The sequence below is a fragment of the Schistocerca cancellata genome, chromosome 1 (genome assembly GCF_023864275.1).
Source record: "Schistocerca cancellata isolate TAMUIC-IGC-003103 chromosome 1, iqSchCanc2.1, whole genome shotgun sequence".
Classification (NCBI taxonomy): Eukaryota; Metazoa; Arthropoda; class Insecta; order Orthoptera; family Acrididae; genus Schistocerca; species Schistocerca cancellata.
Window position 1 is genome coordinate 89,325,719 of NC_064626.1, and position 72,089 is coordinate 89,397,807.

The window sequence follows — 72,089 nt, forward strand, 5'->3', positions numbered from 1 at the left end:
TGCCTCGCGATCGGTCTCATACGAGTTGCCGGTTCGCCTTCCAAAAAGCTGCAAATAAATTCAAGTTTATGCGTAACAGGCCAAGTCGGTGGAAGAGCAAAGCTAAATTGTTGAATCCAATCCAGTGGGCGAATCTGCGTTCTATCGTTTTTAAATACTTTAAACTTTCTCACTGACAGAAAATGTTTGTAATCGAAATTATCATCTCTGTATGATGCAACAGGTTCAGGATCGTAAGAGTATCTATTGAACTGTGGTTGTTCGGAATCTAAGTCCCGTACTCTCTGTAGATTACTCAAATTATACGCGCTGCGTGAGTCTGACAAATGTTCATAAAGTGGTGTCTGTTGTAGGTTATTATTAACTGAAATATTTTTTCTCTCTGTTACTTCTTGCTGTAAGCTTGACAATTTTCTACGCAACGTGTTGTTAGACGAGTCGATCTCATTAATTGTCTGCTGCAAATTTTGAAATTCAGGTGTTTGGTTAAATGAAATCGGTGAAGTATCGTCTGATTTATTGTCATTAGCACTTTCGATAGCATCAATACGACTGGCCAATTCATCATATTTTTCAGTCAGTATTTTTGCCTGATCATCGGTTTTAGAATCGGACGCATTAATCTGTTTTTGCAACTTACGCGTAGTTTCGCTCAGTTTTTTAACATCAGCTTTGATGACATCGCAATCCTGTGTTAGTTCTAACTGTTCGAATCTGTCTGTCACTGTTTGAATATTTACTGTGTGTGTATCTGTTTTTGATTTAAGATTGGAAATTTCGTCACGTAATTCTGTGTTCGACTGTTTGATGGAATTAATTTCGTCGGACACTGTAGTAATATTATTGTCTACATACGTCTTCGCTTTCGCGAACATTTTACGTTTGTCTTCTTGTCTTTGTGCAGTGATTGTTTCCATGACCTGACGTTTGACTTTATTTTGATCCTGAATAAATTTGCGGAAACGTGTATTACTGTTTTCTATGTGGTGATTAAAGCGTTCGTCAATCTGAGTATTTTGTTGTTCGAATTTCGCGTCGATCTTTTCATCCATTGTGCGCGAAAGTTTTGCTGTCATTGCTTTAAATTCGTCGCGTAATTGTGTAGCTTTTTCAGAGCATTGTTTAGCGACCGTACTAATTTCCGCTCTAAGTGTTTCTGTTGCGGCAGTTTGCATTTCCCTTAATTCCTGAGCAACAGACCTAATTTCTTCGCTGCTTTTTTTTGAACAAGCCTCAATTTCCACGCGCAACTGTTCCTTAGTGTCATGACACTGTGCGGCAACGGCTCTAATTTGTTCACTAAGCTGTCTGGAATTGTCGTCTAACTTTTCATTTAACTGTCTGGAATTGTCATCTAATTTTTCATTTAACTGTCTGGAATTGTCATCTAATTTTTCATTTAACTGTTTATTCTGCTCACTAAGATTGTCTTGTTTTTCATGAAAGTGTTGTTTGAGATTTTCATTATCTTGTTTGTTATCTTCCCTAAGTTGTCTGAAATTGTTGTCTGTTTTCTCACTCTGTTGTTTGATATTTACACCAAGATCGTTCTGAAACTGTAGCATTATTGTCATAAATTGATCCAAACTTAAAGTAGCTGTTGCATTCTCAGTACTCTGTGATGGAGTACATGCAATTGTCACGTTTTGTGTGACCATTTGGTCATTCTTTGGATCACAAAAAGCTTTCCCTGTCAAATGTACACTCTCATTCACTATTTCGGAATTAAATAACTCCGGCATACTTTGTGCACCTTGTTCATTTTCATTAACAGAATTTGTCTGTACGTTACTTGAATTTTCCAAATCGGGTGTGTTAAGCTCGGCAGCGCTCATTACAATAGAGCGTCCCACGTCATCAATTGTCGTCAAATTAACAGACGAGACAATTGAGTTCGTTTGTTCATCATTAATATAAAAGTCATCACTAGTGGTTGTAATGCACTGATTGTTAGTGAACGCAGGATTGTCATCATTATACTGCGTGTCACATGTCCTATCGGTCACGTTGTTTAAGTCAGTAATTTCGTTCATAATACCTCGCGATACACTATTCACAGTCTTTCGCGGCATTTTTACAATAGTCACAAATATTCACAAAACAAATAAGCACAAATGCAAAAACAACACACAAATACAACAGAGCAACGAATTGCCGTTGACCTGTAGAGAGAAAGTCACAAGATTAGTAGAAGCGTAGCGCCAAATCCTAATTATATCTAAGCAAATAAGAGCAGATATCTGACTGTTTTTCAAAAGACTCTCAACGAAATACGATCCTGGACTGGGTGTCGCCAAGTGTAACCTCCCCACAAAAATTTACAAGACAATATTATATAGAAATGGGGGCCAAATGAAACCTTCCCATAAAAATGTTGACGGACAATAATTTGAATGTTAACAAGAATACAACCTAACATAATCTCCCAGCAAATAAATTCAATGACAATGACAATTAAACAAAAATTAGCAATCTGACCCAAGTATAAATTCCTCACGAAAATAATGAAAAAACAATTCAGTGCTAAGAAAATGTCAGTGATAATGATAATTCAATTAAACCGAAATATCGGTCTTTGGCCCTGTACAAATCAGAATTAAATTCTTACCTCATTGTAACTGCTAGTCAAATTTCTGCTCTTATTCTTGCGCACAGCTTGGAGGAACTGCATTGCAAATAATAATATTCCTTTTTTTTTGTAATTTAACTGATACTTGTCTTTAAGGGAAGTGGAATGAAATCGTTAATTCAATTAAATAAATTTTTTTGTAAAAATTGCTTTTGAAATCAAAATTATTATTGGGGCACTTGTTGGAAATTAATTACAATAAATAAACTTTACATTATCTGATGATTACCTTAATTAACATTATACCTCATTCAGCATCTTGACCAGAATGCCATGTCGACGCTCGCCGACTGCGTCCCGCTCGCGACCGTGACAGGACCAGACCACTACTGAACTGCTCTCAACGACTACTGACAGAGTACTGCTCGCAACACTCGCGCGGTCAAGCGCAGACTAACTACGATTATAGGCTCTCTGGTCAAAGATTTTAACGTGCCTCACCATCGCTGCTATGTTACATACGTGTTTCAACTTAAAGGTTCCATACCAGTGGTCACATGATGTTCAGAGAGGCAGATTATGTCAGCTGGGTTTCAGGACTCTAATTCATCTGTGCAGATAATTAATTCATTAATTTTATTTCTCAGTCCTCGAATATTTTGATGTAATAAAGATAGCTGACATTTCACATTGACTGAGTTAAAATTGGGCAGAGTTGAAATATTGTTGAAAATTCGTAACCAATAGCTGTTTATGGGGATGTAATAAGCGTGAATTATGTTTTTTGGTTTCTTTCTCAAACTATGGTTTCTTTCAGTCCTAAACTCTCTTAAAATTTTGTTTCTTTCTGTCCTCCCTACCCTAAAAAGGGTCTTTTTTGAACCCTATAACCACTGGTATTGTATCACTCATGACGGTGCCTCCCCCCTTTAACTTTCCTGCTATTTTCCCAGCCAATTAACCCTTCCCTTTCCTTTTGAGGTGAAGGCTGTACCTAGTATAATTCCACCTATTGAGAGAATCAACAGGAACCGCACCAATGAGCGACCCTGCACCCGACATAAGCAGCCGTTCCAACTCCAAATTAACTCTCTTGACAGAAGAGTTCAAATGAGGTCGGTCAAGGCGGCCAAGAACAGATACGAACTCAACACTAGTATGCTTCGATGCTGATGCAATCTTTGCCAGGTCATACTCTATACAGTGCCCAGGATCTTTGTCAGTACTTTTACCTGCCCCAGCCACTATAACCACGGTGTCTTCCTTAGTGAAATCTTTGCAAAGTGATCCTAAATCCTCGGTCACCTGCTCCAGACCAGCACTAGGTATTCTGATCCTAGATCATCCTGCAAAAGTTGGCCAGCACCTCTTCCATGGGAACTACCTAACAACAACACTTTCTTTCTCTTTACTGGTTTCCCTACATTCTTGCTTTTCAATTTGCTGCTGAAAGTTTGTTGTGCCCTGTCTACACTTGCAACTGCTTGAGGCTCACCAGCTTCTAACTGAAGCAACAGGTCAAATCTATTTTCCACATTCACCACGAAGCTGTCAGACAAAGTTCGTGGCCTGTTCCTCGTGTTGCCTGTTGCCACTTCGCACCTCTCTTTGCCCTTCTCCCTCCTTAGCCTGTCAAGATCTCCCCTGGCCTTTTCTAACTTAGCCTGAAGGGCGGCAATTTTCCCCTCCTGTTCTAGAATCTTCCTATCTCTACTACATATCCTATAAAACCACTGATGAGTCTTATTTACTTCCCCTATTCCCACGCCACTACAGTTACCCACATAGAAAAAACTGCAGCACCCGTCACACCAAAGTCCCGTCCTAACAATTCTATGGCAATCAAGCACTTTTCACTCATGATAAATGTAAGAAACTGCACTTTGAATAACATCCCTGCGCTGACAAAGGAGCCCAACGCCATCAACAGACGTCGGAACAGGAGAGTGAGTCACATGTGATATATGGGAGGTATGATAGATGTTCACTATTGGGCGCCTTGGATAATGTCGACGGCTCGTAGCTGGGATCTGCAAGGCTAGATCTGATGGTCTGTAGCAAACGCCTACCGTTAATAGCCGTTGATCGACGGAGATCGGCTGTGAATTGAATGCCAAGACATCGAACCATGGCGGTGACGCTAAGGGGGCGACGCTTCTCTCTGTAGGCCCTCACCAATGAGCAAGACCTTGGATTTTGACACGTTGAGGCAGCTGCCCCATGCTTCGCCGTAAGTCGCCACCCATATCAGGGCTGCTCGAACTTCATCCCCACTGCACAGATGAAGAACAAGGTCGTCTGCATAAGCCATGCAACAGAAACGGTGTCCATGCAACGTCACACCTTCTAAACGTTGGCGCAGTCCCTGGAGCAGGGGTTCCAAAACGAAAGCATATAAAATTGAGGAAAGGGAGCAGTTTACCGTATCGAGCTATGATCAGGGGCAGCGTGAGGCGGCCGTTGTACATGATTCTGGAGGTCGCACCGCTCAAAAGGTGCAAAATTACCGTAATAAAGCTGCTGGGAAACGCATATGTTGAAGAACCGCATGGAAACAGTAGTCTGCACGATCGAAGGAGTAGCTAAAGTCCAGATATAAAACCAGGGAGACATTGGTGATGAGGAAATGCTATCATGTCTCGATAATGGCAAAGAGCCATATGGATATTGTTCTCGCCTCCTAGGGACGTCTGGTCACTGGAGATTACGTAACGTGCAACCTTCTTGAGTCGCGATACCAGCAGCTATGTAAATATTTTCATATCGCTGATCAGCAAGGTGATTAGTTGATAATCATCGATGCTAGATTGCCTGTGCAGTTCATCAACAGGTATAACGATGTCCTCTAGAAAGGTGTTAGCGACTACTGTTGTTGGGGACATCAACTCTTGTGCGATGGTTGTCCATATGGAAGCTAACAAAGAGTTAAAACTTTTGTAAAATTCGATGGGGATACCATCAGAGTATTGGAGCAAGACAGATATGGCTCCACTTTCCATTGTTGCCGGATGTATCCAAGATGGCGGCGATGACGTCATCCAAGATGGCTGTGGGTATGCTTGGCAACAACGCATGACATCATCCAAGATGGCGCCTGTGATGTCATCCAAGAGGCGGATTTTAGCAGGAAGTTTGAATTTTGGCGGGAAAGTGTCAGGCCCCCTCCCCTCCCCTCTCCCAGAAAACTGACATGAGGTTCAAATTCCAACAGGATAATGCATCACACCTCTACTAACCGAGGAAAAATGGCGGGAAAATAGGTCACTTGGGCTACCTCCACTAACCTAAGTCATCTGACCGCCACCTCATATGGTCATTTTGGTATTACAAAATGCATCAATCACATGCGTAATTCCTATTATAGCAAAAATCTAAACAAATTGACTTGTAAATAATTATTATATTGTTGAACTTGTCAACGACCTAAATATACTGTTAGGGAAGGCAGAGTTCCAATTTATCCCATTGTTCCAAAGGCAGTAAATGAAATTACAGTGATAAATGTGTTCGGACCATTACCACGTGGAGTAGGGGGTGTTACATATGTAATTGTAATTCTAGATTTATGGTCCAAGTTCGTAAAATTATACTCTGATAAGAAGGCAAACAGTAGGACTATAAATAGATTATTTGAGAACAACTATTTTAAGACGGTGGGTAACCTGAGAAGGTTAATATCTGATAATGGAGCAATAACATTTACCATCAATTAATCGCACATTTTCGCCCGCATGAAATCCTAGTGAGAGAATAATGAAGGAGTTAGTTTAGCCAGAACTTATTGTTCACAGAAACATACTTTGTGGCTGATGTTTTTAAAGGATTTTGAGTGAGTTATTAATGATTTACCTCATAGTAGTACAGGATTTGCTCCTAGTGAAATGGTAGAAGGAATTGGTAGTAGGAGGCAAAGTATTGAAGAAAATGCAATTCCCTCCCAATAAGGTGGATCAGGAAATTATTAAGGTATTAGTGAACGAGAATCTAAGAGATAATGCTTGTAAGAGACTGAAGAGACTTCCTCTGGTTAACAGGTTGATCAGATGGAGGATAGGTGACGTAGTGTTGGTCCACAATCACTTTAAAAGCTGCAAAAGTGATAAAAAGATAAAGAAACTTTTTATATTTATATGATGGGCCATATAAAATTGTAGACATACCCCAAATGACTAGTATTACAAAATGTAAAAGATGGTAAAGTAAGAGGTAAATAGCACATAAGGGATATCAGGGAATATTATGATGTTGGCGTAAACTATGTTCGAATTAATGATGAAGGAGGTGAAGAATACTTTAACCCTGAATTATTTGATGATTAGAGTAATGATAGAATAAGGAAACAGATGGTTAATGATGTGATATTATTTGTGAAAAGGAGTAGTCTAAAATAATAGTGGTGATTTAGTGTCAATTAAGTACAAGTGTAATGAGAAAAAAAGATAAAAATGCGAAAATATCAAGTAGAAGGTAGAAAGCCTAGAACTTATCAGAAAGAGAAGAATTTTCTGTGGGTTAATGAAATTTAGTTCATCAATGCCACAAAGCATGCTGTGGATAATATGTGCCAAGGTATTTTCTTTTGTTTTTGTAACTAGTTAAGTTTATTCTGGGGATAGCATTTATGTAATTTGGTAAAAGTAATGTTACTGGTGGGGTTTATAGGAGTTTTATACAGGCTGGTTAGCTTAGGTTGTTTTACCCATACACAAACATTTGGAAGTGGCAAACTCCTGATTTAATTAATTGTAAAGAAGAATTAATTAAGAGAAGGATATGAATCTTTTTTTTTGGTAAAAGAAAAATTTGTACATTTGATACAGTTTGTTATTTCTATCATTTAGATCATATTGAATAATATACATAAGCAAAGATTAATAAAAGGTTATAACAAGCAATATTATTGATGTATGTGATCATATACCTTGGTAGGGGCTCTATGCTGCCCCTGAGTAAAAATTCGCCCATATTTTATTAGCACAATATGTACGTAGCCTCAAAATATGCAAAGTGGTTGGATAATAAATATGTCAATTTTATTTGTTTAAAGGAATTCTGTTATATGTTATAGAGTGCACGATAAAGTGGTGGGCTTTGCGGTACAATAGCGACCTGGCGTCTAAAGAAAAAAGAATACAGAAAGCCAAATAAGAGTTAATCATTTAAAACAACAATGATGTAAAAGAATAAGAATTTTAGTAGTATCTCCGAAGTAGGTCTGAAGCAGACACAGAGTTCGTCGTTTGTTCATTGTTAGGGCACCTAGTTCGGCGTTTGACGCTTAATTAATATTATATCTTGCAGGAGGAGAATTTATGATCTGACTTACATATTTACATCGATACGTAAAGAAAGGAAAATTAGCAAGATAATATTGGATTCTATCCTGATTGGAAAGTTTGAAATGTGTCATCACGTAAGGCTCATGTTTTCATATAATTCTTAAGAAGATAAGTCTGTTTTCACTTAAGGTGAGTGAACAACCATACTAAGTTCGTTGTAAAAAAGGGAATAATTCTCGGTCGGAGATTGTTCTTATGTTGAATGAAATGGGAAGTTTTGAAGTTAGATGCTTCCAAATGGTTTATAAAGTAAGGACTGAGCTGTTCTAGAAAGTTGAACAGAGGTTCAGTGTAGTATCTGAAATTAATTTCAGAATAAATTTTTTTTGGGTTGAAAAGTGTCGCGGGTGTTTTTGGTTGAATTTTCGTTGTCTTTGGGGTAGTAGTTCTATATTGTAAAATACGCGAACCTATCAATTGATGAGAAAGTGACGGCAAGTGTAAGAGAAGCCTCTGTCGTATATTGATTTATTTTGATGATAGGTGTCGGTATATGTATGGTATATTTGTTGGTAGTTGTGACTACTAACCCCTGTGGAGAGTGTAAACGATTGTGTGATTAAATTCTGGTCATGTCACTTAAAGAATTTATACTATTGTAATAGTTGTTCTTCCCATTTCACATTGAAATATGCAATTGCGAGTTCAACAACTGTGAGCTCTTAGGGTGATGGCATTACTATTGGATAGTATGTAAAGTGAACAATTACCAGACATACTAAAAAAAGTTCTTATTCTACATTGCTGGAAAAAGATATTTTAAAAAGGGTTAGTAACTGCGAATGTCCAATCCCTGAAAAGGTAGAGTCTTGTACATTATTTCATACATGGACAAAAGTGGCGGTGGAGCTTAGTGATTTGTTTTTCTTTATTTTTGATTTATTATTCAATCCCAAAAATAGTGTTTTTTTAATCTTTTCCAGCAAAAGATTATATAACAACTGAAATTGTTGAAACATAAAAGACTGAAATATTGTGTAACGTTCCTCAAGAACAATAAATTAACGTTCAACGTTAAATTAAAATCAAAGTTCCACTGGTGTCCGAACTTACTGTGTAGTTCGTTAATACCACTTATATTCTTGTGTCAATGTCTCTGAACATTTTAAATGCAGAAATAATAATACAAATACTTCTGAAGAGAAATACTTAGTAACGTTTTTCTCTAAAGTGAAAAGAAAAGCATAAGATTGAATTTTGACAGTTAAAATATAAAGTTTAAGCTGTCAGAGGAGTTAACTGCCTCTGGTAGAAAAGATATATTTTATCACATCGAAAAATACACAAACAGTAGTCATTTGTCTATCAGATCAGCTGATCGCAAATAGGCGTTTTTGTGTCGTTAATTTTCTTTAATGTTGATTTAACGATCTGATGGAAATAACGATTTCTTTTATTATCTAAAGAAATACCTTTTTATAGTAATTCTCTTCAAATACAGGGCACAGACATAGGATTGTTTTATCATAAGCAAACATGACTTACAGATTGCAATACTCAGGTACGTAATATTTTGTGCGTCTATGCACTGAGAGTCCCACTATTATCTATATTGGCATTTATTTGAGCGGAAGTTATAAGTACGGCAGTAATTTGTGAATTTGTGATTTGCCGACTTGGAATAACAACGTTGTGAGTTTTTATTTGGGTGTTGAATTGAGGCAGAGCTGGACATCTTCTGAAAAGAAAAAAAACTATTTATCCAATGTGTCGGTGACAGATTAATTTTGTTGCATATAATGTACGCGTACAGGTTGCCTATTCTTTTCAACACTAACGGCCTAAATAAAACTGTGGTGTTACATTACTGAAGGAAGTTGTTGTTACCAAAGTATAGGACCAACGAACATACATTAGTTTAGAGAATCCATCTCTAAAGATTATCTGTAATGTACTCAGAAGTTTTCTTATATATTGTGGATTGATTTACGATATTGATCTTGAGAGATCACTACTGTATATCAATATATTCTAACACCGCTAATCGTTTCTACTGATTCCACAACTAAGAAGGTAGATTGTATTATGTTGGGATTGCCTATTGACACTATTCTTTGAAAATCTGTTTGATATGCTAGTCAGGTAGTGTCGTCAATTTATGTTGTTATACCCTGTCAGTATCTTCTATTGATGTCTTCACCGGAGTCTTCAGATACGTCAGTCAGGGAACCACAGCTCAGAAGTAGTGTATTGTTTTCCTCAGAATTGATGTTGTACTATAAAGTGATTATCTATTGCCATCCTCTTTGGGATTTTCTGTTGAACACTGGCCAGTTATAACGTTTCTTCAGGGGCAGCAGTTCAGAAGTGTGCCAAGATATTTTCCTTCTTTTTTGTAACTAGTTAAGTTTATTGTGGGGATAGAATTTATGTGATTTGGTAAAAGTAATGTTACTGGTGGGGTTTATAGGAGTTTTATACAGGCTGGTTAGCTTAGGTTGTTTTACCCATACACAAACATTTGGAAGTGGCAAACTCCTGATTTAATTAATTGTAAAGAAGAATTAATTAAGAGAAGGATATGAATCTTTTTTTTTGGTAAAAGAAAAATTTGTACATTTGATACAGTTTGTTATTTCTATCATTTAGATCATATTGAATAATATACATAAGCAAAGATTAATAAAAGGTTATAACAAGCAATATTATTGATGTATGTGATCATATACCTTGGTAGGGGCTCTATGCTGCCCCTGAGTAAAAATTCGCCCATATTTTATTAGCACAATATGTACGTAGCCTCAAAATATGCAAAGTGGTTGGATAATAAATATGTCAATTTTATTTGTTTAAAGGAATTCTGTTATATGTTATAGAGTGCACGATAAAGTGGTGGGCTTTGCGGTACAATAGCGACCTGGCGTCTAAAGAAAAAAGAATACAGAAAGCCAAATAAGAGTTAATCATTTAAAACAACAATGATGTAAAAGAATAAGAATTTTAGTAGTATCTCCGAAGTAGGTCTGAAGCAGACACAGAGTTCGTCGTTTGTTCATTGTTAGGGCACCTAGTTCGGCGTTTGACGCTTAATTAATATTATATCTTGCAGGAGGAGAATTTATGATCTGACTTACATATTTACATCGATACGTAAAGAAAGGAAAATTAGCAAGATAATATTGGATTCTATCCTGATTGGAAAGTTTGAAATGTGTCATCACGTAAGGCTCATGTTTTCATATAATTCTTAAGAAGATAAGTCTGTTTTCACTTAAGGTGAGTGAACAACCATACTAAGTTCGTTGTAAAAAAGGGAATAATTCTCGGTCGGAGATTGTTCTTATGTTGAATGAAATGGGAAGTTTTGAAGTTAGATGCTTCCAAATGGTTTATAAAGTAAGGACTGAGCTGTCCTAGAAAGTTGAACAGAGGTTCAGTGTAGTATCTGAAATTAATTTCAGAATAAATTTTTTTTGGGTTGAAAAGTGTCGCGGGTGTTTTTGGTTGAATTTTCGTTGTCTTTGGGGTAGTAGTTCTATATTGTAAAATACGCGAACCTATCAATTGATGAGAAAGTGACGGCAAGTGTAAGAGAAGCCTCTGTCGTATATTGATTTATTTTGATGATAGGTGTCGGTATATGTATGGTATATTTGTTGGTAGTTGTGACTACTAACCCCTGTGGAGAGTGTAAACGATTGTGTGATTAAATTCTGGTCATGTCACTTAAAGAATTTATACTATTGTAATAGTTGTTCTTCCCATTTCACATTGAAATATGCAATTGCGAGTTCAACAACTGTGAGCTCTTAGGGTGATGGCATTACTATTGGATAGTATGTAAAGTGAACAATTACCAGACATACTAAAAAAAGTTCTTATTCTACATTGCTGGAAAAAGATATTTTAAAAAGGGTTAGTAACTGCGAATGTCCAATCCCTGAAAAGGTAGAGTCTTGTACATTATTTCATACATGGACAAAAGTGGCGGTGGAGCTTAGTGATTTGTTTTTCTTTATTTTTGATTTATTATTCAATCCCAAAAATAGTGTTTTTTTAATCTTTTCCAGCAAAAGATTATATAACAACTGAAATTGTTGAAACATAAAAGACTGAAATATTGTGTAACGTTCCTCAAGAACAATAAATTAACGTTCAACGTTAAATTAAAATCAAAGTTCCACTGGTGTCCGAACTTACTGTGTAGTTCGTTAATACCACTTATATTCTTGTGTCAATGTCTCTGAACATTTTAAATGCAGAAATAATAATACAAATACTTCTGAAGAGAAATACTTAGTAACGTTTTTCTCTAAAGTGAAAAGAAAAGCATAAGATTGAATTTTGACAGTTAAAATATAAAGTTTAAGCTGTCAGAGGAGTTAACTGCCTCTGGTAGAAAAGATATATTTTATCACATCGAAAAATACACAAACAGTAGTCATTTGTCTATCAGATCAGCTGATCGCAAATAGGCGTTTTTGTGTCGTTAATTTTCTTTAATGTTGATTTAACGATCTGATGGAAATAACGATTTCTTTTATTATCTAAAGAAATACCTTTTTATAGTAATTCTCTTCAAATACAGGGCACAGACATAGGATTGTTTTATCATAAGCAAACATGACTTACAGATTGCAATACTCAGGTACGTAATATTTTGTGCGTCTATGCACTGAGAGTCCCACTATTATCTATATTGGCATTTATTTGAGCGGAAGTTATAAGTACGGCAGTAATTTGTGAATTTGTGATTTGCCGACTTGGAATAACAACGTTGTGAGTTTTTATTTGGGTGTTGAATTGAGGCAGAGCTGGACATCTTCTGAAAAGAAAAAAAACTATTTATCCAATGTGTCGGTGACAGATTAATTTTGTTGCATATAATGTACGCGTACAGGTTGCCTATTCTTTTCAACACTAACGGCCTAAATAAAACTGTGGTGTTACATTACTGAAGGAAGTTGTTGTTACCAAAGTATAGGACCAACGAACATACATTAGTTTAGAGAATCCATCTCTAAAGATTATCTGTAATGTACTCAGAAGTTTTCTTATATATTGTGGATTGATTTACGATATTGATCTTGAGAGATCACTACTGTATATCAATATATTCTAACACCGCTAATCGTTTCTACTGATTCCACAACTAAGAAGGTAGATTGTATTATGTTGGGATTGCCTATTGACACTATTCTTTGAAAATCTGTTTGATATGCTAGTCAGGTAGTGTCGTCAATTTATGTTGTTATACCCTGTCAGTATCTTCTATTGATGTCTTCACCGGAGTCTTCAGATACGTCAGTCAGGGAACCACAGCTCAGAAGTAGTGTATTGTTTTCCTCAGAATTGATGTTGTACTATAAAGTGATTATCTATTGCCATCCTCTTTGGGATTTTCTGTTGAACACTGGCCAGTTATAACGTTTCTTCAGGGGCAGCAGTTCAGAAGTGTGCCAAGATATTTTCCTTCTTTTTTGTAACTAGTTAAGTTTATTGTGGGGATAGAATTTATGTGATTTGGTAAAAGTAATGTTACTGGTGGGGTTTATAGGAGTTTTATACAGGCTGGTTAGCTTAGGTTGTTTTACCCATACACAAACATTTGGAAGTGGCAAACTCCTGATTTAATTAATTGTAAAGAAGAATTAATTAAGAGAAGGATATGAATCTTTTTTTTTGGTAAAAGAAAAATTTGTACATTTGATACAGTTTGTTATTTCTATCATTTAGATCATATTGAATAATATACATAAGCAAAGATTAATAAAAGGTTATAACAAGCAATATTATTGATGTATGTGATCATATACCTTGGTAGGGGCTCTATGCTGCCCCTGAGTAAAAATTCGCCCATATTTTATTAGCACAATATGTACGTAGCCTCAAAATATGCAAAGTGGTTGGATAATAAATATGTCAATTTTATTTGTTTAAAGGAATTCTGTTATATGTTATAGAGTGCACGATAAAGTGGTGGGCTTTGCGGTACAATAGCGACCTGGCGTCTAAAGAAAAAAGAATACAGAAAGCCAAATAAGAGTTAATCATTTAAAACAACAATGATGTAAAAGAATAAGAATTTTAGTAGTATCTCCGAAGTAGGTCTGAAGCAGACACAGAGTTCGTCGTTTGTTCATTGTTAGGGCACCTAGTTCGGCGTTTGACGCTTAATTAATATTATATCTTGCAGGAGGAGAATTTATGATCTGACTTACATATTTACATCGATACGTAAAGAAAGGAAAATTAGCAAGATAATATTGGATTCTATCCTGATTGGAAAGTTTGAAATGTGTCATCACGTAAGGCTCATGTTTTCATATAATTCTTAAGAAGATAAGTCTGTTTTCACTTAAGGTGAGTGAACAACCATACTAAGTTCGTTGTAAAAAAGGGAATAATTCTCGGTCGGAGATTGTTCTTATGTTGAATGAAATGGGAAGTTTTGAAGTTAGATGCTTCCAAATGGTTTATAAAGTAAGGACTGAGCTGTCCTAGAAAGTTGAACAGAGGTTCAGTGTAGTATCTGAAATTAATTTCAGAATAAATTTTTTTTGGGTTGAAAAGTGTCGCGGGTGTTTTTGGTTGAATTTTCGTTGTCTTTGGGGTAGTAGTTCTATATTGTAAAATACGCGAACCTATCAATTGATGAGAAAGTGACGGCAAGTGTAAGAGAAGCCTCTGTCGTATATTGATTTATTTTGATGATAGGTGTCGGTATATGTATGGTATATTTGTTGGTAGTTGTGACTACTAACCCCTGTGGAGAGTGTAAACGATTGTGTGATTAAATTCTGGTCATGTCACTTAAAGAATTTATACTATTGTAATAGTTGTTCTTCCCATTTCACATTGAAATATGCAATTGCGAGTTCAACAACTGTGAGCTCTTAGGGTGATGGCATTACTATTGGATAGTATGTAAAGTGAACAATTACCAGACATACTAAAAAAAGTTCTTATTCTACATTGCTGGAAAAAGATATTTTAAAAAGGGTTAGTAACTGCGAATGTCCAATCCCTGAAAAGGTAGAGTCTTGTACATTATTTCATACATGGACAAAAGTGGCGGTGGAGCTTAGTGATTTGTTTTTCTTTATTTTTGATTTATTATTCAATCCCAAAAATAGTGTTTTTTTAATCTTTTCCAGCAAAAGATTATATAACAACTGAAATTGTTGAAACATAAAAGACTGAAATATTGTGTAACGTTCCTCAAGAACAATAAATTAACGTTCAACGTTAAATTAAAATCAAAGTTCCACTGGTGTCCGAACTTACTGTGTAGTTCGTTAATACCACTTATATTCTTGTGTCAATGTCTCTGAACATTTTAAATGCAGAAATAATAATACAAATACTTCTGAAGAGAAATACTTAGTAACGTTTTTCTCTAAAGTGAAAAGAAAAGCATAAGATTGAATTTTGACAGTTAAAATATAAAGTTTAAGCTGTCAGAGGAGTTAACTGCCTCTGGTAGAAAAGATATATTTTATCACATCGAAAAATACACAAACAGTAGTCATTTGTCTATCAGATCAGCTGATCGCAAATAGGCGTTTTTGTGTCGTTAATTTTCTTTAATGTTGATTTAACGATCTGATGGAAATAACGATTTCTTTTATTATCTAAAGAAATACCTTTTTATAGTAATTCTCTTCAAATACAGGGCACAGACATAGGATTGTTTTATCATAAGCAAACATGACTTACAGATTGCAATACTCAGGTACGTAATATTTTGTGCGTCTATGCACTGAGAGTCCCACTATTATCTATATTGGCATTTATTTGAGCGGAAGTTATAAGTACGGCAGTAATTTGTGAATTTGTGATTTGCCGACTTGGAATAACAACGTTGTGAGTTTTTATTTGGGTGTTGAATTGAGGCAGAGCTGGACATCTTCTGAAAAGAAAAAAAACTATTTATCCAATGTGTCGGTGACAGATTAATTTTGTTGCATATAATGTACGCGTACAGGTTGCCTATTCTTTTCAACACTAACGGCCTAAATAAAACTGTGGTGTTACATTACTGAAGGAAGTTGTTGTTACCAAAGTATAGGACCAACGAACATACATTAGTTTAGAGAATCCATCTCTAAAGATTATCTGTAATGTACTCAGAAGTTTTCTTATATATTGTGGATTGATTTACGATATTGATCTTGAGAGATCACAACTGTATATCAATATATTCTAACACCGCTAATCGTTTCTACTGATTCCACAACTAAGAAGGTAGATTGTATTATGTTGGGATTGCCTATTGACACTATTCTTTGAAAATCTGTTTGATATGCTAGTCAGGTAGTGTCGTCAATTTATGTTGTTATACCCTGTCAGTATCTTCTATTGATGTCTTCACCGGAGTCTTCAGATACGTCAGTCAGGGAACCACAGCTCAGAAGTAGTGTATTGTTTTCCTCAGAATTGATGTTGTACTATAAAGTGATTATCTATTGCCATCCTCTTTGGGATTTTCTGTTGAACACTGGCCAGTTATAACGTTTCTTCAGGGGCAGCAGTTCAGAAGTGTGCCAAGATATTTTCCTTCTTTTTTGTAACTAGTTAAGTTTATTGTGGGGATAGAATTTATGTGATTTGGTACAAGTAATGTTACTGGTGGGGTTTATAGGAGTTTTATACAGGGTAGTTAGCTTAGGTTGTTTTACCCATACACAAACAATTGTAAGTGGCAAACTGCTGATTTAATTAATTGTAAAAATGTATTAATTAAGAGAAGGATATGATTTTTTTTGGTAAAAGAAAAATTTGTATGTTTTATACAGTTTGTCATTTCTATTATTAAGACCATGTTGAATAATATACATAAGTAAAGATTAATAAAAGGTTGTAACAATCAATATTATTTATGTATGTGACCATTTACTTTGGTAGTTTGAGGGTAGGGGGAGGCTCTGCTGATAAAATATGAGTGAATTTTTACTCAGGGGCAGCACACTGGTTGGGTTCCATGGTGCTTTGTCCAGGTTCCAATGAGCTGCAGGCGATGATGACCATCAAGATAGCCACACAAGGTGAATACTGTGGGAGTCGGTCAGCAGGCCCTTGTGTCGAGCAGCAAATCGTCTTGTGAGCGTGTGAAGTACGGTGTGACCTTCTCTGCAAGGAATGTACGGCGGTCATGACTGCGGCTAGAGCCAACGGTGTGTAGATGTTAATGAAACGCACACCAAATAGGGTGAGGGCCATACCCTGTGGAGTGGGGAGGTGTGTGACATCCTCTGTAGGGAGCCATCGTGTAGGAGAATGGTGACATCACTACCAGTGTCGGAGGCGTGAGAAACGTAGGTGGTGTACACAGTGGGCACTTGGAAGTCAACGACAAACATGTCCTGTAGGAGTACAATATCCACATCCGCAGAGTAGATGGGATTTAGGAACATGGCGAATTTGTGAGGGGTTCGGATGGTGGCAAGATTCATTGTGTCGACACGTAATTGCAGTGTACAGTCCCTTGCAGCTTATGCAGAATGGAACTCTCCTGCATGTGTGGACCAGATGGGTTTGCCACAGTGTTCATGATTACTGGCAGGGCGCCAGCTCAGGCGCCTCCGTGGGATGCTCTCGCCCAGACAAGCTGGTGGTCTCATCCGCTCCTTGAACATCATTTGCCCAGGATGCTGACGTCGATGACAGTCGTTCACTGTCAGAGCGGAGGAAGCAGGCGCTGTGACTACAGCTGCTGGTGTTGTGTCGTTCTCATGTACTGGCAACGTCGAGTTCTGGATTGAGAGAGGATTCGTCACAGGAGGGGCATCAGGAGTGGTCGTACCATGTGAGTGGACGCAATATGGTAGGCCATCTCGTGAGGCCATCTGAAGGAGAGTGTCATCGGAGGGTGTTAGTCGGCGTTTCTTGCGCTTCCTGGATGACGCTGTTTCTTGTTAATGTGTTTTTCCAAATCAGAATGTAGTCGCCCATCACCCAACGGTCTTTGGTTTTGATCCTCGACACCCGATGCATATGCACCGAAAACAACGTGTCCGGCTGAAATCCCGCAGGAGTTTCATTGAAACTACTGAAGAGCTCGCCACCAAGCCCGCCGCAAGGCGGCTATCTCTTTGGGAAGAAATGGTGCCACACTCCACAATGGAACTACTTGAGGAGGGATCTGCAGGATTTCAACTACCTTTTACAACTTGGAGGTCATTAAACCGGCTGCGCACTGGAGTAACTGGGTGCAAATCAAACCTATTTAAATGGGGTTACAGTGATGGCGACAGGTGTGAATGCGGAGCAATACAGGACTTGGACCACCTACTGATCTGCCCAGATATGTCTATAACATGCACTAAAGATGATATTTTGAAAGTCAATGACAAAGCAATCTACGTTGCTAATTACTGGGAAGGGAAGATATAATTGTGCATCCGGACACGGAAGAAGAAGAACCCAACGGTCTGGATAAAAGCAGTCGCCACGGCATCTAGTTAGACGTTAATGGTTCGGTCAGTTTCGTCCGCCACGCTCTCGAGAGTGAATGTTCCCAGTGCAAGCACTGGGGGTGACCCTATGCTGATCTCGTCGTCGTGTTGTGCCGCGGTTGGTTGGCGCTGACGAGGCTTCAGCTGTATCCTGAAGTCTGTATCAGACGTCGGCGTAAACATTCTGACTGGACACGTCCTTCTGGCCACATCCAGAGCATGTTCGTGGCTAGCCATCATACATGACGATGGCCTGCAAACCGCCAATCATCAGGTATGATGGAACGTGTTTCGTCAGCTCAGTTTTGGTCAGCTGGACGCCATTTAACACTGGGTAGGTGGTAAATGTTTGCCACTTCTCCGCCAGATGACCCAAGACGTTTCCATATGGCAGGAAAGCGGCAATGACCGCTTCCTGAGGCACCTCGAATGGGAACTCAAACACCCACAAAGTTCGGAGACCGAATTCCGCATGATACGCATGGTGCCGCATGTCCATCAGATTGTTTTAATCCGACGGCGTGCGTTGCACAACTTCAACGCATAACACCTCAGACGACATCTTGATGTATACAACTCTTCCTGCGATTGAAAAATATATTCCTATCACGTACAGGGGGGTTTAAACGCAGATCCTCTCGTATGAACTGTCCAACTTCAAAATCTCTTGGTCGTGGATGTCCGGCCTGAAACGTTACTTTGATCGTCGCACGGCGACAAGAGTGCGCCATGAGGTACGGTAGAATTGGACTCTATAAACACCAGTACCGGGACGCGGAGGTAAACAACGCCGAGAGCGGAGTGGTGGCTAGCCCATGGGACAGTTCCGCACGCTATCACGGCTGAGAGCCGACTGAACTCCTAGAGGACAGGTGCGGATCGTATACACATATTTAAAGCCGGGCGGAACTATTTCAGAATCAATCACCTAAATATGGTGAAAATAATTGAGCGTCCAGCCTGACCGTATCAGAAACTAATCCCCATTGCTATCCCAAAACACAGTTGGGAATGCTCAAAATAAACAGAGTCCCACAGTAGCGCTTCAACTGTTAGGTATGGCGGCATGGAAACAGTCCCACAGCTACGATTTTGCAGCAAAGTCCCATTTGTTTAGATAAGCAATCACCAAAAGACACAATGAGTGAAAAACACAAGTCCCTACTCCGTTTTCGTAGATCTTCCTGGCGGCCTACTCTTTATGCTATTCAAGAGTATGCTGCCGGATACGATCCCCACCCCTTTTTTCCCCTCATCCGTCCAGGTTCTCCCCCCCCCCCCCCCCAGGCCCATTTCTTTTCGGTTTTGTTCATACTTTTCCTGCAAGTATTTCACCTTGACTTTTCTGCGCTTCTTATTTATTTCGTTCCTAGGTTTCTTATATTACTGTTTACTCTTTTTCCTGAAATACACAGCTGGAAAAAATTAATACACTAGAAAGACGATGTCAGTTTTGATCAGTGGGATAGTTGATGCACTGGTAAAGATTTCAACGTTGTCCACCAACAGACAGCGTAGTGGTATAGCTACCAGAGCGCCGTCTGTATCTACTCTTTAACAGGGAATGCTCACAGCCAGAAGACTCGGTGGAGTGAAAACGTATAAAGCAAGCAGGCAACCATGCAACAGAGATGCATTCATGCTTCCTACAGCCAATTGAGAAAGTTCGAAAGAGGTCAAATTGTCACCTTCCGAGTGGAAGGAGGGTCCTTTCGGGGAACTGTCACACCTTGGACGTGCTGCGTCAGTTGTGCAACGATGTTAATATCAGTGGTCTTATGAACATTCTCACACTTTAGGCTGTGGTGTGTTATTTTCGTCTGTAATGTCTGGTGCATTCATTTGGTAGCTCCCACAGACTAGCTTCACTCAAAACAATGAATGAGTAGTCCATCCGACTAAATCTATTGTTTTCATACGGTTGCTCCCACAGAATAGTTTCACTCAAAGGAATGAATGGATAATTCAACTCATACATGTAACTACAACTGAATGAATCGATTTCAGAATGAAATTTTCGGTCTGCAGCGGAGTGTGCGCTGGTATGAAACTTCCAGGCAGATTAAAACTGTGTGCCGGACCGTGACTCGAAATAGGGACCGTTGCCTTTCTTGAGCAAGTGCCAACGGCCTTGGCAAAGAGGGAGGGGGAGAAGACAGAGGTTCGGGGCACGATCTTGTCCTAGAGGTGGGAAACTGCCCTGAAACGCGGAAGAATCAGCAATGATCAACGGCATGAGGATGCAGAAGGCAATGGAAACCACTGCCAGCCTATGGCGCCGAGCGGTTCTAGGCGCTACAGTCCGGAACCGCGCGACTGCTACGGCCGCAGGTTCGAAACCTGCCTCGGGCATGGATGTGTGTGGTGTCCTTAGGTTAGTTAGGTTTAAGTAGTTCTAAGTCTAGGGGACTGATGACCTCAGATGTTAAGTCACATAGTGCTCAGAGCCATATTTGAATTACAACTGGATGAACCTAATTTTCCTGCCAATTTTTGAGTGTTTCTAGTTTCACTCAGAGGCTGTCTGCATGAACTGTGTACATTAAAATTTGCTTTCTGGTTGCCTGTTTTATCAATGTGAATGTCATCTTCAGCCCGTCTCTGAACATCTTTTGTTTCTGGCCTCCCTTACAAGTTGTGCGCTTGAGGTCATATTAAACAAACACTCTGGTAATAAATACGCAGCTGATCTACCTAATGAAATGTGATGTTATTTGCTGTTGGGCTGCATTAACAAGAAACATCTTCGTGTTGATACAGTGCCTCACAGTAGTCTGTCCTGTGTAGGCCTCTTCATCTCTACGTAACTACTGCATCCTACATTCATTCTAATCTGCTTAGCGTTGGTAAGGCTTGGTCTCTCTCTACAATTTAGCCTCCGTTACCAAACTGACGATTCCTTGACGCCTCATAATATCTCCTGTCAACTAACCCCTCTTTTAGACAAGTTGTACCATAATTTCCTCTTCCTCCTGTGTTTAATTGAGTGCCTCTTCTTTAGCTATACGATATTCGTATCTAAAGATAGCATTCTTTTTTATCACCATGTTCTGAAAGCGTCAATTATCTTCTTGACAGAGCTATTCAACGTCCACGTTTCACTTACATACAAGGCTACACTCCACACAAATAGCTTTATAAAATATTACGCAACCATTAAAATTTAAATTCGACGTGAAAAAACAAATTTTCAGAGACTCTTTTTTGCTATTGACAGTGTCCTCTTACTTCTGCCTTCTCAATTACTGCTTCTTTTTTCAAGTCATTGAAGTCTTAGAACTTCAGTTTGGTTTCTGTACAAGTTGTAGATAATCTTGTGTCCCTGTGTTCTATCGGTGATAGCTCCAGAGCTTCAAAGACTGTCTTTCAGTTAAGATTGTCAAAACCTTCATCTAAATATGCAGATACTGGTTTGCCTTTGTTCATTCTGTCTACTTATCGAAGTGGTAGGATTAGTGCTGTCTTCCGTGATTAGACATTTCACAGGAATCTAACATTCTGTTCATGTTAGTTTGTATAGCCCCTCTTCCTCTCTACATATTCCTTCCACCTTCTACACTACTGGCCATTGAAATTACTACACCAAGAAGAAATACAGATGATAAACGGGTATTCATTGGACAAATATATTATGCTATAACTGACATGTGATTATATTTTCACGCAACTTGGGTGCATAGATCCTGAGAAATCAGTACCCAGAACTACCACCTCTGGCCGTAATAACGGCCTTGATATGCCTGGGCATTGAGTCAAACTTGGATGGAGTGTACAGGTACAGCTGCCCATGCAGCTTCAACACGGTACCACAGTTCATCAAGAGCAGTGACTGGAGTATTGTGAGGAGACAGTTGCTCGCCCACCATTGACCAGACGTTTTCAGTTGGTGAGAAATCTGGATAATGTGCTGGCCAGAGCAGCAGTCGAACATTTTCTGTGTCCAGAAAGGCCCGTACAGGATCTGAAACATGCTGTCGCGCATTATACGCTGAAATGTAGGGTTTCACAGGGATCGAATGAAAGATAGAGCCACGGGTCGTAACACATCTGAAATGTAACGTCCACTGTTCAAAGTGCCGTCAATGCGAACTAGAGGTGACCGAGACGTGTAACCAATAGCACCCCATACAATCACGCCGGGTGATATGCCAGTATGGCGATGACGCTTCCAATGTGCGTTCACCGCGATATCGCGGAACACGGAGGCGACCATCATGATGCTGTAAACAGAACCTGGATTCATCCGACAAAATGACGTTTTGACATTCGTGCACCCAGCTTTGTCGTTGAGTACACCATCGCAGGCGCTCCTGTCTGTGATGCAGCGTCAAGGGTAACCACAGCATGGTCTCCGAGCTGATAGTCCATGTTGCTGCAAACGTTGTCGAACTGTTCGTGCAGATGGTTGTTGTCTTGAAATCGTCCCAATTTGTTGACTCAGGGATCGAGACGTGGCTGCACGATCCGTTACAGCCATGCGGATAAGATACCTGTCATCTCGACTGCTAGTGATACGAGGCCATTGGGATCCAGCACGGCGTTCCGTATTACCCTCCTGAACCCACCGATTCCATATTTTGCTAACAGTCATTGGATCTCGACTAACGCGAGCAGAAATGTCGCGATACGATAAACCGCAATCGCGATAGGCTGCAATCCGACCTTTATCAAAGTGGGAAACGTGATGGTACGCATTTCTCCTCCTTACACGAGGCATCACAACAACGTTCCACCAGGCAACGCTGGCCAACTACTGTTTGTGTATGAGAAATCGGTTGGAAACTTTCCTCATGTCAGCTCGTTGTATGTGTCGCCACAGGCGCCAGCCTTGTGTGAATGCTCTGGAAAGATAATCATTTGCATATCACAGCATGTTCTTCCTGTGGGTTAATTTAGCGTTTGTAGAATATTTTCTTCGTGGTATAGCAATTTCAATGGCCAGTAGTGTAGCTTTCTCTTATTTGCTTAGTTCTAGCCTGCCAAATGAGCTCATGACAGTCGCTTCTCCTTTGAGCAAAGTTTTCTTTATTCTTTCTTATTTAATGTCGGCCCATATGTTTTCCAAGTGCAAAATCGCTATTGAGATTTCTGAGCCCAGTCAACGTCGGTTTTAGACATCCCTATTCCCCATGGCCTACTTTATATTTTCCTCTGTTGTTAATATATCATGTTTTATCCAAGGATTTCTACTGTATCTTTTTCCCATTTACATCCTCTGCTGCATTCACCACTTCTTCTCTCAAAGATAGCTATTCGCACTGTAGTGGACCCCTTCCTCTGTTTCAGTCAGTCGTTGCCTTATGATACCGTTAAGATTATCGAAAAACTCTAAGTCTTAAGTTATTCAGGTTCCATCTCCTTAATTTGCTACCGTTTACTGTGTCTTTAGTTGTAAATTGCTGTTTCTAACAAATAAATTATCGTCGGTCCGCGTCTGCACCGGGAAACATCCTACAATTTAAAATCTGGTTTCGAAAAGTCTGTTCAAAATACTTATTATTCTTTCATGATCCTTAAGCAAAGTGTTGGCGATGATTACATTATTCTCTATGCAAAATTCTATCAGGTGCCTTCCTTTTGACCCATTCCTCCAAGCCTACGTTTTCTTACTGTGTTCTCTTTTTATACCTGCTACCGCATTCCAGTCTCTCATTACAGCTTAAATTTTTGTCTCTCTTAACTATCTGAATAATCTCTTTTACCGTACGTTATATCAATCTGTTCAACACCCGTGGTGTAGGTAGGCATGTAAAGTTGTATCACCGTGGTGTCAGTGTTACAGTACCGAGCGAGATGGCGCAGTGGTTAGAACACTGGACTCGCATTCGGGAGGACGACGGTTCAATCCCGCGACCGGCCATCCTGATTTAGGTTTTCCGTGATTTCCCTAAATCGCTCCAGGCAAATGCCGGGATGGTTCCTTTGAAAGGGCACGGCCAACTTCCTTTCCCATCCTCCCCTAATCCGATGAGACCGATGACCTCGATGTTTGGTCTCTTCCCTCCAAACCAAGTGTTACAGTTATGTCTGTCTTAGCACTGATAATGTCAATGGCAGTTTAGAGATGGAGCTGCGTATTGTGATACTACTTCATTGGTAGTGTCAATAGCTTACACTCACGTTGTTGTTGTTGTTGTTGTTGTTGTGGTCTTCAGTCCTGAGCCTGGTTTGATGCAGCTCTCCATGCTATTCTATCCTGTGCAAGCTTCTTCATCTCCCAGTACTTGCTGCAACCTACATCCTTCTGAATCTGCTTAGTGTATTCATCTCTTGGTCTCCCTCTACGATTTTTACCCTCTACGCTGCACTCCAATGCTAAATTTGTGATCCCCTGATGCCTCACAACATGTCCTACCAACCTGTCCCTTCTTCTTGTCAAGTTGTGCCACATACTCCTCTTCTCACCAATTCTATTCAATACCTCCTCATTAGTTATGTGATCTACCCAACTAATTTTCAGTATTCTTCTGTAGCACCACATTTCGAAAGCTTCTATTCTCTTCTTGTCCAAACTATTTATCGTCCATGTTTCGCTTCCATACATGGCTACACTCCATACAAATACTTTCAGAACCGATTTCCTGACACTTAAATCTATACTCGATGTTAACAAATTTCTCTTTATCAGAGCCGGCCGGAGTGGCCGAGCGGTTCTAGGCGCTACAGTCTGGTACCGGGCGACCGCTACGGTCGCAGGTTCGAATCCTGCCTCGGGCATGGATGTGTGTTATGTCCTTAGGATAGTTAGGTTTAAGTAGTTCTAAGTTTTAGGTGACTGATGACCTCAGAACTTAAGCCCCATAGTGCTCACAGCCATTAGAACCATTTTTGAATCTTCTTCAGAAATGTTTTCCTTGCCATTGCCAGTCTACATTTTATATCCTCTCTACTTCGACCATAATATTTTGCTCCCCAAATAGCAAAACTCATTGTGTCTCATTTCCTAATCTAATTCCCTCAGCTTCACCCGACTTAATTAGATTACATTCGATTATCCTCGCTTTGATTTTGTTGATGTTCATCTTATATCCTCCTTTCAAGACACTGTCCATTCCGTTTAACTGCCCTTCCAAACCCTTTGCTGTCTCTGACAGAATTACAATGTCATCGGCGAACCTCAAAGTTTTTATTTCTTCTCCATGGATTTTAATTACTACTCCGAATTTTTCTTTTGTTTCCTTTACTGCTAGTTCAATATACAGATTGAATAACATCGGGGAGAGGCTACAACCCTGTCTCACTCCCTTTCCAACCACTGCTTCCCTTTCATGCCCCTTGTTGCCTTATGATACTGTTAAGAGTATCGAAAAACTCTAGGTCTTAACTTATTGGGGATCCATCTCCTTAATTTTCTACCATTTAATGCGTCTTTAGTTGTAAATTGCTGTTTGTAAGAAATAAATTATTGTCGGTATGCGCCTGCACCAGGAAACGTCTTACAATTTAAAATCTGGTTTCGAAAAGTCTGTTCAGAATATGTATTATTCTTTCATGATTCTTAAGGAAAGTGTTGGCGTGATTACATTTTGCACTGTGCAAAATTCTATCAGGTGCCTTCCTTTTTACCCCTTCCCCCAAGCCTACGTTTTCTTACTGTGTTCTCTTCCTATATCTGCTACCGGATTCCAGTCTCTCATTACATTTGAAATTTTTATGTCGCTTAACTATCTGAATAATTGTTTTATCGTACATTATTTCAATCTGTTTAACACCTGTGGCGTAGATAGGCATGAAAAGTTTTATCACCGTGGTGTCAGTGTTACAGTTATGACTTTCTTGGCACTGATAATGTTAATGGCAGCAGAGTGTTGTGATACTACTTTATTGATAGTTTCAAAGCTTACACTTACGTTGTTGTTGTTGTTGTGGTCTTCAGTCCTGAGACTGGTTCTATGCAGCTCTCCATGCTGCTCTATCCTGTGCAAGCTTCTTCATCTCCCAGTACTTACTGCAACCTACATCCTTCTGAATCTGCTTGGTGTATTCATCTCTTGGTCTCCGTCTACGATGTTTACTCTCCACGCTGCCCTCCAATGCTAAATTTGTGGTCCCCTGATGCCTCACAACATTCCTACCAACCGGTCCCTTCTTCTTGTGAAGTTGTGCCACATACTCCTCTTCTCACCAATTCTATTCAATACCTCCTCATTAGTTATGTGATCTACCCATCTAATTTTCAGTATTCTTCTGTAGCACCACATTTCGAAAGCTTCTTTTCTCTTCTTGTCCAAACTATTTATCGCCCACGTTTTACTTCCATACATGGGTACGCTCCATACAAATACTTTCAGAACCGACTTCCTGACACTTAAATCTATACTCAGTGTTCACAAATTTCTCTTCTTCAGAGCCGGCCGGTGTGACCGAGCGGTTCTAGGCGCTACAGTCTGGCACCAGGCGACCGCTACGGTCGCAGGTTCGAATCCTGCCTCGGGCATGGATGTGTGTTATGTCCTTAGGTTAGTTAGTCCTAGGGGACTGATGACCTCAGAAGTGAAGTCCCATAGTGCTCAGAGCCATTTGAACCATTTTTGAATCTTCTTCAGAAATGCTTTCGTTGCCATTGCCAGTCTACATTTTATATACTCTCTACTTCGACCATCATCAGTTATTTTGCTTCCCAAATAGCAAAACTCTTTTACTACTTTAAGTGTCTCATTTCCTATTCTAATTCCCGCAGCAACACCCGACTTAATTCGATTACATTCCATTATCCTCCTTTTGATTTTGTTGATGTTTACCTTATATCCTCCTTTCAAGACACTGTCCATTCCTTTCAACTGCTCTTCCAAGTCCTTTGCTGTCTCTGACAGAATTACAATGTCATCGGCGAACCTCAAAGCTTTTATTTCTTCTCCATGGATTTTAATACCTACTCCGAATTTTTCTTTTGTCTCCTTTACTGCTTGCTCAATATACAGATTGAATAACATCGGGGAGAGGCTACCACCCTGTCTCACTCCCTTCCCAACCACTGCTTCCCTTTCATGCCCCTTGTTGCCTGATGATACCGTTATGATTATTGAAAAACTCTAGGTCTTCACTTATTCCGGTTCCATCTCCTTAATTTTGTACCGTTTACTGTGTCTTTAGTTGTAAATTGCTGTTTGTAAGAAATAAATTATCGTTGGTATGCGCCCGCACCAGGAAACGTCTTACAATTTAAAATCTGGTTTCGAAAAGTCTGTTCAGAATATGTATTATTCTTTCATGATTCTTAAGGAAAGTGTTGGCGTGATTACATTTTGCACTGTGCAAAATTCTATCAGGTGCCTTCCTTTTTACCCCTTCCCCCAAGCCTACGTTTTCTTACTGTGTTCTCTTCCTATATCTGCTACCGCATTCCAGTCTCTCATTACATTTGAAATTTTTATCTTGCTTAACTATCTGAATAATATGAATGTATGCTTTCCCGGCGTATAGAGCTGGCGAAGAGTTGTCGGGCTTCCAGCCGGGTGGCGGTGTCTTCAAACTGCGACGTTTCTGGCGAAGATGATGAATATGTCACTCGCCGAAACGTCGCAATTTGAAGACACCGCCACCCGGCTGGAAGCCCGAGAACTCTTCGCTATCTGAATAATTGTTTCAACGTACATTATTTCAATCTGTTCAACACCTGTGGTGTAGGTAGGCATGTAAAGTTGCATCACCGTGGTGTCAGTGTTAGAATTACGTCTATCTTGGCACAGATAATGTTAATGGCAGTTTATAGATGGAGGTCAGTGTTGTGATACAACTTCATTGGTAGTTTCAATAGCTTACACTCACAGAGTGGTTAAAATACAGGATCTAAACATAGCAAATATTGAGGATCAACTGTTAGAAATTTTCAGTTATAAATAAATGAATGTCAGATAACAGGTAATGTACTATCAGTGTAGTAAACAGCGTTATGTACTGGAATACTGGAAAGCTGTTATGAAAGTAAGAATAAGTTTCTGTTCTGGGGCCATCGGTTTTCTAAATGAGGTAGTGAACAATCATAAACGATAGTCTCGAAATATGTTTATGGCGAAATAAGAAAACATGAATAATGAAATACGTGAAAGAGTACACCGGAAAGAAGATTTAAAAAAAAATTGGTATGTCTTGACCCAGCTTCGTCTTTCTCCCATGCAGATTCGCAGTATAGTTAATCAAATGCACCGCGCGTTTTAGTGGGTCCCGCCCCGTACCTCAGTGGCTGGTCTTCATTGGCTACCGCTAGCGTCTGCCGTTTCCAGATGGGAAAGCCGATTCCTTGAGCTGACGCGTCACTACGGAAAACTCTTTGCCGCTACCGTTGCCGCGCGCCGCGCTGTATTTTTGGAGACCGACCTCAAAACGGCCGGCGGCATCAGCTCGGCCCACTTTCACTCGGAGCAACTTCGTCACGTGACACTGCACAGACGCCGTCTAGTCACGGCCCCAACACCATAGTTCGTACTTAAACCAGCGATATTCTTCCTTGTTGACAATGATGAGCTGGGCGTTATTTCTTGTTGCATCACCTGTAATGAGTCCTCATATGTTTGGAGAACTACAAGTTAAAAAAAAAGATCTTCTGTTCGTTGTGTTAACTTGTTCGCCAATCATTTCTGCTCCTGTCCAGCTTTTCTACGACGGCAGCCCACCTCTCCTCACCACTGTGTATGAAGTCGTACACACCACAGTGTATGTCGCTTCCTTCAAAGAAGATAAAAAATATCCCTAAATATTTACAGACGAATGGAAAAAACTGGTAGAATCCGACCTCAGGGAAGATCATTTTGGATTTGGTAGAATGTTGGAACACGTGAGGCAATACTGTCCACGACTTATCTTAGAAGATATATTAAGGAAAGGCAAACCTACGTTTCTAGCATTTGTAGACTTAGAGAAAGCTTTTGACAATGTTGACTGGAACACTCTCTTTCAATTTCTGAAGGTGGCACGGGTAAAATACAGGGAGCGAAAGGCTACTTACAATTTGTACAGAAACCAGTTGGCAGTTATAAGAGTCGAGGGGCACTAAAGGAAGCATTGGTTGAGAAGGGAGGCAGACAGGGTTGTAGCCTCTCCCCGATGTTATTCAGTCTGTTTATTGAGCAAGCAGTAAAGGAAACAAAAGAAAAATTTGGAGAAGGAATTAAAATCCATTAAGAAGAAATAAAAACTTTGAGGTTTGCCGACGACATTGTAATTCTGTCAGAGACAGCAAAGGATCTGGAAGAGCAGTTGAACGGAATGGACGGTGTCTCGAAAGGAGGCTATAAGATGAACATCAACAAAAGCAAAACGAGGATAATAGAATGCAGTCCGATTGAATCAGGTGATGTTGAGGGAATTAGATTAGGAAATGGGACACTTGAAGTAGTTGATGAGTTTTGCTATTTTGGAGACTTGCAATGGGAAGGAAAGCGTTTCTGAAGAAGAGAAATTTGGTAACATCGAGTATAGATTTAATCGTCAGGAAGTCTTTTCTGAAAATATTTGTATAGAGTGTAGCCATGTATGGAAGTGAAACGTGGATGATAAATAGTTTAGACAAGAAGAGATGAGAAGCTTTAGAAATATGGTACTACAGAAGAATACTGGAGATTAGATGGGTAGATCGCGTAACTAATGAGGTACTGAATAGAATTGGGGACAAGAGAAATTTGTGGCACAATTTGACTAGAAGAAAGGATCCGTTGGTAGGACAGGTTCTGAGGCATCAAGGGATCATCAATTTAGTATTGGAGGAAGCGCGGAAGGTAAAAATCGTAGAGGGAGACCAAGGCATGGATACACTAAACAGATTCAGAACGATGTAGATTGCCGTAGTTATGCGGAGATGAAGAAGCTTGCACAGGATAGAGTAGCATGGAGAGCTGCATCAAGGCAGTATCTGGACTGAAGACCACAACAACCTCTTAAAGACGACGTAGATCTGCGAAAACCAGGTGTATATCGCATTCCATCCGAAAGTGTCTTACGTTGGGCAGACTTATCAGAACATTCGAGGAGAAATGGAAGGAACATCGGCGACACACTTGACTAAAGCAAACAAGCAAATCAGCCTTCACCCTGCACTGCCTCGAATGTAAGTCAGGAAATGAAATACGATGAGACCAGTATCATGATGCGAACGCCAAGTTTCATGGCCAGCGTAATTAAGGAAGCTACTGAAATAAAGACGTCGGAACACCTATTGAACAGGGACGATGATTTCAAATTAAATAAAACACCTGGGGTTTGGCGCATCCAAGTAAATTGGAAAACGCTGACGGGAATTTTCGTTTAATGGAGTGTCAGTGCGTGCTCTGTAAAACAAAAGATCATCAAAAGGCGGAGTGGACGTTGGGGATTGAATTCGGCTATACGAGGTGTGTGAGAAAAGTAATGAGTGATCTTTTACTAACCAAAATATTTATTTTTCTCCAGAGAACAGTACAGTCTCTTTGACAGTATACCGGCGGACTCGTTCGCAGTCCTGATAGCAGCACTGAAAGGCTTCAATGGGTGGGGCCTTTAACACGTCTGCTAATTCTTTCGAATTTTCTCCAGAGTCCCAAAATGACGTTCTCTGAAGACAGTTTTCAGTTTTGGAAAATGATGAAAGTCACAGGGAATCAGATCAGGTTAAGAGGAGAGCTGCGGAACAACAGGAATGTCTTTTGAGGTTAAATATTCCGTGATGGCAGTGGCCGTGTGACATGACGCGTTGTCACGTTGCAGCACGCACTTGTCTGCAATGCCCAGTCTCACTCAATTCACCCTTTTCCTGAGCCTTTGAGGACATGTTTGTAAATCGCTTGCTTCACAGACTTTCCTAGAGGAACAATCTTACAAGAGTACGCGCACCTTCTACGTTTCGGTCTTTGAAAGTGAAGGAAATTGTTTTGGAAATTTGTGGTAAGCTCTTATTGGACCAAACTGCGGAGGTCATCGGTCCCGAAGCCTATACACTACATAATATAACCTAACCTAACTTACGCTATGGACAACACACACACCCATGCCCGAGGCAGGACTCGAACCTCCGACGGGAGCAGCCGCACGGACCGTAACAAGGCGCCCTAGACCGCGCGGCTACCCCACGCGGCGAAGGTGAAGGTCTCCCTTGGCTAGCTTCATCTTCAAAGTGTTCTTGGCCTCCCAAAAATGATTTGTGGCAGTGAAAAACTTGTTTCCCTGATAAGGAATGATCCCCAAAGGTCTGTTTCAACTTTTCAAAGAACAAACTCGTGGATTCCCATAGTTTAAAACAAAACTTGATGGCATAATGTTGCTCTACATTCCGCTATTCCATTTTCGTAACTCACAGCAAAAACACAGCTACACTCATGTTATTCTCAAAAATGGCTGTACCGAGCTGAAACTCGGGAGTGAGCGTCTGGAAGGCATGGACTGACCGGTCTACACAAGTCCGAGGGTTGGAACTTTAATAGTGGCAACTATTTATTTACAGATCGTACAAAATAGATACGTGTTACAAAGTTTTACTGACCTTCAAGGTGGTCACCAGCATTGTGTATAACCCGTTGCCAGCGATGTGGAAGTCGTAGGATACTCTTAGCAGTGCCAGTTGTGTTGACAGATCGAGCGGCGCGGTCTATTGAGCCACGAATTCGTAGCAGTTCTGAAGCGAATACCGTTAAGTGTTTCCTTCAGTTTAGAGATCGAGTTGAGGTCATGAGGGCTTAAGTCAGGGGAGTGCAGTAGGTGGTGTAACACTTAGCATCCCCACCAGTCAAACAAATCAGTAGCAGCTTGCACTGTACATGTTTGAGCATTGTCCTGCAAAATGATGGCCAGGTCCTGCAGAAAGCGTCACCCCATCTGTTTCTATACCGTTAATTTTGGAACACAACCTACGAACAGCTTTGAGACAGAAGTGATGACACTTTCTGCAGAACCTGACCATCGTTTTGCAGGACAATGCTCAAGCGCGTACGGGGCAAGTTGTTACTGATTTGTTTGACTGACGGGGCTGCTAAGTGCTATGCCACCTACTGCATTCCCCTGACTTAAGCCCTCATGAGGTCAACTCGATCTCTAAACTGAAGGAAACACTTCACGGCATTCGCTTCAGAATTGCTACAAATTCGTGGCTCAATAGACCGCGCCGCTCGATCTGTCAACACAACTGGCACTGCTAAGAGTATCCTACGACTTCCACATCGCTGGCACGGGTTATACGCAATGGTGGTGACTACTCTGAAGGTCAGTAAAACTTTGAAACACGTATCTATTTTGTACGAGCTGTAAATAAATAGTTGCTACTATTAAAGTTCCAACCCTCGTACAACAGCGCAGCGTTGCCTGATCGCTCACATTGTTGTCAGTCTCATTACTTTTCTCACATACTACATAAACAATGGTATGAGACCAACATAAGCTCACTGTTTCGTTGGAGTCGAGGCAACAAGTGCACACAATAGCGAACCCCATAGCACCTGAAGAGAGAGCTGAGTCGGTCAACGAAATATCGTGCAGAAAATAGATAGCCCTACAAGAATTTGGCTGGACACCGGTAAGCTCACCTTTAAACAACTGTGGTGAGACCCCAGTCGGCTACACTACTCGCTTTGTCGGGTAACACACTCCCTTTAGCGTTGTTCTTGCTTTGTGTATCACCGGGTAGCTGTTCAGTGCAGCAGATGGTGCCGGCGACCGTGTCACCACGTTTTTCCTGTTTCAGCAGGAAGAGGCGGAGGTATGTTGGCAGCACTGGCGGCGGTGTGCCAGTGGGTGGGCGCCGCAGTGCTGGCGTCGCTGCTGGCCTGGGTGGCCAGTGTCGCCCTGGACAAGCTGAGGCCGCTGGGGCTGCTGGACAGCCCGCCGTCTCGCGCCGTCCTCATCACAGGTCAGCCATCGCTGGCTAACCAGCCCACATAACAGAGATCCCCATTTCATGGTGATTTTACATACGTTTGATGTTACTGGTGAGACCTCTGCAACGTGGGTATAACGTCTTTCAATTGAGATAATGGCTGACCGATAGTTATCATTCCATGCACGAAGGGACCTGTCTGTATGCTGGTAAAGTAACGTAGTTACGTCATTGTAAGGTTTATTTTAGAGCTACAGCATTCTGTAACCCGACATAGTTTGACTTTCAGAGGGTATAAAGCATGGCAAAGAAACCTTGGGTAACAAAAGAAATACATACATCAACAAAGAAGGAAGTACAAATAAACTACCAGAAAAAAAATTAGTATACCCTTTTAGAGGTTTTCAATTCACTCCAGATTTATTGTTGCAACAATGCGTATGGAGTACGTGACACGATTACATTTACACATCTATAGCACAATGGTTCTGAAACACCCATATTAGCTTGTGGTGTAGCCTCCACGGGCGATCGTACCGATGGCGAACACTGTCCTGAGATACGGCATTCCATGCCTACTCGACCTGTTCACGTAGTTCTGTAAGAGTTGTTGGCTGACGAGTTGCACAAGTATCTTATCGTCCCATCATATCCCACACATGTTCGACTGGAGACAAGTGCTGAGATTATGCTGGCCAGGAAAGTTGCTGCACGTATTACAGAGTACATATAGTTTCACGGGCAATGTGTGGGTGAGCAGCATCTTGTTGGAGTTCTTCCAGAAACACGAAATGTGACCGGGAGATGTAGCTTATCACACCTCAGACCATAAGACTTGGACTAATGCGCTCTACGAGACAGATACGTCGTATCTGCAAACTACCATCAGCTGCATGCAGGTAGAATCTGTTTTCATTTCTGAAAATCACGGCGCAGCATTCCATCTTCCAAGGGATGCTCTGACGGCACCTGTCGAATCGTGCACATCAATGCTGAGGCGTGAGTGGAAGACGGGGTAGGTGTGCTCGTGCCCGTAGTCGCACTGCTAATAACAGGTTCACAGCAGTTCGTGTTGACATATCTGGGCTCACAAGCTTTCACCTTTGTTGTGGTATCTGTACGATCTGCCACTGCTGCCTTGCAATACGACAATCCTGGAGGCCTCCGTGCTGCGTGAACATTGAGGACCTCTTATACTGGTAAGACTGTTCATAAGGCCACTGACCTACTGGTGTGAGAATGTTCATAAGACCACTGACCTCTTCTGCTGGTGCGAGAATGTTCATAAGACCACTGACCTACTGGTGTGAGAATGTTCATAAGACCACTGACCTACTGTTGTGAGAATAAGACCACTGACCTACTGGTGTGAGATTGTTCATAAGACTACTGACCTCTTCTACTGGTGTGAGAATGTTCATAAGACCACTGACCTCTTCTACTGGTGTGCGAATGTTCATATGACCACTGACCTCTTCTAATGGTGTGAGAATGTTCATAAGACCACTGACCTACTGTTGTGAGAATAAGACCACTGACCTACTCGTGTGAGATTGTTCATAAGACTACTGACCTCTTCTACTGGTCTGAGAATGTTCATAAGACCACTGACCTCTTCTACTAGTGTGCGAATGTTCATATGACCACTGACCTCTTCTACTGGTGTGAGAATGTTCATAAGACCACTGACATACTGTCGTGAGAAAAGACCACTGACCTACTCGTGTGAGATTGTTCATAAGACTACTGACCTCTTCTACTGGTGTGAGAATGTTGATAAGACCACTGACCTCTTCTACTGGTGTGAGAATGTTCATAAGACCACTGACCTCTTCTACTGGTGTGCGAATGTTCATATGACCACTGACCTCTTCTAATGGTGTGAGAATGTTCATAAGACCACTGACCTACTGTTGTGAGAATAAGACCACTGACCTACTCGTGTGAGATTGTTCATAAGACTACTGACCTCTTCTACTGGTCTGAGAATGTTCATAAGACCACTGACCTCTTCTACTGGTGTGCGAATGTTCATATGACCACTGACCTCTTCTACTGGTGTGAGAATGTTCATAAGACCACTGACATACTGTCGTGAGAAAAGACCACTGACCTACTCGTGTGAGATTGTTCATAAGACTACTGACCTCTTCTACTGGTGTGAGAATGTTGATAAGACCACTGACCTCTTCTACTGGTGTGAGAATGTTCATAAGACCACTGACCTCTTCTACTGGTGTGCGAATGTTCATATGACCACTGACCTCTTCTAATGGTGTGAGAATGTTCATAAGACCACTGACCTACTGTTGTGAGAATAAGACCACTGACCTACTCGTGTGAGATTGTTCATAAGACTACTGACCTCTTCTACTGGTCTGAGAATGTTCATAAGACCACTGACCTCTTCTACTGGTGTGCGAATGTTCATATGACCACTGACCTCTTCTACTGGTGTGAGAATGTTCATAAGACCACTGACATACTGTTGTGAGAAAAGACCACTGACCTACTCGTGTGAGATTGTTCATAAGACTACTGACCTCTTCTACTGGTGTGAGAATGTTGATAAGACCACTGACCTCTTCTACTGGTGTGAGAATGTTCATAAGACCACTGACCTCTTCTACTGGTGTGAGAATGTTCATAAGACCACTGACCTACTGTTGTGAGAATAAGACCACTGACCTACTTGTGCGAGATTGTTCATAAGACTACTGACCTCTTCTACTGGTGTGAGAATGTTGATAAGACCACTGACCTCTTCTACTGGTGTGAGAATGTTCATAAGACCACTGACCTGTTGGTGCGAGAATGTTCATAAGACCACTGACCTCTTCTACTGGTGTGAGAATGTTCATAAGACCACTGACCTCTTCTACTGGTGTGCGAATGTTCATATGACCACTGACCTCTTCTATTGGTGTGAGAATGTTCATAAGACCACTGACCTACTGGTGTGAGATTGTTCATAAGACTACTGACCTCTTCTAGTGGTGTGAGAATGTTCATAAGACCACTGGCCTCTTCTACTCATGTGCGAATGTTCATATGACCACTGACCTCTTCTACTGGTGTGAGAATGTTCATAAGACCACTGACCTACTGTTGTGAGAATAAGACCACTGACTTACTGGTGTGAGGTTGTTCATAAGACTACTGACCTCTTCTGCTGGTGTGAGAATGTTCATAAGACCACTGACCTCTTCTACTGGTGTGCGAATGTTCATAAGATCACTGACCTCTTCTACTGGTGTGAGAATGTTCATAAGGCCCCTGACCTCTTCTGCTGGTGTGAGAATTTTCATAAGACCACAGACTTCTTTTACTGGTGTGAGAGTGTTCATTAGACCAGAGACCTCTTCTGCTGGTGCAAGAATGTTCATAAAACCACTGACCTCTTCTACTGGTGTGAGACTGTTCATAAGACCACTGACCTCTTCTACTGGCGTGAGAAAGCTCATAAGACCACTGACCTCTTCTACTGGTGTGAGAAAATTCGTAAGACCACTGACCTCTTCTGATGGCTCGAGAATGTTCTTAAGACCACTGGCCTCTTCTACTATTTTGAGAATGTTCATAAGACCACACACCTCTTTTACTGGTGTGAGAATATTCATAAGACCACTGATATTAACATCATTACACAACTGATGCAGCGCGTCCTAGGTGTGACAGTTCTCCGAAAGGACCATCCCGCCACTTGGAAGGTCACAATTTGACCTCTTTCGAACATTCTCAGTTGGCTGTAGGAAGCATGAATGCATCTCTGTTGCATTGTTGCGTGCTTGCTTTATACGTTTGCACTCCGCTGAGTCTTCTGGCTGTGAGCATTCCCTATTAAAGAGTAGACACAGACGGCGCTCTGATAGTTATGCCACTATACTGTCTGTTGGCGGACAACGTTGAAACCGTTGCCAGTACATCAACTATCCCACAGACCAAAACTGACATCGTCTTTCTAGTGTATTAATTTTTTCCAGCTGTGTATTTCAGGAAAAAGAGAAATCAGTAATATAAGACACCTAGGAACGAAATAAATAGGAAGCGCAGAAAAGTCAAGGTGAAATACTTGCAGGAAAAGTACACTACTGGCCATTAAAATTGCTACACCAAGAAGAAATGCAAATGGTAAACGGGTATTCATTGGACAAATATATTATACTAGAACTGACATGTGATTACATTTTCACGCAATTTGGGTGCATAGATCCTGAGAAATCAGTACCCAGAACAAACACCTCTGGCCGTAATAACGGCCTTGATACGCCTGGGCATTGAGTCAAACAGAGCTTGGATGGCGTGTACAGGTACAGCTGCCCATGCAGCTTCAACACGATACCACAGTTCATCAAGAGTAGTGACTGGCGTATTGTGACGAGCCAGTTGCTCGGTCACCATTGACCAGACGTTTTCAGTAGGTGAGAGATCTGGAGAATGTGCTGGCCAGGGCAGCAGTCGAACATTTTCTATATTCAGAAAGGCCCGTACGGGACCTTTAACATGTGGTCGTGCATTATCCTGCTGAAATGTAGGGTTTCGCAGGGATCGAATGAAGGGTAAAGCAACGGGTCGTAACACACCTGAAATGTAACGTTCACTGTTCAAAGTGCCGTCAATGCGAACTAGAGGTGACCGAGACGTGTAACCAATGACACCCCATACCATCTCGCCAGGTGATACTCCAGTATGGCGATGACGAATACACGCTTCCAATGTACGTTCACCGCGATGTCGCCAAACACGGATGCGACCATCATAATGCTGTAAACAGAACCTGGATTCATTCGAAAAAATGACGTTTTGCCATTCGTGTACCCAGGTTCGTCGTTGAGTACACCATCGCAGGCGCTCTTGTCTGTGATGCAGCGTCAAGGGTAACCGCAGCCATGGTCTCCGAGTTGATAGTCAATGCTGCTGTAAACGTCGTCGAACTGTTCGTGCAGATGGTTGTTGTCTTGCCAACGTCCCCATCTGTTGACTCAGGGATCGAGACGTCGCTGCACGATCCATTACAGCCATGCGGATAAGATGCCTGTCATCTCGACTGCTAGTGATACGAGGCCGTTGGGATCCAGCACGGCGTCCCGTACTACCCTCCTGAACCCACTGATTCCATATTCTGCTAACAGTCATTGCATCTCGACTAACGCGAGCAGAATTGTCGCGATACGATAAACCGCAATCGCGATAGGCTACAATCCGACCTTTATCAGTCGGAAACGTGATGGTACGCATTTCTGCTCCTTACGCGAGTCATCACAACAACGTTTCACAAAGCAACGTCGGTCAACTGCTGTTTGTGTATGAGAAATCGGTTGGAAACTTTCCTCATATCAGCACGTTGTAGGTGTCGTCACCGGCGCCAATCTTGTGTGAATGCTCTGAAAAGCTAATCATTTGCAAATCACAGCATCTTCTTTCTGTTAGTTAAATTTTGTGTCTGTAGCACGTTATCTTTGTGGTGTAGCAATTTTAATGGCCAGTAGTGTATGAACAAACCGAAAACAAATGGTCATCGAAAAGATTTATTCAGATTGTAAAATAAGTCAATACAACTGTCAGTGAAATTAAAAGTAAGGACGACAAAAGTAAGACTGCAATGTAAAGTCCGCTGTTAAACGCAGAGGATAGAGGTAGGAGGTGGAAAGAGTACACTGAAGACGAAGAGGAAGAAGTGTCAGATCGAAAGTAAGGAAGTCCAGATGAAAAGCAGAGTGGGAATTCCGCTGATACACGCAGAGAAGAGAGCAGATGGATAAAAAGTGTACACTGAAGACCTCTATGATGATGAGAAGCTGTTTTGAAATGGCAAAGTAATGGGAGGCGATATGGAAGACAGAGCTGATACAATGTTAGTCTGATTTTAATGGACGTTTTGTAGACTTGCGATCAAATAACGTGCAATTTTTAAGCAATTTCTGATATCTGTGGAGTAAGTGCCAATCAAACGTCTACTCAAATTGGTTTGTAGAACCTATGACATTGGGGACATACTATCAGACATCCGAAAAAATAGCATTCACACAGTTCTGAACAAAGCAAGGGCTCGTATTTGCGAGAACTGGCGCATAAACATGTTAAGTCAAAAATAGTACACAAAGGAATGGAAGGTAAAATTGATGTTATGTTGTATGACAATAGCAGGTAGGCAAAGAAGATTTTGGCGCAAAATAGGTCACTGATGAGGTCACCCATTACATAATCAGTGAGTCATCAGATTTCCCCACCCTTCCCTGTTACACACTTATGACAAAGGCTCTGGAGTTGGGTCTGTTTTTTTAAGTATAAGTTTGTGGGAAATTAAAAAATCCAAGATAGTGGAAGTAGGTCGTTTGTGTTAATTACAGAATTCCCTGGAGTACTGGTGCAGTCCAACAGTGACTTCACAAACCAAGATTACGATCGAAAATGGCTGGCCTGGAATTCTAGCATAGCTCTATGATGTCAGAATCTGAGATGACTTGGGATATTACTACGATGTCAGAATCCAAGATGGCTGACCAGGGATTACCGGCGCAGGTCTATGACGTCAGAAACCAATATGCTAGGACAAATGGAAATAACTTGCCCGGTAGAAAGTGCCTGGTGATGTAGAGATCAGTATGGTTATTTATGGCAGTCATGTCACTAGTTATTAGTGTGGAATACCATACTGTCTGTACTAAGCAAAAGAGTTCCCCTGTGATGTCACAATGTAAATGTTGTTTAAGTTTGATAAGTTTGATCAGCACTTACGTCATACAGCATTGTACGCCTGCTTTTCTCTAAACTTAAGGAATTGCCCATTTGACGCCACAGCTCAGTAAAGTCATTCTGGAACGACTGAGTCTATAACATCACGTCAGGAGCGATGGTCCTCCGTAGACTCTGGCCAAGCCACTGCTGCCATCACACTGCTTCATTCACAGTAGCTGAGCATTTCCATAAGCCTCCACACCACTCTGCACCAGGCCTGGCCGTGAGTCAAAGCCTCCGTAGCATCAGCCGGCTTGAGGGTGAATACGTGGGTTGCACAGACACTGCTGCCACTCCTGTAGCGTTACTGTAAGACAGTCACCTGTCACTGTCGAGGACTGTCGCACAACTGTGTGCAAGACTGCTATGTTATCAGTGGGCTAGCATACAACACCACTCTGGCCGCCAACTGGCATATGCGGACTGCTGTGGCACTGAAGTCACAGTAATGTCTGCTCACACCACACTGGGCTTGCTCCTCAGTGGATCAAGGCATGACCACATGGGACGATCGTGCTATGTTCCAGAAATGTGTGAAAAAGCTGTCTGGGTCTTTTCCAGTTATTTATAGCTGGAACGCAATAAGAATAACAGTTATTCATGGCTTTTCCACAACACAGAAAACTACTCCAACATATTATTCATCCACATGTGTTGGTCAGGCAGAGACACGTAAACAGGCAGGCCGACTCTGCGGTTGGCAACGCCTATATAAGACACAAGTGTCTGGTGCAGTTACTGGTGCTACAGTGGCTGGTTATCGAGATTTAAGTGAGTTAGAACGTCGTGTTACAGTCGGCGCACAAACGACGGGACACAGCACGTTCGTCGTAGCGATGAAATGGGGATTTTCCCGTACAACCATTTCACGAGTGTGCCGGGACTATCAGGAATCTGGTAAAACATCAAATTTCTGACAACACTGTGGCTAGAAAAACATCCTGCACGAATGGGACCAACAACGACTGAAAAGAATCGATCAACGTGACAGAAGTGCAATCCCTCGGCGCCGGCCGGTGTGGCCGAGCGGTTCTAGGCACTTCAGTCTGGAACCACGCCACCGCTACGGTCGCAGGTTCGAATCCTGCCTCGGGCATGGATGTAGGTGATGTCCTTAGGTTAGTTAGGTTTAAGTAGTTCTAAGTCCTACGGGACTGACGACCTCAGATGTTAAGTCCCATAGTGCTCAGAGCCATTTGAAACATTTTGAATCCCTTGGCAAATTGAGGCAGATTTCATTGCTGGACCATCAAAAAGTGTCAGCGTGCGAACTATTCAACGAAAAATTATTGATATGGGCTTCGGGAGCCTTGATGTCTGCACGACACTAAGTTTTACGCCTCCTATGGACACGTCGACACCGACATTGGACTCTTGATGACTGCAAACATGTTGCCTGGTCAGACGAGTCTCGTTTCAAATTGTATCGATCGGAGGGACGTGTACTGGCATGGAGACAACATCATGAATCCATGGGCCCTGCATCTAAGCACGGGTTGTTCAAGCTGTTGGAGGCTCTGTAATGGTGTGGGGCGTGTGCAATTGGAGTGATATGGGATCCCTGATACGTCTAGATACGACTCTGACACGTGACACATACATAAGCATCCCGTCTAACGACCTGGATCCATTCATATCCAAGCAGGATAATACGACACCACACAAGTTCAGAATTGTTGCAGACTGACTTCAGGAACAATCTTCTGAGTTTAAACACTTTCGCTGGCCACCAAACTCCCCAGACATGAACATTATTGAGCTTATCTGGGATGACTTGCAACGTGCTGTTTAGAAGAGGTCTGTTACGGATTTATAGACAGCCCTGCAAGACTCATGGAGTCAGTTCCCTCCAGCACTACTTCAGACTTTAGTTGAGTCCATGCCATGTCGTGTTGCGGCATTTCTCTATGTGCTCGCCGGGCCCTACACAATATTACGCAGGTGTACCAGTTCTGTGTGTGTGTGTGTGTGTGTGTGTGTGTGAAAACTACACTCCTGGAAATTGAAATAAGAACACCGTGAATTCATTGTCCCAGGAAGGGGAAACTTTATTGACACATTCCTGGGGTCAGATACATCTCATGATCACACTGACAGAACCACAGGCACATAGACACAGGCAACAGAGCATGCACAATGTCGGCACTAGTACAGTGTATATCCACCTTTCGCAGCAATGCAGGCTGCTATTCTCCCATGGAGACGATCGTAGAGATGCTGGATGTAGTCCTGTGGAACGGCTTGCCATGCCATTTCCACCTGGCGCCTCAGTTGGACCAGCGTTCGTGCTGGACGTGCAGACCGCGTGAGACGACGCTTCATCCAGTCCCAGACATGCTCAATGGGGGACAGATCCGGAGATCTTGCTGGCCAGGGTAGTTGACTTACACCTTCTAGAGCACGTTGGGTGGCACGGGATACATGCGGACGTGCATTGTCCTGTTGGAACAGCAAGTTCCCTTGCCGGTCTAGGAATGGTAGAACGATGGGTTCGATGACGGTTTGGATGTACCGTGCACTATTCAGTGTCCCCTCGACGATCACCAGTGGTGTACGGCCAGTGTAGGAGATCGCTCCCCACACCATGATGCCGGGTGTTGGCCCTGTGTGCCTCGGTCGTATGCAGTCCTGATTGTGGCGCTCACCTGCACGGCGCCAAACACGCATACGACCATCATTGGCACCAAGGCAGAAGCGACTCTCATCGCTGAAGACGACACGTCTCCATTCGTCCCTCCATTCACGCCTGTCGCGACACCACTGGAGGCGGGCTGCACGATGTTGGGGCGTGAGCGGAAGACGGCCTAACGGTGTGCGGGACCGCAGCCCAGCTTCATGGAGACGGTTGCGAATGGTCCTCGCCGATATCCCAGGAGCAACAGTGTCCCTAATTTGCTGGGAAGTGGCGGTGCGGTCCCCTACGGCACTGCGTAGGATCCTACGGTCTTGGCCTGCATCCGTGCGTCGCTGCGGTCCGGTTGTAGGTCGACGGGCACGTGCACCTTCCGCCGACCACTGGCGACAACATCGATGTACTGTGTACGTCCACCCGGCCTCCCGCATGCCCACTATACGCCCTCGTTCAAAGTCCGTCAACTGCACATACGGTTCACGTCCACGCTGTCGCGGCATGCTACCAGTGTTAAAGACTGCGATGGAGCTCCGTATGCCACGGCAAACTGGCTGACACTGACGGCGGCGGTGCACAAATGCTACGCAGCTAGCGCCATTCGACGGCCAACACCGCGGTTCCTGGTGTGTCCGCTGTGCCGTGCGTGTGATCATTGCTTGTACAGCCCTCTCGCAGTGTCCGGAGCAAGTATGGTGGGTCTGACACACCGGTGTCAATGTGTTCTTTTTTTCCATTTCCAGGAGTGTATTTAGTATGCTTTCCCCTCCCTATTATCCACTCGACAGGAATTGCTGGTCTATTTACAGTGTTGTTTCTAACAGATCTACGAAATTTTCATTCATTGGGACCATAAAGAAGTGCTTCACTTCATGGATGGATTTTGGTCGAAGAAGTGTGTCGAGGTGTCCCACATGGGAGCCTCATGTGTGTCATTATTCGTGCTGTTTCTGGAAATCTTATTGCAGTCCATAGCTTCTCGAGTGGGTGGCTGGTCGTTATTGGGAGAAAGGTTTATCGTCTGTGCACGTGTCTATGACGTTATGGTACTCCTTCGTACTCATGACGACATACCAGCGCTCGAGAACGTTTTGGATGCATTTTATCGTCTTACGAGAGCACAGATTAATGACCGGAAATGCCGTTTACTCAACTTGCGGGGATTTGACCCAGTTGAGGTGCCATGGGCTGTGGCGGTCGGTTACATGCATCAATAATGTAAATAACAGCAGTACTTAATGTGTTAGAATAATGATGTGTAGTAAAATTTGCTTCGTGTATGTATCTACACTCCTGGAAATGGAAAAAAGAACACATTGACACCGGTGTGTCAGACCCACCATACTTGCTCCGGACACTGCGAGAGGGCTGTACAAGCAATGATCACACGCACGGCACAGCGGACACACCAGGAACCGCGGTGTTGGCCGTCGAATGGCGCTAGCTGCGCAGCATTTGTGCACCGCCGCCGTCAGTGTCAGCCAGTTTGCCGTGGCATACGGAGCTCCATCGCAGTCTTTAACACTGTTAGCATGCCGCGATAGCGTGGACGTGAACCGTATGTGCAGTTGACGGACTTTGAGCGAGGGCGTATAGTGGGCATGCGGGAGGCCGGGTGGACGCACCGCCGAATTGCTCAACACGTGGGGCGTGAGGTCTCCACAGTACATCGATGTTGTCGCCAGTGGTCGAGGTCCAATGACTGTTAGCAGAATATGGAATCGGTGGGTTCAGGAGTGTAATACGGAACGCCCAACGGCCTCTTCGTCTTCCGCTCACGCCCCAACATCATGCAGCTCGCCTCCAGTGGTGTCGCGACAGGCGTGAATGGAGGGACGAATGGAGACGTGTCGTCTTCAGCGATGAGAGTCGCTTCTGCCTTGGTGCCAATGATGGTCGTATGCGTGTTTGGCGCCGTGCAGGTGAGCGCCACAATCAGGACTGCATACGACCGAGGCACACAGGGCCAACACCCGGCATCATGGTGTGGGGAGCGATCTCCTACACTGGCCGTACACCACTGGTGATCGTCGAGGGGACACTGAATAGTGCACGGTACATCCAAACCGTCATCGAACCCATCGTTCTACCATTCCTAGACCGGCAAGGGAACTTGCTGTTCCAACAGGACAATGCACGTCCGCATGTATCCCGTGCCACCCAACGTGCTCTAGAAGGTGTAAGTCAACTACCCTGGCCAGCAAGATCTCCGGATCTGTCCCCCATTGAGCATGTTTGGGACTGGATGAAGCGTCGTCTCACGCGGTCTGCACGTCCAGCACGAACGCTGGTCCAACTGAGGCGCCAGGTGGAAATGGCATGGCAAGCCGTTCCACAGGACTACATCCAGCATCTCTACGATCGTCTCCATGGGAGAATAGCAGCCTGCATTGCTGCAAAAGGTGGATATACACTGTACTAGAGCCGACATTGTGCATGCTCTGTTGCCTGTGTCTATGTGCCTGTGGTTCTGTCAGTGTGATCATGTGATGTATCTGACCCCAGGAATGTGTCAATAAAGTTTCCCCTTCCTGGGACAATGAATTCACGGTGTTCTTATTTCAATTTCCAGGAGTGTACTCAGTGTGTGTTGGCCTCGTATCACTAGCAGTCGAGATGACAGGCATCTTATCCGCATGGCTGTACCGGATCGTGCAGCCACGTGCCGATCCCTGAGTCAACAGATAGGGACGTTTGCAAGACAACAACCATCTGCACGAACAGTTCGACGACGTTTGCAGCAGCATGGACTATCAGCTCGAAGACCATGTCTGCGGTTACCCTTGACGCTGCATCAAAGACAGGAGCGCCTGCGATGGTGTACTCAACGACGAACCTGGATGCACCAATGGTAAAACGTCATTTTTTCGGAATCCAGGTTCTGTTTACAGCATAATTCTCCAGATATCTCACCAACTGAAAAAGTTTGGTCAATGGTGGCCGAGCAACTGACTCGTCACAATACGCCAGTCACTACTCTTGATGAAGTGTGGTGTTGAAAGTACATGGGCAGCTGTACCTGTACACGCCATCCAAGCTCTGTTTGGCTCAATGCCCAGGCGTATCAAGGCAATTATTACGGCCAGAGGTGGTTGTTCTGGGTACTGATTTCTCAGGATCTATGCACCCAAATTGCGTGAAAATGTAATCATATGTCAGTTCTAGTATAATATATTTGTCCAATGAATACCCGTTTATCAGCTGCATTTCTTCCTGGTGTAGTAATTTTAATGGCCTGTAGTGTATTATCGCAGTTTTATACCATCTTAGTACTGATTACACCAGCTGTCAATAATTACATTTATTTCTAAATCCTAGCATTAACGCGCTACAAAACGTAGTTGTTACAGCTCGTGAAATGATTGTACGAACATCTCCGTCCTCACATTGTCCACGTAGTAAATTAATACTTTATACGATCCATATATAACAGTAAAACGTCTCATCAAAATGCCTTCTCCGAGTCATTATTCACTTCTTAATAACAAGCGAATTAATAGGCAACACAACAGTAATAGTGAGAAGGCTACCACACTGCTGCAGGGCCTAAACATTATTATTATTATTCTCGATTATTCTCCTTTAGAAGAGCGTGCGAATTTGAGGCAATCACAGCTCTACTTCTTTTTTCTTCTTTTCTTTTCTTCCTTTCTTCTGTACATTCTTTTCTGTTGTTTCTTTCGTTCAGGCTTTTTCTGTATTTTTGCATTACGAGATATTGTTCTTTCGTTGTTGTGATTCCATGTCAGTTCGTATGCCTGTTACAGTTTGGAAATTCGTTCTGTGTTGGAGCTGGTGTTCAGTCCTGTGGATTGGATCGTTTCTCCTAAGTACTTGAAGCCAATTACCTTTGGCATTTTTCCATACTGCGTTTTCAGTGGAAGTTTTCCAGTTGATCTGCTGTTCATATACTGAATTATTTCGTAGGGAATTTTGAGTCCGATTTCAGAGGAGATTTCTTGTGGTCTATGTAGCGCTGGTTTGGCTTCATCTCTGTTGCTTGTTAATATAGCCAGGTCATCAGCGAAGACCAGGAACTCCACGGTGACTCTTTTCCTTCCTCTTTTCCAATTTAGATACCTTTGACATGCTGTTCCCATTCTTTAATAATTTTTTGCATTACAGTGTTCAACAAAAATAATGATAAGCTGTCTCCTTGTCGGACTCCTGTGTGAATTTTGAATAAGATTGAGATTTTTCTCATAAATTTCACTTTTGATGTTCTTTCTGATACATTTTCTGGATGGTGGCTCTGGTCTTTCTATAGACTCCTCCCTTATTAAACAGTGTTTGTCTGTCAACAGGAACGTAGGCTTTTTTTTTAATCCAGAAATGTGACTGTAGTGTTTGGGCATCATCTGACGTGTAGCGTGGATTTAAGGTTCCAAATCTGTTCATTACAATACCTCCCTTTCCTGTAAATGCCGTGTAACTAGGGCCTCCCGTCGGGTAGACCGTTCGCCAGATGCAAGTCTTTCGCTTTCACGCCACTTCGACGACTTGCGCGTCGATGGGTATGAAATGATGATGATTATGGCAACACAACACCCAGTCCTGAGCGGAGAAAATCTCTGACCCAGCCGGGAATCGAACCCGGGCCCTCAGGATTGACATTCTGTCGCGCTGACCACTTTTTTTATTGAACAAAACTAACATTATATATATACAATGCAACAGTTCTTCAAGGTACAATTTAAACATATGCATGATTTTTAGTTTAACAAAAACATTAGAAAAACATTAAATACAAACAAAATATAACACATTCCATCTTCTTCCTTTTTTTTTGTCGATGCATGAAAACGCGGATAAGAATGTTGCATCATGTGACGGGTAGGCATGGCATACCCCAACTTTGAGGGGGGTCAAGGAAGACGCTGCGGGGATAACCGGCAAAAGTTTGTCGGTAAGACGGTTTTCGGGTGAGGGTGCTATGCGCGCTCACAACTTTGTACTAGAAGTCGAGGACTGTATGCGGACCACTCCAAAGGAGGTATTCTAAAGCCTGTCCTCGAAACCAGATGACTATATGGTGCTTAGCAAGAGGATAGTGAAATGTCTGAGGTTACCGTCGTAGGCGGGGCACGGAGGTAAACGCCCACGATTCGTTGGATGAGAAACCAAACGTTTCGTTTTAGGGGGCACGTAAGACGGTGTTCGTCGGTATCTTCGAGCTGACAGTCAGGGCAGAGTGGGGAGGTGGCCAGTCCTATGCGATAAAGTTGACTTTTAGTCGGGAATTTACCGTAGACTAAAACATACCAGTGTGCAGACACAGACGACGGTGGAAAGGTTCAAAATGGCTCTGAGCACTATGGGACATAACATCTGTGGTCATCAGTCCCCTAGAACTTAGAACTACTTAAACCTAACTAACCTAAGGACATCACACACATCCATGCCCGAGGCAGGATTCGAACCTGCGACCGTAACAGTCGCGCAGTTCCGGACTGAGCGCCTGAACCGCTAGACAACCGCGGCCGGCACGGTGGAAAGGGTGCATGCACACACCGCCAAACCGTTCGCCAGTTAATGTCAGGGTGCTGCAGCACCGTGGGGTCGCAAGGGTTGGACAGAATAAACAAACGATAATAGTCTTTTATACGGGAGGACGGGTGACTGGAAGATCGGCCCGAACGTAGCTGAGTCCTATGAAACAATTGGCGACGTGGTATAATTTTGGAGAAGTAGGTGGATCGAGAGAAGCTGGTCGGAGGATATCTAAGAGACTGCGTTTTAAGGACGGGACCGGCCCCCGCCAGTGCCGCAACATGGTATGGACAAAGAATATGGAAGATCGTGCACGCACGTTGACGAGTCCGAGGCCACCTTTTGCAGGAGGCAGTGTTAGAGTGTTGTAGCGGACTTTGAAAAGTGCTCCTGCTGACACGAAATATTTAAGGCTGATTGGATGCGGCGGCCAAGGAATAACGGCATTGCGAGTATCTGGGAGACGTGTACCAGTTTAGGGTTGACAACATGTTTACATAGGACACACGTTGGTGTCGGTTTAAGTTACGGTGCACTTGACCGCGAACATGGTGCCGAATCGACTGCAAAAGCCGTCGATAAGCGAGTGCCACTGTCCGGTGTGTGGAGCTGGTAAATTCGATACCCAAGTAACGATGGATGGTACTGACTGGGAGTGGAGTCGGCACCATAGCCGGGAGGCCGCGCCCAATGTGCATCATAGTCGATTTACGGACATTAAGAATGCTACCAGAAAGACGTCCATACTGGTGGATCTATTGGATGGCGTCATTGAGTTCCGTGGAGGAGCAGGTGAGAAAGAGGAGGTCATCCGCATAATTCCTGCAGTAAGGTCTGACCCTGCAGTCTAGAGGTAAGACCAGTGATGAGGGGCTCAAGTGCAATGGCATAAAGTAAAGTAGACATAGGATATCCTTGGCGCACAGAGCGGCGTATAGGAATCGGTCCTACAAGTCTCCCATTAACTTGTACCACCGAAACCGCGGAAAATAGTAACCGGCGAATGCCATCGACAAAGAATAATGGGAACCCCATACGTGTCGTTACCATGAGGAGGAATGGGTGTCGAACGCCATCAAAGGCACTCGTGAAATCGATGGATAACAATGCTTCACGAAGTGGTTAGGGCGACCATTCGCGTTAAGCGAGAAATCCGGTTTCAGGTCCTGGTCTGGCACAAATTTTCGTATGTCGCCGATAAATAGTACAGCTTAAGTCCATTTAGATTTGCAATTCGATAATCATATTTCATAATTTTTTACTCTTGTTTCATGAAATATGTAGCTGATCTTGTCAGATATTTGTCCAGTTTATGTTAACTCGAATTGTTTGAGTTTCTCTTTTTTCTCTTCATTTATTAACATCATTTATCTCTGACTTACAGTTCCTATTTTTCTTCTCTACAGATTTCATTAACTGTTCCAGTATTGCATCCACTTTCCATGATTATTTGTCTCAATGTATTCACTTCTTTCTCAACGGTCTCATCCATTAGTAGAAAGTGGATTATTCTGTCTACCATGGCATTAAAAATAGCCTTTTTATACGTTATGGGATGAATGAAGTATTGTGGATTACCCCATCAGACGTGGTCGTACTGTATGTTTTTGAGCAGTTCAATGAATGTCTGCTGAATTACGGAGGCCTCCTCATTTCTTCCTTTGAACAAAATAAAGATGTTCTCTACGTAGCGGCTAAATACAGTATCTTGACAACTAGCGCTTTTTGCTTTATAAAAACTTTATTTTCTATACAATAAGAAGAACATTAACTAATTTTGTGACAAGGCTATTTTTTCAGTGGAACAAAAGAGAAGGCATCCGCAATTGTCAGAAATTCAGTGACCAGCACAAAAACATACAGTTCACAGTTGAGTAAGGGAAAGAGAAAACTATAAACTTTTTAGATGTAACTATCCATAATAAAAATGGGACTCGTGCATTTCATATTTTCTGAAAATTGACCTGGTCGGATGGGGTATTCCACAATACGTCACTTCATACCACGCCACATAAAAAAGTGTTTTTTTATGTCATGGCAGACAGAATAATCTACTTTCCGCTACCTGATAAGAACACCGAAATAGAAATGAATGCGGTCAGGCACGTGTTGGTTCCATAATTAAACTAAGGTCATAAGAAAAGAGAATGTTTTGTTATATTTGTATTCTCCTTATTACTTTCAATGTTGAAATGAGATTTTGTGCTCTTTTAAAGCCAAAGTACCGTACATAAATTTCAGTATTCTTTCACTGAATAAATATCAGGTTTTCTACCATTCCTCTCATGTTTCCACACAAGAAAATGCCTACAGAAAAAAATGAATTAAAATATTGTATTTGTCTCCTGTTCTGTGCATTTTCCTCCGAATTAAAAAGAAAATGACAAATCCACTTAATTATGAAGCAGATTCATCAAAGAATATATTAGAGGGGTTTCCTGTAATCGATCAAATCCCAGAAATTAGAACAATTTGTGTCTAATAAACAGAATTTTTACCAGATTTCATTTAACTGACAAGTTCCTTCGCAGTGGCATGATAGAAGATATCATGTGTACCCTGCACTGAGTCATTAAACCAGAATTTTTAAGTGATATGGCTGAATCAGGCATCAAGCTTGGGGAGTAGTACGATAAAAATTTTACAAAAAAACCAGAAACAGAAGCAGTATGTAATTCAGTTTGTATCGGAGATTCGCCGTACGTTTCTAGGACATAGAAAGGGACTTTCCAAATAAGAATAAGAATTCTTAAAAGAAAATGTAAATTTCTGGCACTTCCTCTTTAGGAGAGAGATTGAACTTGAATTCACGATTTCATTTTTGATGTTGTCCCTTTCCCTCTTCCAGAAACTCTTCATCCTCTCATAATGTTCTCTCTTCCGTTCGTCTATCCACTTTTTACCAGGTTGTTGCGTTGTCCTTTGCTCGAACTTCACATTCTTGATTTTATTCCGCCACTCATTGCGGTTTTCGAGATTTTCTATGTTATTATGTTGCATGTCCCTCTGTACCTCATGTAGCCACTCCGTGCTGCATTTATTCTTTGTTATGATGTCGAGTAGTTCCTTTGCTGTTCTGGCGTTCTCCATCCTATAGATGTGTGTGTAGAACGTTATTCGGCGTTTCTTGATTTTTTCGGTTATTCTGTTGGTGGCTGTTTATATACTTTCCGGGATGCGAGGTCGTGGTCCAAGAACTTTTCTGCTCCTTACGTTTCGTCCAGGACTGCGCTGGACTTCCTCAGAGGCGCTGCTCCGCTGAGTCTTGCCGACTGACTCAGTCGGCAAGACTCAGCGGAGCAGCGCCTCTGAGGAAGTCCAGCGCAGTCCTGGACGAAACGTAAGGAGCAGAAAAGTTCTTGGACCACGACCTCGCATCCCGGAAAGTATATAAACAGCCATGTCAACCGGTCGTGAAAGCCTTCATTCTATATTCTGTTGGTCTTTTGATAGAGTTCGTCCTGAGGTTCCTTCATTCAAATGCCGTTTTTGTTGATTGCTCCGTAAATCTTCCTAAGAATTTTTCGTTCCTGTTTTTCTGTTTCCCTAACTTTGGAGTGACCGCCAACTACCTTTGTTTCAGCTGCATATGTTGCTTCTGGGCGAATCGCAGTTTTGTAATGTCTCAATTTTGCGTCTGTCGAAATGCTTTTCTTGTTGTAGTAAGCTCATGTTAATTTATATGTCTTTTGCAGCTTGCTGATTCCTTTGTTCATTGGCCATTCTGTTTAGTCCTGATGACCGTATAGTTTCGCCAAGATATGTTTCGCCAAGATATTTAAAGTGGCTGACTTCTTTGCTGTTCCCGTGTTTCCTGATTATCGGGTACTTATTTTCTGGCCGTCTTTCCATATACTGGGTTTTTTCATACGAATTTTGCAATTCAGTTTTCTGTGCAATTTCATGTAGTTTTTCAACTGCGTGAGTCGCTTCCGTCCTGTAATTTGTATTAATCGCAACATCGTCCGCGAAGGCAAGGCGTTTTACTTTAGTACGGTTTTCTTTTCTGATACCAATTTGGACACCTTTTACATGAGGGTCTCATTCTCTGATGATGTTTTCTAGAACAATATTGAAAAGAATCGGGGATGGCCTGTCCCCCTGCCGTACTCCCGACTAATTTCAAAAGGTTCCGATATCTCAGCCATGAATTTCACTTTGGAAGGTGTTCTTGTAAGTGTCTTGTTCATGATTTTCTGGGTCTTTCGATCGATTCCGAATTCTTCCATGGTTTTAAAGAGGGTTCCTCGGTCTATTGAGTCATAAGCTTTCCTGTAAACGATGAACGTAATTATTGTATTCCTGAAGTTTTTTCGTTTGTAGTATTGTCTTTTCGTCTTTAGGCTCCAGATCTGTTCCTCACATGACCGCCTGTATTTGAATCCGGCCTGATATTTACCAAGTAGTGGATTCGCCTGGGGTTCTACTCTGTTTGGCAGTGCTTTGGAGAGTATTTTGTACGCCACTTGAAGCAGGAAGATTTCTCTGTAGTTGCTGGTGTCGCTCTTGTCACCCTTTTTATGTAACGTCTCCCCTAAGTCCGAGATTATGTGATGAAGTTTCTGTGTCAGGGTAGGATCGTTCAGCTTCCAGAGTTCTGTGATAACCCCAACCCTATCTTCTCCTGTGCTTTGTCGTACTTGAGCTGCTTGAATATCGCCGTAATTTCTGCGAGATCTGGAGCTTTTGAGTCCGGGCGTGCGAATATCGGGGGTGTGAAGCCAAGTTTTTCTTGTGCTGGTTCACAGTTAAGAAGGGAGCCGAAATACTGGGATAATATTTTGCATTTGTGTTTTGAGTTAGTTTCCAATGAGCCGTCGGGTCCTTTGAAGCACAGACTGGGTGCTTGGTATCCCTGTAGGCTTTCTCTAAACTTGTAGAAATTTTTTGTATTATTTTTCCTTACATCCTGTTGGATTTCGTGGAGTCCATTGTTGTCGTATCCTTGTTTTTCTTTCCGAATCACCTTTACAGTTTGTTTTCAAGTTCTAAAAAAGTTGTCCCAGTTTTCTTTGGTTTTGTGGCTATTGAATTTTTTCCAGGTTGTTATTCGGTTGTCTATTGCCTGATCGCAGACTGTGCTCCACCAGCGATGTTTTCTGGTGCGAGGGGGTTGTCCTAGTTACATGGCTTCCTGAATTTTCCTTGTTAGTTTCTTTCAGTCTGTCGATTTTTCCTGATTAATTTGTTTGATCATTTGTGCTTTGTTGAGTTCCAGGCATTCAGGATCTGGCTTCATGCTTTTTGTTGGATATTTTTCCTTGCATTGGGTTGAAAGTTTGTCTTTATTTGTAGAAGATGATGGTCTGGTTCAAAAGCGCCTTTGCGAGGTCTGACTTTTAGAATTTCTTTCGTATTTTCCTTGGAAATCGCGACGTGATCAATTTGGTATTCGCCATGTTTCGGATTGGGCGATCTCCATGTGGTTAGCCTCTGTGTAGGTTTTTTGAAATTGGGTGCTCATAACTTTAAATCGAAAGTTTCTGCAGAAGTTAATTAGCTTCTCACCGTTCTTGTTGACACGTTTGTGCTTGGTATAACGGCCTGTTATATCTCTGAATTTTCTCTCCTTTCCTAGCAGCGCGTTAAAACCGCCCAATAGGATTTTCAAATGGTGCTTTGGTACTTTATTGGCTTCTTCTTCCAGAGTTCCCCAGAAATCATCCACGGCTTCAGGATCGGTTTTGTTATGTTGATTTGTTACAGTATGTACATAGAATAGCGTGTAAGCTGTATTAGCTGATTTTACCGACAGTAATGAGATTCTTTCATAGGGAGAGGTGAAGTCTATCACTGAGTCTAGTGCAGAATTATGTAGGCGAATCCGGTATCCAGGAGTGATAGTTTGTTTCTAACTTTTACGGCAGGTTTGCCCTTGTAGATTCTGAATTTTTCTGTGTCGAAGTGTCTTTCGTCATTAAACGTGGTCTCCTAGAGTGCGGTGATTCTTATGTCAAATTTGTTCAGGGTGTTGGTGAGATCTTTAAATTTGCTGTTTTGGTAAGAGCGTTCGCATTAATTGTGCCAATAAAATTCTTATGTTTAGTCTTGAGAGTGTTAAGAGTTCTTGAGGAGCTCCTATTCTTTCCCGCATGGAGTCCCTGATCCCCCAGAATCCGATGATCAGGTGAGTTCAGTCTATCGACTGGTGTCTGGGGTAGTGACTCAATGATCGTTTTTTTCATTATGTATTCAAGTTGAATTCCAGTTTTTGTGGTGATCTCGACTGAGAAAACATGTGTGCGACTCGATTTTGGAGTTCGAGAAAATTTTAGGGCAGCCTCCTCAACTAGAGGAACAGGCGCTGACCAGTGTCCATCGGATCCCAAACAGACGCCAGTGAGTTTGCGATGTTTGTTAGTTTTTCGTCCGCCCTGGGTATTTGATTTCCCCAATACCACCTATATCTAGGAGGCTTTCCCCTAGCCGCCACCTGAGGAGGCGCCCCATGGAGTACTTATAATCCCATACTGAATATATATATATATATATATATATATATATATATATATATATATATATATATATATATATATATATATATATTCCAACCTATTTTGCGCTTAAATTGAAAAGTGCAACTGAGAGTCCGATAGCCTGCACGCAGGGGCGGGGGCAACGTGCCTTCTTAACATCTAGTATTTTTCTTCTACCCTGTATCCAGCCAATCACAGTGAATTATTACACTGAAGCAGCCAGTCAGGACCCAAGATGATACAACAAGCTCAATTTTGCTTTGGGCCCGCATCCCCTCCTGCCTCTTAACAACCAATCATAACAAAGCATTGAAAAGCTGCGTGAAAGTGGTGTCAAATTACATTAGTTCTGTGAAAATCGCAGATAGTTACGCATCTCTGGCGTAATATTATAATGAAGCGTACAAACTGCGCCAAGTCGCATTATTTCTGTGATAGTTACGTAAAATAACACACAGACGGTGCATTATGTCCAATCATAGACTAATATTTAGCGATCTTTAAAATGAAGCCAAATGCAGTGTAGCGACATCTTGGCTATGCTAAAAAATATCCAAATTATTTGTAGAAAAATAATAGAACAAGTACAAAACATACTCCTTCCAAAACGCGAAATGAAATCAACAGACAATTTATGTTGTCTTTCTTAGCCAACAGATGGCTGCGCTGGTAAAGTACAGAGTCCAATTGCTATACCACTGAGTAAGACACAAGAGAAGATCAAATTAATTATTTACCACAGCTACAATGCTCGTCAAGTGTCACAGTGGGCTGAAATATGTGCAAATGAATATCAGCAAGGCAAAAACGTGCAGTATTTACGCCAAGCATCACAATGTTTTAGTCAAGTATCATAATGTTATTTTACACTGAAAATCGTGAAACTGATGCTTAAAACATGGCAGTCGACGTCAGATTAAGAGTCACAAAGCTATTTTCATACCGTAAAGAAAGTCACGTAACTAACATTCCAAGTTAGGACTATAAGATAGTAAGTAAATTGACCAAGCTAAAATACAAGGCAGTCACACAAATAAATAGGCATTCCGAATGTAATAGTTTACCATGAACTTGGAGTAACATCCTGTTTTCACCACCAACTTACAACGAGTGCAAAGATAATGTATCTCTATAAAAGTATAATTGATGGCACCTATAAAAAATGATTGGACTTTGTCGATGTTGAGTGCAAAATAAACTGCTACAATCGGAACTGTTGTGGGTTGGCAGGAGAGCCAACACCGGGTTACTAGAGGAAGCCGAAAGGCACTCGTTTTAGCTCACGCATGCTGGCGTGAGGTCTGGAACAGGACAAGGAAATTAGACTTTAGAAAAACGGACGTAGCTGGTGGAATACTTAACTTTAATCCATTAATGATGAGCGTCGCTCCTGACTGTACATGATTCAGTGTCAATAGTAACTGGTAATGGCGCCTTGCTAGGTCGTAGCAAATGACGTAGCTGAAGGCTATGCTAACTATCGTCTCGGCAAATGAGAGCGTATTTTGTCAGTGAACCATCGCTAGCAAAGTCGATTGTACAACTGGGGCGAGTGCTAGAAAGTCTCTCTAGACCGGCTCTCGGTCTGCAATCACTGATAGTGGCGACACGCGGGTCCGACGTATACTAACGGACCGTGGACGATTTAAAGGCTACCACCTAGCAAGTGTGGTGTCTGGCGGTGACACCACATTCCTCCCCCGCAAATCGGCGTACCGTCGTGGCATAAGGCTTCCGCCCGCCGTGGGGAGGACCCCATGTTGAAGTATGCAACGAGGTGGGGAGCCTAACAACAGGCGAGGCTGTGCCACCCGCACCCTGCCATTCGGACCGTGGGGAGCTAGGAAACGCCTGAAAACCTGCTCCAGGGTGCACCCCAACATGCGGTGTATGCGCCCGCAGAGAGTCAGGAGGGGCCCAATGGTCGACCTCCATCGGGCCGGGGCACCCGACGGGCGAAGACGACATATGGTCCGGAGCGGGCAAGAGTTCCATGTTGGAGGACAACTGGTCACGGGAAGCGATCGGCGGCGCGTGACCCAGGGAGGCCCGCGGCGGTTGTAGCGACGCGTCCACTGCAGGCGTCGCCGGCGGGAGAACAGGCGGCGGCAGTGGCGGCGGCGGCGGCGGCGGCGGCAGCGCGTCGCCATGGGGAGAAATTGAAGGCAGCGTCGGTAACACCTGGGACTGAGGCGAGCCAGTAGATGGGTCCCCAGGTCGCTGACCGGACGGCACCGTTGCTGAAAGCAGACGGGGAGCGGCAGATCCCGTGCGACGACAGAGGTGCAGCTGATTGAGATGCCGTCGCACCTCACCAGAGGCCCCCAAAACCAGATACATAACGCGGCCGAGGCAGCGAAGAATGCGCCCTTCGAGCCAACGCCGTGAACCTCGATAGTGGCGGTAGTAGACAACGTAGCCTGGGGCAAAAGCAGATGTCTGCCGCTGCACAGGAACCTGATGCGGCGGATGTAGCAAAGACATCAAGGTTCGATGAGGGCGACCGTGGAGCAACTCAGCCGGCGAGCGACCATCTCGGGGCTGAGAGCGATACGAGGACAAAAAGAGCAATAACGCGTCCTCCCGAGAATGCGACTCTTTCAACTTCAACATCTGTGACTTGAAAGCCCTGACCTATCGTTCAGCGGCACCGTTGGACTGTGGCGAAAACGGCGCGGACGTCAGATGTTGAATACCACTGGCCTTGCTGAATGACTGAAATTCTGCGCACATGAATTGTGGGCCATTGTCGGAACCAATAGTCTGTGGAAGACCTTCAATGCAAAAGATAGCGGATAATGCTTGGATGGTGGCAGATGACGTCGTGGAAGACATCCGGACAACAAAAGGAAAATTACTGAATGAATCTACCACAACCAACCATCGAGCATTCCAGAATGGACCAGTAAAATCGATGTGTAAGCGTTGCCAAGGGGAAGTGGCTTTTGGCCATGCAAAGAATTTCCTAGGTGGTGCTGATTGTTGTTCGGCACACACCATGCAAGAAGAACACATATTCGTAATCGCGGCATCGATTCCGAACTAAGTACAGTGCTGACGAGCAAGTTGTTTCGTTCTCACTATACCCCAATGTCCTTGGTGGAGAAGCTGTAAGACAGAGGATTGTAAAGAACGTGGGACCACGACCCTGGACTGATCATTATCACAAAGCAACAGCAAAATGCCACGTCATACAAAAAGTCTCTTCTGGTGAGCAAAAATTCGGCGAACCAACGGATCCCCGATCCGTGACTTTGACAAGGGCCATTGCGTAGCAACAAAACGCAGAACGGTAGCAAGGACAGGGTCGGCAGCTGTGGCTGTAGCTACACGACGAAAATCAATTGGAGACGATTCGACCACGTCATCGGTTTCCGAATCAATGAACATGCAAGCAAGTTCGGAGGAATCGAATGCTCAATCCTCAGCAACAGGCAAGTGGGACAACGCATCGGCGTTTCCGTGCTTAGCAGTGGACCGATACAAGATATCGTAGCGGTACTGCGAGAGGAAAATAGACCAGCGAATGAATTTTTGCGCTGTACGTGGAGGTACAGGCTTGGTCGGATGAAAAAGCGAGGTCAAAGGTTTTTGGTCTGTGATGATGGTAAAGTGACGACCATACAAGAAAACATGAAACTTTGTAACACCAAATACGAGAGCCAATGCTTCTTTCTCGATCTGTGAATAATTTCTTTGCGCAGACGAGAGCAATTTGGACGCAAAGGCAATAGGGCGATCGTGCGAACCATCTTTGTGCGCAAGCACAGCACCGATCCCGAAATCCGATGCATCCACCATCAATAAAAGGGGCTTCTGGGGATCGAATGGCGTAAGGCAAGTATTGGAAATCAACGCCGATTTCATCTGGCGAAAGGCGCGTTCGCATTCCGTCGTCCAGACGAACGGAACACCTTTACGGCGTATGCGATGAAGCGGAGCTGAAATGGAAGAGGCATGTGGAACATAGCGATGATAATAGTTAATTTTTCCCAGCACACTCTGTAGCTGCTTCAAATTCTGCGGCGAAGGCAAGTCTTGTATGGCACGGAGGTGCTCGGGACTGGGATGTATGCCTTGGGCATTGAGTACATGTCCCAGGTAGGGTAAGTCACGAGCAAAAAACACACATTTGTCCTTCCGCAAGCGAAGACCATTTTGTCGCAAGACCTGAAATAATGTTCTGAGATTGGCTAAATGTTCTTCTTCCGTCTTTCCGGAGATCACTATATCGTCCAGATAGTTTGCTGCAGTAGGGACCGACGCACAAACAGTTTGCAGATATTGCTGAAACAATGCAGGGGCGGATGCACACCCGAATGGCAGTCGTTTGAATCGATACAAACCAAGATGCGTGTTAACCACCAAAACGCACTGGGATTCTTCGTCCACAGGTATTTGCAAGTACGCATCTGCTAGGTCCAACTTCGAAAAAGATTTACCCGGGCACAGTTTGTCAAAAAGATCTTCCAGGTGGGGTAAAGGAAATGTTGCAGTCACTAGTTGTGGATTCACTGTTCCCTTGGAGTCCACACACGAAGTCTCAATTTTCCCGAAGGTTTTGGCAAAATGACTAAGGGTGATGTCAGAGAGAAGCCTGCACACGTTCAATTACACCTTGTGATTCCAAATCGTGTAATGTTTTTGCGACCTCATTACGCAATGCGTGGGGAACATTGGGCGCTCTGAAAAATTTCGGTTGCGCGTTTACTTTCAGTTCCTAATGTGCTTTATAGTTCTTAGCGCAACCGAGGCCCGGTGCAAAAATGTCTGCGAATTCTTCACATAGACGAGAAACACTGTCGGAAGGTACAGTCTGGTTCACTGATAGGACCTGATTTACTATAGACAAGTTAAACAACTGAAATAAATCGAAACCAAACAAGTTCACTGCAGAAGAAGAACGAAGGACGTAAAAGGACACAAGTTCTGTTTGTCCCTTGTACGTTGCAAGAAGGCTGCACTATCCTAACACAGGGATCTTGTGAGCCGAATAGCTAGTTAACTTAACAGTTGCGGCACACAACGGAGGTGTGCCCAGCAGTTTGTAAGTGTCTTGATTGATCAGTGAAACTGCAGCCCCAGTATCGACCTGGAATGGTATCACTTTGCCGTTAATGTCCAAGTCCACAAAAAGTTTATTGTCCTGCTGACGACAAGAGCGACTGTCTCGTGCAACGTGAACTGACACTGGTACAAAATCACTTGCGACTTGACGGGAGTTCCGGCGATGTCGACGCACACTATTTGTGGGACGAACACAGTCACTGTTAGAGAGAGTGGCACTGGGCGGCGTGCAATTGACTATATGAATTTTTATGGGCGAAGTTTCGCGAGCCTTAGTATCCTTGGTTCGATTCCAATTCCGGCGCAAAGCAAAGGGCCTGGAATGGTTTTGAGTTTCCGATCTGAGCTTTTTCTGGCAAACACTTTGAACATGTCCTTTTTTATTACAGTAAAAGCAAATAGCTTAGCGTGACGGGCAATTCTCAAGCAAATGTCTAGTAGCACACCGCGGGCATGATTTTAGCACTGCATTTGCTTGCTGGCGTGGTACATATGGCTGAGAGCCTGGCGGCAGCGGTGTGGCCGGGCGCGAGGACTGTTTACTGTTCCGTGCAGCTCGCCCGACCGGATGGGCCGGTTAACCTGACACACGGGTAGCGAAGTTTCAAATGATTCCTGAGCAAAGTCAAGTGTGTCCTGCCGATCCAATACGTCCATCACTTGTTGAAGGGAGGGATTGACTAGTTTCAAAATCTGTTCCCTTATACGAACATCAGAAACGTTCTGTGCAATTGCATCACACACCATAGTATCTGAATAAAGGAGTCCACATTGACACTCAAAAGCACAATCTCTAGTAAGGCCTTGCAAGGTTGCAACCCACTCCCGATTAATCTGACCTGCCGTACGTTTTGTATGAAGGAAGGTATACCTTTTGGCAACTACATTGACTGAAATACGCATCTAATGCAGACAAAATTTCGTCGTAGGACAGAGTTGCTACGTCGTGTCGGGGAAATAATTTGACTATCACACGGTACATGGTCACCCCGACGGATGATAACAAAAAAGGCTGCCGCTCGTTACCTTGAAATCTGTAGGCGGCGAGATTTAATCCAAATTGGCGTGACCACTCCGTCCAGCTTTACAGTGCAGCATCAAAAGGACGAAAAGTTGGTGCAACTGCGTGTTGTGGCTGCGTTAGCGGTGGGGCGTCGGCTGCCGCATCGTTTTGCATTGCACGTTGACCCTGGACGAGCTGTCCAAGGGCATCCAGTAAGGCTTGCGTCTGCTGATTCTGTAAGCGATAAAATTCGTACAGTACATCCGGAGATGGTGGCGAAGCCATTACACAAGTAAATCACGGCAGTATAGTTACGAACGCGGTGTCGCCTCGTCGCTAATGTTGTGGGTTGGCAGGAGAGCCAACACCGGGTACTAGAGGAAGCCGAAAGGCACGCGTTTTAGCTCACGCAGGCTGGCGTGAAGTCTGGAACAGGACAAGGAAATTAGACTTTAGAAAAACGGACGTAGCTGGTGGAATACTTAACTTTAATCCATTAATGATGAGCGTCGCTCTTGACTGTACATGATTCAGTATCGATAGTAACTGGTAATGGCGCCTTGCTAGGTCGTAGCAAATGACGTAGCTGAAGGCTATGCTAACTATCGTCTCGGCAAATGAGAGCGTATTTTGTCAGTGAACCATCGCTAACAAAGTCGGTTGTAGAACTGGGGCGAGTGCTAGAAAGTCTCTCTAGACCGGCGCTCGGTCTGCAATCACTGATAGTGGCGACACGCGGGTCCGACATATACTAACGGACCGCGGCCGATTTAAAGGCTACCACCTAGCAAGTGTGGTGTCAACACGTACAGAAGACCACCACACTCATAAACAACACAAGTTTAGGAACGAATATGCAAGATACTTTTATCAAATAAAATGTGACACAACTTTAGGAAATCAGTGAAATTGGAAACGACTGCTTTGTTAAAATCGGTTATCTCTGTAGCTTAATGGTTAGCGTTGCTGCTTTTAGTGTGGAAGGAACAAGGTTTGATTCTTTGATTCTTGGTACCTCCTCAGATTGACACTGTATTCCACTGGTGAACAAAAAGAAGGTTGGATTAATGAATGACAAGCTCAGTAGCAAGCCTATTTCTCTCCCACGTCTCTCTCTCTCTCTCTCTCTCTCTCTCTCTCTCTCTCTCTCTCTCTCTCTCTCTATATATATATATATATATATATATATATATATCGCTCTCTCCTTTTCTCTTTCTCTCCTGTTCCCTCTCTTTCTCTGGCATTCAATTTTTCTTTCATTAACCCAACTTCTCTCCCATTAGTTAGTGGAATATTGTGTCTGCTATTTGAGATCAATTCTGACATATAGAAACCTGTATGTACGTCACTCCAAGTTACAGCTACAGTTGTCACAGTTTTGCAGTAATGTGGGTCAATTGTTTTTACAGCTTTTGGGTAACAGGTAACAGTAATATGTAATGAGTAATGGTAAACACTGTACAGTAAATGATGAATGGTAAATTGTGAATGCTAAATGTGAAATATAAGTGGTAAACAGATAATTGTAAATGTTGACTGATGTATGATAAATAGTAAACAGAGAACAGTCTACTATGGAAGGTTCAAAAATGGTTCAAATGGCTCTGAGCACTATGGGACAACTTCTGAGGTCATCAGTCCCCTAGAACTTAGAACTACTTAAACCTAACGAACCTAAGGACATATGTCTTGGGTAATAAGAAATGGTTGATGGGTAAAAGGTAATTGGAATGCATAAGGGGAATACTTAACTATTTACTGTGTACCATTTACCATTTAGTGTTTACCATCTGCAATTTTCTGTTCACTATTCATCTTTTACCATTTACCATTTTTTAATGGGTCGCCAGTCTTCTGACTAATTTTATTCGCTCCGCCATGACTTCCTCTCTTGTGCCAAGCTCATCATCTCAGTGTAGCACCTATAGTCTATGTGCTCAGTTATTTGCTGGATAGATTCAAATTTCTGTTTTCCTCCACAGCTTTTACCCTGTACAGCTCTCTTTAGTACCACGAAAGCTAATCAATGATGTCTTAACACGTGTCCTATTGTCCTGACCCTTCTCCTTGTCAGTGTTTTCCACATATTCCTTTTCTCGCCGATTCTGCAGAGAACCTCCTCATTCCTTACGTTATCGGTCCATCTAATTTTCAATTTGTCCTGTAGCATCACATTTAAAAACACTTCGATTCTCTTCTCTTCCGGTTTTCCCACAACCCATGTCTCACTACCATACGACGCTGTACTCCATACGTACATTCTCAGACATTTCTGTCTCAAATTAAGGCCTATGTTTGGTGCTAGGAGACTTCTCTTGCCTGCAACAAATGTGTGATTTTCCTGCAGCAAATATGTAACGTAACTACAAGAAATATTGTTTATGTTCGTCAGTGAAAATTGACTCAATAAGCAACCTGAGCTCTCAACAATCGGACTCCAACATGTATAACACCGACTGCGTGTTGTATGAGTGTCAGTTTCACTGTCGTTTAAGCCCTCAACAGATCATTACAAGAAAAACTTAAAACTAACATTTGGATAAGGTGTCTGACTTGAATATTGAATATGAAAAACTCTAGGAACAAATGAACCTGTAACAAACTATCTAACTGCGTTTTTGAAAAATAATTTGCAAGTGATACAGAATGTGGCTTGTGCAACGGAATTTACTGGAGTAAATGACATGTTGTTGTGGGTCAGTGTCTCTGTTTTGGTCCTAAGTTTTTCACTCAGCTCTTAGGTGACTGCCTTTTTCCATATGGTTTACAGCATGCAGCAGCAGCATGCAGCAGCAGCGGCTAAACCTTATTGTCACTAAGAATGAATTTAATAAAAAGGAGTTTGTTTGGTCCTGTTAACTAATAAATAACTTGTGAGAAGGGATTTCATTAATTTAGCCTATTTAAAACTTCAAAAATCATCATGACCAATAATAGACAATGATAATGACAGTGACATCGGTACAAATAATGGCTGAGGTCCAGATTAACGAATTATTTTAATTTCAAAGTTACATTAACGTTTAATAACCACAACATATTTATTAATTAGATGTGGAGAATAATAATTATTATTATAACACGAATTCCTTACAGACGAATGGAAAAACTGGTAGAAGCCGACCTCGGGGAAGATCAGTTTGGATTCCGTAGAAATGTTGGAACACGTGAGGCAATACTGACCCTACGACTTATCTTAGAAGCTAGATTAAGGAAAGGCAAACCTACGTTTCTAGCATTTCTAGATTTAGAGAAAGCTTTTGACAACGTTGACTGGAATATTGCCTTTCAAATTCTGAAGGTGGCAGGGGTAAAATACAGGGAGCGAAAGGCTATTTACAATTTGTACAGAAACCAGATGGCAGTTATAAGAGTCGAGGGACATGAAAGGGAAGCAGTGGTTGGGAAGGGAGCGAGACAGGGTTGTAGCCTATCCCCGATGTTATTCAATCTGTATATTGAGCAAGCAGTCAAGGAAACAAAAGGAAAATTCGGAGTTGAAATTAAAATCCATGGAGAATAAATAAAAACTTTGAGGTTCGCCGATGACATTGTAATTGTGTCACAGACAGCGAAGGACGTGGGAGAGCAGCTGAACGGAATGGACCGTGTCTTGAAAGGAGGATATAAGATGAACATCAACAAAAGCAAAACGAGAATAATGGAATACAGTCGAATTAAATCGGGTAATGCTGCGGGAATTAGATTAGGAAGTCAGACGCTTAAAGTAGTAAATGAGTTTTGCTATTTGGGGAGCAAAATAACTGATGATGGTCGAAGTAGAGAGGATATAAAATGTAGACTGGCAACGACAAGGAAAACGTTTCTCAAGAAGAGACATTTGTTAACATCGAGTATAAAGTGTCAGGAAGTCGTTTCTGAAAGTATTTGTATGGAGTGTAGCCATGTATGGAAGTGAAACATGGACGATAAATAGCTTAGACAAGAAGAGATTAGAAGCTTTTGAAATGTGGTGCTACAGAAGAATGCTGAAGATTAGATGGGTAGATCACATAACTAAGGAGGAGGTATTGAATACAATCGGAGAGAAGAGAAATTTGTGGCACAACTTGACTAGAAGAAGGGACCGGTTGGTAGGGCATATTCGGAGGCATCAAGGGATCTCCAATTTAGTACAGGAGGGCAGCGTGGAGAGTAAAAATCGTAGAGGGAGACCAAGAGATGAATACACTAAACAGATTCAGAAGAATGTATGTTGCAGTAGGTACAGGGAGGTGAAGAATCCTGCACAGGATAGATTAGCATGGAGAGCTGCATCAAACCAGTCTCTGGACTGAAGACGAAAACAACAACAATGAGGATCAGTGCAGCAGACAGTACAGTTGCAGAGGGATGGAAATCTTTGGAAAGTGCAATAACCAGAGGTTGAAAGTACCACTTCAGTTGTAAAGTTCTTTTATTATCACACGACAGGTTTCGAGCTCTTGTAAGCCATCTTCAGGTGTCGTAGCGTGGTGCTGTGACCTCCTATTCTGCGCTCGTAGGTAGCACACCGCGGCTAGTACACGTCCACCGCTGCGCTCGAGGGTCACAGCACCAATTTACAACACCTGAAGATAGAGTTAAAAGAGCCCGAAACTGGTCGTGTGATAATAAAAGAACTTTAAAAGTGAAGCGGTATTTTCATCCTCTGCTATAATGCTCAGTTGCGGACGTTCCACCAACAGGATTGTTTGCAATAACAGAAGTTGGAATGAAAAACGTAAGTACATGGAATGTAACTGGTAAGAAATCATGGATGAGAGGAGAAATACTTCAGTTGCTCGACGGAAGAAAGAAGTACAGAAATGTTCATGGAAATTCAGGAATACGGAAATGCAAGTCACTTAGAAGTGAAATAAACAGGAAGTGCAGGGAAGCTAAGACCAAACGGCTGTATGAAAAATGATAAGAAATCAAAAAATTAATTGTTGTTGGAAGTATTAACTCAGTGCATAGAAGAGTCAGAGCAACCTTCGGTGTAATTAAGGGCAACTGTGGTAACATCAGGAGTGATATAGGATTTCCACTGTAAATGCACAGGGGGAAGCGGAGAGGTGGAAAGAGTACACTGAAGGCCTCTATGAGAGTGTTGTCCAATGACCTGATAGGGAAGAGGTAGGGGATCCAGTATTAGAATCCGAATTTAAAAGAGCTTTGGAAGTCTTAAGATCGAATAAGGTAGTTGGGGTAGATAACAGACCGTCTGAAATTCTAGAACTATTAGGGGAGGTGGCATCAAAACGACTACTCAAGTTTGTGTGTAGAATGTATGAGCCTCGCATTTGTACCATCCGACTATCTTCCACACAATTCCGAAGATTGCAAGAGTCGACAAGTGCGAGAATTATCACACAGTCTGATTAACTGCTCACGTATCCAAGTTAAATGGAAAAGAAAATTGAGGATGTGTTAGATGACGGTCGATTTGATTTTAGGAAAGGAAAAGGCACCAGAGAGGCAATGCTGACGTTGCGGCTGATAATGGAAGCAACACTAAAGAAAAATCAAGACACGTTCATCGGATTTTTCGACAATGTCGAATAGTGCAAGACGGTCGAAACCCTGAGAAAAATAGCCGTAAGCTGCAGGGAAAGACGGGTAATATATAATGTGTTCATCAACCAAAAGGAAACAAGACTGGAAGACCAAGAAGGAAGTGCTCGAATTAAAATTATTTTGCAGCCATGGTTTATTAAACTGATAGTTCGGTAATTTCCACATCTGTCAACACCTTTCTTTGGGATTGGAATTATTATATTCTTCTTGAAATCCGAGGGAATTTCGCCTGTCTCATACATCTTGCTCACTAAATGGTAGAGCTTTGTTAGGCCTGGCTCTCCCAAGGCTGTCAGTAGTTCTAATGGAATGTTGTCTACTCCCAGTGGCCTTGTTTCGACCTAGGTCTTTCAGTGCTCTGTCAAACTCTTCACGCAGTACCATATCTCCTATTTCATCTTCATTTACATTCTCTTCCGTTTCTATAATATTGTCCTCAAGAACGTCGCCCTTGTATAGACCCTCTATATACTCCTCCCACCTTTCAGCTTTCACTTCTTTGCTTAGAATTGGGTTTCCATCTGAGCTCTTGATATTCATACAAGTGGATCTCTTTTCTCCAAAGGTCCCTTTAACTTTCCTGTAGGCAGTATCTATCGTACCCCTAGTGATAAGTGCCTCTACATCCTTACATTTGTCCTCTAGCCATCCCTGCTTATCCATTTTGCACTTCCTGTCGATCTCATTTTTGAAACGTTTGTATTGCTTTTTGCCTGCTTCATTCAGTGAATTTTTATATTTTCTCCTTTCATCAATTAAATTCAATATCTCTTCTGTTGCCCAACGATTTCTATTAGCCCTCGTCTTTTTACCTACTTGATCCTCTGCTGCCTTCACTACTTTCTTCTCTCAAAGCTACCCATTCTTCTTCTACTGTATTTCTTTCCCCCATTCTTATCAATCGTTCCCTAATGCTCTCCCTGAAGCTCTCTACAACCCCTGGTTCTTTCAGTTTATCCAAGACCCATCTCCTCAAATTCCCATCTTTTTGCAGTAGATTAACCGTTCATAACCAATAGATTGTGGTCAGACTCCACATCTGCCCCTGGAAATATCTTACAATTTAAAACCTGGTTCCTGAATCTCTGTATTACCATTATATAATCTGATACCTTCTAGTATCTCCAGGCTTCTTCCATGTATGCAACCTTCTTTCATGATTCTTGAACCAATTGTTCGCTATGATTAAGTTATGCTCTGTGCAAATTCTACCAGGTGGCTTCCTCTTTCATTTCTTCACCCCAATCCATATTCACCTACTACGTTTACTTCTCCCCCTTTTCCTATTATCGAATTCCAATCACCCATGGCTATTAAATTTTCGCCTCACTTCACTACCTGAATAATTTCTTTTATCTCATCATACATTTCATCAATCTCTTCGTCATCTGCGGAGCTAATTGGCATGTAAACTTGTACTACTGTGGTAGGCGTGGGCTTGGTTTCTATCTTGGCCACAATAATGCGTTCACTATGCTGTTTGTAGTAGCTTACCCGCATTCCTGTTTCCCTGTTTATTATTAAACCTACTTCTGCATTACCCCTATTTGATTTTGTATTTATAACCCTGTATTCACCTGACTAGAAGTCTTGTTCCTCCTGCCACCGAACTTCACTAATTCCCACTATATCTAACACTAACCTATCCATTTCCATTTTTATATTTTCTAACGTACCTGCCCGATTAAGGGATCTGACATTCCACTCTCCGATCCGTAGAACGCCAGTTTTCTTTCTCCTGATAACAACGTCCTCCTGAGTAGTCCTCGCCCGGAGATCCGAATGGGGAACTATTTTACCTCCGGAATATTTTACCCAAGAGGACACCATCATAATTTAACCATACAGTAAAGCTGCATGCCCTCGGGACAAATTACGGCCGTAGTTTCCCCTTGCTTTCAGCCGTTCGCAGTACCAGCACAGCAAGGCTGTTTTGGTTAGTGTTACAAGGCCAGATCAGTTAATCATCCAGACTCTTGTCCCTGCAACTACTGAAAAGTCTGCTGTTACTCATTATGCTGATTTACTCATTATGGCAGTACTTATCGCTTCAGAGAACATGAAGCTTAGCTCTTTATTCCTCAGTATTTCTGTATCCCACATCCTTGCGCTTCGATTCTTCGTGACTAGTCTCTTAAATTTCAGCTTCTCTTCATCACATCCAAATTGTCTGTATCTTCTCCTGGGTACGCCTTACAATCCAATGTCTGGTTCCAGAATGTCTCCCTGACCATGATGTAATCTAACTCGCATCATCCCGTCTCTCTCGGCCTTTTTCACGTATACTACCTCCTCCTGAGATTCTCGAACAGAGAATGCCACTGATCCTTACTGTTTCTTCTCCCTTTCCTATCCCATGGCAAGAGAGTGCCGTAAACCTCTCTCCGCTCCGGCGCCCTCTTCGACAAGCCCGTTGGCAGGATGAGGGTGACTTCTTATGCCAAAAGTCTTCGGCTGTCATAGCTGATTTTTATTCAAAATTTAAATGGTGAGACCAAGAACGTAGTCAAATACGCTACCTCTAGACCATGTTGACATTGCAGTTCTTTCATGCAGTAACATGAGTTAATTATTGCAGTTGTTACAGTTTCAGGGCAATTTGTTACAGATGATACTTGCATTTTGAGAAACAGGTAACATTTAATGGCTAACAGATTATGGGTAACAGGTAAAAGGCGATGGTTAACAGGTAATGGGTAATGCTAAACCTTGAATGGCAAGTGCTGAAGGGGAAATGGTGAATGGTAAATCATAAGCAGCGAACAACTTATGTGAATGATATACAGCAAATGGCAAACAGGAAATAGTAAACGGTTGTCAGTAAAGGAGGAGGAGGAAATTAGTGTTTAATGTCCATCGACAAAGAGGTCATTAGAGACAGAGCACAAGCTCGGATTAGGGAAGGATGAAGAAGGAAACCGGCCATGCCCTTTCAAAGGATCCATCGCGGCATTTTCCTGAAGCGATTTAGGGAAATCACGGAAAACCTAAATCAGGATGGCCGGACGCGGGTTTGAACCACCGTCCTTCCAAATTCGAGTCCCCTGTGCTAACCACTGTGCCACCTCGCTTAGTTGAGATCAGTAAACGGCAAATGGTGAAGAGTATGAAGTGCCGATTACTCTTTACCCAATGCCTGTCACCCAATACCTGGCACACAGTACCCATTACCTGACACCCATTTACTGTTACCAATAACTTATTTCTTGTATAAACTTTTTGTTCACTGTTTACCGTGTTTCTTTTACCATTTACCATTCACTGTTTACTTTCTGCCATTTGCCATTTACCATTTACATTATACTATTAACAGTTTAACATTGACCGTTTACCATTACTGGTTACCTATTTCACATCATCCTGTTACCCAAAAAGTGTAACAATTGTAACTATATCAAAAAATGGTATGTAATAAAGAGTGCATAATAGATGCCGAATGGGAAATAGTAAACAACAACCAGCTACCCATACCCATTGCCCATTGCCAATACCTGATACCTTTTTACCATTACTTGTTACCTGTTACCTCTTACCCATTACCCTTTCCTGCTAGATAGAGAAATATAACATCTTTAACACTGGGCTCATATTACAACACAACTGTAACTGTAACCAGGAGTGATGTACATACTTTGATATCTCAGAATTCCCTACAAATAACAGATACAATACTTCACTAATCAACAGAAATGATGCTGGATTAAGGAAAGACGAATTGAGTGTCAGAGAAAAAGAGAGAGAGAGAGGGAGGGGGGAAAGAGATGAAACAGAGAGAGAGAGAGGAGAGAGAAATAGAGAGAAAGAGGAAGAGAGAGCGAGAGAGAAAGACAGAGAGAGGAATAGGTTTACTATTCAATTTTTTCATTCATTAATCTAATCTATTTTCTGTTCACCAGCGAAGTAATGTATCCATCTGAAAGCAGTGATGCTAACTTTCGGCTAGAGAGGTATCCGATTTTGTTGTCTGTGTAAACACATAATGATGAATAAAACTTCCTCTCTCTCTCTGGACTCCTTATTTTAATGAGACAACAACTGTATATTATACATTATAGAAGGACTGAAAAGTTATAATATTTACCATACTGAGTAAACAACATTATGCAGTATTATACTGGGTATGAAAAGAATACAGTTTTCCACTGTGTCAGGACACAAGGAGAAAAACTTTAGATCTGTAAAATGCATTTAATCCCTACAATTGGTTTACTGTAATGTTTGACTGACTTTAAAATCTGTGGAGTTTTTTGATGTGGGACAAACATTGTTCATTTTCGTAATTCTTGGTGCTGTACGTTAGATCTACAGTAGTGTGTATTTGTGTGTTTTGCTACCATTATCTACGTCTTTAGCTAACTTAAATGTATGGTAGAAAGATCGAAGTACAGTCGCCTACTAACCTTATAAATTAATTAAGTTGTGCCAGTAAGTGAGACGTGTGTATGTTAATGAATTATACAGACTATTTAGAGGCATAAATATTTAATTTGAAGTGTCATTGTGCTTGCAAGTGTGGTTATGCTGTTGAACATTCATGGTTAATATGGTCTGCTTGAAGAATGCTAGTTATTGAACTTTAATAAGTAACACAGACAATTTAGATTTGGAAGTACTTAAACTGAAGGTCCACTGTGCTTGCAAAGTGTATGTAACCTAATTTTTTATGAGAAAGAGTACAATTTAATTTTGGAAGAATTTTCATGGATATCTGTAATTATACTTGCGTATTATGATAAACAACCTACCAGTGTGTGTATGTGCGTGCGTGTGTGTGTTAGTTGTACTTGCTAAATGAGATATAATTTTCTCATGAAGTTATTTTCAAGATACTGACTCTGTCATTGCCTTTGGAGGTTTTACATCTGTGTCGCTATCCTTGGTCATATTGCATGTGTGTAAACAAAGCAGCCATTCTCCAACGTTACTGATCTATTGTCATAAAACACCTTCTTCCTTAAAACTGTGTCGGATAGACCGTCAGAGACAGAGCACCTGATTCTCCCGCTACTAATATGGCGAGTACACCGTTCGTTTGTTGTATATTTTTACGAGCTTCCAACAGTAGCGACTTATTTAGAGATACCTGAGTAGTTACTACACTATTTTTGTAATTTCTTGCTTCTTCTAGTGCTTACTAGGCACAACCTTTTATCAAATGTTTTTTATTCCAGTGTTTGATCACAATATGAATTCTTTAGACGATGACCGGTTTCTGTCCGTAATGACCATCCTCAGATCTTTTTTACACCATGTCCTAAAGTGATAAGGCCAATTGTGATCAAAGACTGGAATAAAAAAACATTTGATAGTATTGGACTGTTTGTATATGCGACCATGTCGCAGTTGGTGAAACAACCTTTTATTTTTAGTTTAATAATAGCGTAGCATACACTATCGCCGTTTTTATCGACCCTCGTATTGTATAGACTTTTGTTTGCTTTGGTTTATGTAGCTCAGTGTCGGTTACACGGTCAAAGAGAGAGCACTTCGAACTCCTGCTTCTAATAAGTCGAATACACTGTTCGTTTGTTACATACTTTTACAAGCTTCGGACAGGAGCGAATGCAGTAATGGGCAGGAACTCTGACTGCTGTGTACAGATGCAAGCTGAGTTGGCGACCCTTCGCTCACAGCTCTGGGCTGCGTTGACTTCCGTCACACAGCTTGACGCTGCTGCCAAGGGGCGTCACTGTGGCAGGCCAGACGCAGGGATGCGAGGGACGTGTGTGGCCGACGATGCCTCTAAGCCGGATCCAGTCGTCCACCCTGTACCAGAGGAAGCTTCTCGGCCCGCAAGATTTGGACATTCACAGAGGATGGGTTTGCTGGTAGTTGGGAACTCCAATGTTAGGTGTGTAATGGGGCCCCTTAGGAACATGGCTGCCAAAGAGGGGAAGCCAGTGTGCACTCCGTGTGCATACCGGAGGGAGTCATTCGGATGTGAAAAGGGTGCTTGCGGATGCCATGAAGGGTACAGGGTGCAGCCAGCTGCAGGTGGTCACTCATTTCGTACCAATGACGTGTGTCGCTATGGATCAGAGGATAG

At 42.4% G+C, this 72,089-nt stretch overlaps 1 protein-coding gene across 1 annotated transcript; it reads right to left on the reverse strand.

The window, feature by feature from the left end:
• Window positions 1-33,321: 33,321 nt before the first annotated feature.
• Window positions 33,322-36,662, reverse strand: LOC126180770 (uncharacterized). Its single transcript, XM_049924758.1, has 8 exons — window positions 36,216-36,662; window positions 35,804-35,881; window positions 35,447-35,566; window positions 35,229-35,384; window positions 35,051-35,170; window positions 34,833-34,988; window positions 34,655-34,774; window positions 33,322-33,342 (listed from the first exon to the last, which is right to left on the reverse strand). Exons 1-8 carry the CDS (start codon window positions 36,660-36,662, stop codon window positions 33,322-33,324), a joined length of 1,218 nt encoding a protein of 405 aa, XP_049780715.1.
• Window positions 36,663-72,089: the final 35,427 nt, after the last annotated feature.

Coding starts and splice junctions, on each gene's coding strand:
- LOC126180770 (XM_049924758.1), bottom strand. CDS start 36,662: ATGAACATTCTCAAAATAGTAGAAGAGGCCAGTGGTCTTAAGAACATT. Junction 35,567..35,803: donor TTCTCACACCAGTAGAAGAG/GTCAGTAGTCTT, acceptor TTCTCACAACAG/TATGTCAGTGGTCTTATGAA. Junction 35,171..35,228: donor TTCTCACACCAGTAGAAGAG/GTCAGTAGTCTT, acceptor TTCTCACGACAG/TATGTCAGTGGTCTTATGAA.